Raw genomic sequence first — 72,089 nt, 5'->3', positions numbered from 1 at the left:
TCTGGTCACTTAAGAAAGGGGTGTGTGTGTGTGTGTGTGTGTGTGTGTGTGTCTGTTTGTGTAGTTACTGTCAACATCAAATTTTTCAAACTGCACTGTAACACATGACAGTTAATCCACTTGCTTAACATTCCCTGTTGGTCCTGTGATCATGTCCTGCGTGATCAGTCACATAAGATGGAGGTGCTTCTTCCCCGGTGGTGCATCGCTGCCAATCAGTTCTATGCACCAGTGTCAATGCCCCCCCCCCCCCCCTAAACCCTAAGCACTGAACCGCACACTCTTTAAAAGTCCCATATTCTGCTCATTTCCAGGCTCCATGCTGGTATTTTGGTTTCTACCTGAACATGTTTACATTCTTTAATGTTCAAAAGACACATACTTTTCTCACACTGTCTGTCTGAGTATACCTGTATTCACCCTCTGTCTGCAACGCTCCGTTTTTAGCGCCTTTTTCTTTAAGACCCCCTCCTGAAAAAACACAATCAGAGCACTGTCCATCCATGCTCTCAGTGTCTCTTTCTGTCTTAGCAACCGGGGAATGGTTGTAACGGCACTGTAGCGGCACTTTTTACCCATATATACACTGTTGCCCATACTTACTTATTATTTACAGCCCTTTTTGCCAGCTGGCATGTAGAACAGCAACAAAGGATTTCCACTCCTGTCCGTTTTGGGCCAACTGTTGCCGATAAAGCTGAAATAATTTTGTGTTCAGACACATTCCTCTTCTAATTTTATTTATGTGGTTTAATTTTCCCTGTGATATGTCTGAAGAGATGGATTAATAAAGTTTTGAGAAGATATACACTTTATCTAACAAGAATAAGGGCCCGTCCACACAAAGACGCGTTTTCCTGTAACCGCACAATTTTTCTACCATTTTGGCCGACCATCCACAGGCAGCCGGCGTTATCGGAGTCTGAAAACGGGATCTTTTGAAACGGGGTCCAAGAGTGGGAAGATTTGAAAACACCCCCCGTGGAGTTGTCATCTGGACAGAGAAACCGCATACTTTGTTAAACGATGCAGTCATCGCCCCACCTCCGACCTCTAACCCCCGCAGCATCACATAAAAACAACAGGGCCGCTGCGTGAGAGGAGAGAGACGGACCCATAGACTGTCTACTGCACTGGACTCTGAGCCACATGCATGGAAATTAATTTGGCCAACTGTATATCTCTCCCTTTTCCCTGATACTCTGAATAAGTTGCTAAATTTGTCGCTAGTCGCTTTTTAAAAATAAAGTTGCTAAGAAGGTGTGAAAAGTTTAGCCAGACAGTGAACGCCTTTGAGTGCTTTGAGACGGGGAAGGGGCTCACAGCAGCACCCTCTGCTCGTTGAGGACACTAACGCACCAGAAACAGTCGATTTCACCAGAAACAATAGATTTCACATCTTCTGCATCTCGTCATCGTCTTCTCATCATCTTGTCGTTTCGTCATTGTCTTGACTTTGTCTTGACTTTGTCACGACATCCTCTTGTCTCGGTCACATCATTGTCTTGTCTTCATTTCGTCAGTGTCTCGTCAGTGTCTCGTCACTGTCCCGTCACTGTCCTCATCACCAAGACAGAGTTTAACATCACAGTTGGACTGATCTGTCAAAACTTGGCAAAGGAGGCAGGTTGTATGCTGCCTGAGCCTTGACTATTTTTCCATCTTAGAGGTGAAATTGAAGAATGTGATGTGCTGTGAGATGAATCACTACTGCCAGCAATAAATTACCAAAGACGTTTTGTGGAAGTAGCTGATAGTGCTTTAACAAAACGACATAAGCCTTCAATGATTACTGGTAGAGCCTGGGTGAAAGGGTGGTGGATTAAATACAAGGTCACAAGAAAAAACACAAGATACCATGTAATCTTTTAGTTCTTTCTTTGTTTGTTTCTTCTTTCTTGTCTGAGAAAATGGTGGTTATTCAAGGCTGACACTGACATTTTTGGACTGAAGCTGGTGATTCCAGTGTTTGGTGCTTATGCTCAATTGTTTTGAATTTGACGAAACTTGAGCTTTTGGAGTACACAATAGCAACTATAGGGCCGACAAGCTGAATCTCAGATAACTGTTTACCTTCACATTTCCTTCAAATCCAGTTTGAAATAGGCTTTTTGAATGCAATGTGTTTCCCCCCTCTCCTCTCAGCAATAAATGACACTACCAGGCTGAATTATGCCCCAGAAGAGCACTTGTTAATATTTCACTGTTTTATAATAATTCACCAATATTTCTGTGTGGATGGATATTTCTGCAAGTGCTCTGCAGTTGGAGCACTTTTGAAATAGTTGTCCGTAGAAGCATCAGTATGAAGGGGAAGATGAGGGTTTGAGAGCTTCTGCCAATGTCCGTTTGTTCTTTTGTTCTATTTTGGGAAACAGTTATACCTGTGTTAGATACAGTGAGACAGATGGAGCACTTAGTCAGAGCACTTTAGCTCCGTAGTCCAAGTCCATTACAGCCAAACTCTACTGTGCTTCTGAGCACGGGCTCTGAAATAGCAGATCTTTAATAAAACAAGCCTTCACTGCCCAGGATGATGATCTTTCTTCCTGCGGCTGTCTGCTGCTCCATAGGTGTGGTCAGTGGAGGACAGGGACCAAACAGTAACACAACAATAACATATATTCATTTAGGGTACTCAAGTTGGGAGTTTGACATAGCAGTTACCGTAATACATACATATATGCACAGTACGGAAGCTGCTGACAAAGTTGAAATAATTTTGTGTTCAGACACATTCCTCTTCTAATTTTATTTATGTGGTTTCATTTTTGATTGTCATTGTCTCATCGAGGTCTTGTCTTGATCTTGTCGTCATCTCGTTATCATCATGTCATCTTCTTCATCTTGTCATCGTCTTATCATCGTCTTGACTTCGTCTTGACTTTGTCACGACATCCTCTTGTCTCAGTCACATCATGGTCTTGTCTTGATCTTGTCGTCATCTCATTATCATCTTCTTCGTCTTGTCATCGTCTTATCATCTTGTCTTCGTTACGTCTTCGTCTTGACTTTGTCACGACATTCTCTTGTCTCAGTCACATCATTCTCTTGTCTTCACCTCGTCAGTGTCTCGTCAGTGTCCCGTCGCTGTCCTCATCACCAAGACAGAGCTTAACATCACAGTTGGACTGATCCGTCAAATATTTGATTGAGACACCAAGAGTGGCTAATATATATTTAGTCCTTTAATTGATACGGCTCAAATGTGGTGAGAATAACATCAAGGAAATGAATGCACATGGTCCCGCTTTCACTCACATTATTGTCTTTATTGCATGGAAATTGCATTTTCTGGGAACAGGTTTACAGTTTAACCCTCATGGAAAACGTACAAACATATTTATTTATCTTATTAAAACTTGGATGCTTCCATTGTGACTTAAAGGAATAGTTTGACATTGTGGAAATAAATGCATGTTTGCTTAATTGCAAAGAGTTAGATTAGACATTTAACACCCCTCTCATGGTGTAGTGTAGGGTGAGCCTGTTAGCATCGGTTTAGCTTAGCACAAAGAGTAGAAACAGCTCAATAATGGCATACATCATAATGTTTTCTAGCTCTTCCTAGGGAACCTCGAGGCAAGACAAGATATATAATCTCTCTAGCGTGTTCTGGGTTGTGAGGGACTATTTCTTGGCTGTGTGCAGTAACTTCCTGGAGTCTCCACTTGTGGCCTGGCAAGCTCATGTTCACAACAAAACCCCAGACTAACTGACTGCTGGTGGTAGCACACACACACGAGTGGTTCTTATCATCCAACTCTCAGCCAGAAAGCGAGTAAGTGCCAAAAATTTGGGACTGTACCTTTTTTTTTCAATTAAATGTTTTATTGAGATTTCACATGTATATAGGCAAAAAACAACACAGCAAACAAGGTACTTGTTAATGAGTTTGTTGATGTACATTGTGTCTCACACATGTGGTACCACTGCTCTTGTATTTGGATTTTTAGGTCTGCTTCCTATTATGCTTTTATATAAAGTGTTGATTCCTTCCTGCTCTCACCCAAAGCTCGATAGAGAGCAGAGACGGGCCAAGACCCCCTCTGTTTGTACGAATCGATAATAACTCCAATCACATTATTTATAGTTTAATTTGACCTTATCTCTTTTGTGAATTAATCTCTCAACTGCAAGTATCTATAAAAGTCTTTGTATTCAAGTCTGTTCTTTGTCTTTAGATCAGGGAAATTGTCCAGCTTCTGACACTGTACATATTGCAGTCACACCTTTTTGTGTCCCTTCTTTGAATGCTGGATCATACGTCCCTGGCTTAAACTTTAAATCATACGCAAACCGCCCCAGAGTGCATATATCCCTCTTAAGTTTGTATTTTCTTACAACAGTGCTTCATATTTCAAGTGTAAATGCTACTATTGGGATCATGGCATGTCTCAAAGCACCTATAGAATGTTTATCCCCCACCAATATCTGGGTTTGAAAGCCCTGTACTTCCCTTTCTTTTTTTTTCAATTTAGACTTATAGTCGGGTCTAAACCAACAGGCCAGATGGGGGACTATACCTTTAAAGTCATAATGAGATGGATAACTTCAACTGATCAACTCCTAAACAGGAAAAATGTGATCTTTTTTCGCCACTTAAGGTCCAGAATTTTCTCAATTTTGAACCAAATATAGATGAGATTAAATTAAATTAAATTAAATTTTATTTACAGTGCCAACTCATAACAAAAGTTATCTCAGGACACTTTACAAAGTAGGAATAGACCACACTCTATGACCTATTTATGATTTACATAGACCTAACAATTCCCCCGGTGAGTAAACAGTGGCAACGAAAACCTTCACAATAACAGACAGGAACGTGGGACAGACCCAGCTCTGTGGAGGAAGGACATCTGTCTGCACCGGTTGGGGAGGAAGAAAAGGAGAGAGAAAGAGAGAAAAGATGGACAGATGGACAGAGAGAGACAAAGACAGACACAGAGACAGACAGACAGAGACACACTTCCAGAGAAGCAAGCAACCACAAAGTAACAGTGACTATAGTAATAGCTAAAGCAATGTGAGATGTCGTAGTATTGGAAAGTTTGAACAACTGCTTATGAAGCCCTTGTGGCATGGAGGATAGCTCCAAAACAAGTGATTCATAGCTCTTTGAGTGGAAATTGTTTTTTAGACAATATTATTATGTATAAACTCTCTGAGTCAGCTACCGGGCATGAAAGCAGCACACAAATTAAGCGGTTTCTTCCGTGCATTTCACAATCTGCATGAAAATGTACACACGGCGGTAAATAGCTATTATTTGGACGGTTATTTCTCCTAAAATATATAGGAGTCAGTCATGAACCAAGGATCCCAGGCCACTACAACAGGTGGAGGACCACCACAGCAGGAAGGAACAGATGTTCATACCAGGAGGAGGTGAAGGGTGGAGGTGGCTCTAATGCATCTGCATCTTTAGAGGCAAAGACATTTAATGCGATGAATAACCCGGTCTAATTATGTGAACTCAACATAATGAATCACACTTACAAATTCTTTTCACATAATTGATGCTTGAATATCATTAGTAAGCAAGAGAACAGCGCACTTCACTGATGACAAGTGCTGTTCCAGGCCACATCCCCTGTTTGACTGAGAACACACATGTCTCCAGGTGAAAAACGTGTCCTGAAACAAAACGCAAAAGCCTAAGAACACGTGACCCTCGGTGTGAGGAGGCCATCTGTCATACCCAGTTCCAGTCTCACAGTGATGGACGGACAGGAAGTGGGCAGCAGGGAGGCAGGAAACAGACCCGAGAGACGACAAACTCAAACCTCGCCTCAGGCTTCTCCCTCCTCATCCTGTGTATCTGTTCCACCTCCCTGTACTCCGCTGGTTCTCTGTCTTCCAAGTGACAGCAATAAACACTTGGACCCAAATATACTTTATTTATTTTCACAACAGAGGCATAGTCGCAAAGTGGAGAATAATTTATCATCTTTGGTGCAATATCAATTTTGATCGTTCTCTGATGTGACTTTTTGGAGGCTTTTTCCTCCAGAAAGAGCTTCAGAATTTATTTTTTTAATATATAAATCTTCATATCTTGGCAAGTCTAAGGTGTGGGAAGAATATTTATTGAGCTTTTTTTAAAAGAGTGCAAAGTACTTTACATAAAGCATGAGACAGAATGTAGAGAACAGCATTTAAAACACAAATAGGAGGAAAAGAAATACATTTAAATAGAGAAAAATAAACAATTAACAATAAACCAAATAATAGACTTTTGAATTAACTCATTTTTCTCAGATGTCCTCATGAGATGGAACTCAATATATATATTTTTTTAACTGAAATCATGCAGTGGAGATTATTATTTGTACAACGCGTTGATAATAATAATAATAACAATCTTGAGTATTTCTTCATGATGCCTCTCCAAATTTCATCGAGACCATTGTGTTGGTGCATCTGAGCTACTACTGCGGAGGGCTGTGGCAAAAAATGCACTGACTTGAATTATGAAGGATGTTATTGTTATTGCTGATGCTATTCATGTGTCTGCGGAAGTAAATCTGTGTCATCAGATTTTGAAATGAATTGCCATCTGCCATTAATGAATGAATGAGTGCATTAAATGAACAGCGCTGCATATTTATGCATTGAAATTATGTATCTGAATTTTATGACTGAGTTTAACTCCATATTTTTCCAAATTCAGATCGATTCAATTCACCTAGAATCTGAAATCGATTGCTTTTCCTTGGGTTCCCGAACGTTAACACTAAATTTCGTACATTGAATTTTGCAGCTGAATTTGGCCCAATGAAATTTGAGCAAGTTGATAATATATGAGTTGAATTTCCGACATTGAGTTTGGTATATTGGATCTTTGATTCTGAATTTGTGAACATTGAAATATAAAGGTGAAAATAAGTTGTTGAAAGTTTGAAGAGTTCAATTCAGATGTATAAATTCAGACACATAATTTCAATGCATAAATATTCGGTGCTAGAAATTCAGTGGCCTTTTAATCTGAAGATCCTGTGACACGGAATATCTTCCATATATGTCCTTTCTTTGATTCCTTTGATTTATGTTGTGATGTAGCATCCTTTCTCGTGTCAGCACACCAACACAGCCTTTTGTATATATATGTATAAAAATATACGGTGTATATATGTAGGATGCCTATTTTCCTTGGTCTATCAAATGCTCATTTAATCGAATCACAAGTAAAACCTGGCAGGCAGCAAACACAATTAACCTCTCTCAATATAGAAGGCAATGTGAGTGCATGAGTGTATTCTGATAATACACACAGACACTCTACGCAAGAACTACACACACGCATGCACGCACAAACACACACACAGGCACACACACACACACACACACACACACACACACACACACACACACACACACACACACACACACACACACACACACACACACACACACACACACACACACACACACACACACACACAGATACAGACACACACACACACGCACAGCTGTACATCGTGACATTATTAAACGCAGGTGATTTGATTCCCAGTGCTGCGGCCCATTTGTACTGAAATCACACACTAAACGGCTTTAACTACAAACAGACACAGCATATAAACATGAGGTTTTACAATGTGGGTTGATGGGTAAAACAGTTAACTGATCTAGTCTGGACTCTTGACTGGCAATATGCAACACACCCCGGAACACATGTTTATATTCTCTTTCAGGGTACGAATACTGTGGCATCCCGGGGGCTTAGAGGTTCTTGCGGAGAGATTCGTCTTCTTTAGAAAAGTCTTGGTATTGCCTCTAATATTGTCTTCAGCATCGGCAACATCAATATCAACAGTGGCACAGTGGGGAGAGGGACAGAAAAATGGAGATAGATGATAACATTCCTAAGACAATATTGTGGCACTTGGCAGAGAACACTGGCGTTATTTTCCACAGCAACAAAAAATAAAGTAAAGTTGCAGCCAGACACACACACACACACATGCTTAATACCAGCGTGTTGAAGAATGAGAACCCTGCTCTTTATTATATGAGGAGCTCTAAGCTATAACTGTTTCGATATATTGTCAGAAGGGACAGCGAGGACGGAAAACAGACGCTAACTCCAGCAGACACCAGATCAGCTGAGCTCAGGTCGTCGATGTCCACAGACAGTGACATATGGCCTTATCTAACATGCCGGCTGCCCCAGGTCACAATAGATTTAATCTGTTGAGCACTGCATCAGTTATCGTGCCTGCTCCATTGCTTTGACCTGGGATTGTCTTATCCAGAGGTAAAGCGCAGCAGATCAGCTCAGAGAGCCCGGGGAATAATACTGTCAGTAATCTACACATGATCTCCGAGATACTGGAGTACAGAGCATTGTGGAATGGGTCCAATCTAATCTGACATTATACAGAAGCCATAAACAATACAGATTAACCTGTGCGTGCTATATAGGTGCCCTGGTGCTCAGAGATAAAGAATGGAGACATTAATACCATGGGTGTTTACATGATATATTAAACAGCACTTACATCAGAGGCTTAATTTTATGTGTTGAATGTACCATGTTGTAAAAAGTGAGATTTCTATGTGTCTGTTGATTATAAAGCAGGTTGAGGTGTTACATAAATACTGTGAAAGTATTAAAACACTCAATCCACAGAGAAATTCACACAGCCTGTATTCACAAACTGTCTCTAAACGAGCCGCCAGGACAATTATGCTATCTAGTTAGAGAGTGCTGCTAAAGTGACGCAACAGTCATTCCCTGGCTATATGACCGGGAAACACTGACCAATGATACCAAACTGGGCTTTTTTGGGAAGGAGGCTTTCAGAGACAGGAGCTACAATGGAGTGCTTCAAACATTGAGGTGTATTTCAAAAGTGTAAAATGTACGTGTTTTTAAACATTAAAGCATGTAAACAAACTGAAAATGAGCATAATATGGAACCTTTAATACACTACATACATATACTGTATTTATTCAATTCTCATTCCCAGATTTGTTTTGCGCAATATCAAAACAAAAAGGTCAGTAATCAAAAATCACCCACAGTATGTGTATATATATATATATATATATATATATATATATATATCATATGGTGTGATAGCATCATATTAACAATAATTTAATATCATAATAATTTTTCGATCTGTTCGGTTGGAATCCCGGCTGGGGCCCTTCTGTGTGGAGTTTGCATGTTCTCCCTGTGTCTGCGTGGATGCTCTCCGGGTCCTCCCACAGTCCAAAGACATGCATGTGTTAAGTTAATTGATGACTCTAAAATTGCCCGTAGGTCTGAATGTGAGTGTGAATGGTTGTCTGTCTCTGTTTGTCTCTATGTGCCTTGCGATAGACTGGCGTCCTGTCCAGGGTGGACCCCGTCTCACGCCAGATGTCAGTTGGGATCAGCTCTAGCCACCCCACGACCCCGATAGTGACAAGCGGTTGAAGATTCATCTTCAAGAAGTCATTTTTTAAGTTTTGTAACAGGAACAGGATTTTTTAGAGGGCAGCGACTGACATTGCACTCCGTGTCTCTAGCGGAGATTACAACGGCTCCACGAGTCAAGTAGAGGCAAACCCGTGTCAGTCTAGTGCAGGGGTGTCAAAGTGATCCGGCTGCAGGGTTTCATTCCAACCAAGCAAGAACACACCTGATCCAACAAATCAACTGTGTGAGGACAATTCAGGTGATTGCATGACTCAAGTCAGGTGTGTTCTTGCTTGGTTGGAATGAAACCTGCAGCCACAGCGACCCTTTACTGGATCACTTTGACACCCCTTCACTCCAGGAGTGAAGTGCAGGCAGGCAGATTAAAACTTAAATACAACACAGTTCCATGCCCATAGACTGTGAAACACAGACCCTCACGGACCGAATCCTCCCGGTGCTCCAGATTTGCATCTAGTGTATGTGCCATCGATAGTAGGCTAACTTATATTGCACGTCATTGTGCAAATGCGGCTACTTAATTGGCATAACAGAGCTAACATGTTGTGTTCCTAAACCATCTGTTGGTTCAGTCGAAGAGCAACCATCTCGTCACTTATGTTAACACCACCACACGAATGACTGCGGTCCAGGTCGAGAGGACGGAGTTAGCATGCTGATCCTGACAACTAGCCTCTGAGGAGAAGTGATGGCCAGGGGCTAGCTGTCACTCAAGAGGCCACGCCCCTAATTATTCATAAACTTTCACCTCCAATAAAATAAAAACTAGCCTGGTCCAAAAAAATTCACCCCCTCCGTGTTGTCATGGAGATATGACCTAAACATACAGACTAGAATGTTTTTTTGTCCCAGGCCTTAAACGAGTTTAATGATGCTGTGCAAACGGCCTGTTTAACATGGGGGGCAATGAGAAACTGCTCTATCCGGCTGTGAAGTTTGACCTAACACCCTTTCAAAATACAATTTAAGGGAACAAATGCTCCGTTTAAATAAAACAGACACAACAGCTGACCATGTAAACAATTACAATCACCTTTAAAGTCAGTTAGACGCCTTTTTTTATCCATAAGAAAGAGGTAAAATGAAAACGACGTTTTTAAAAAAAACTCAGATCTGTTCAAACAATGGGAAATATGGCACTGCTGTGTTTTAGAAATATGAGGCTCGGAGCAGCTGGGACCCAGAAATCATATTTTGAAAGGGCGTTACGTAACGACTGAACAGCCGGATTGTGCAGACTACTCCTAGTGGACACTCGGAGAACTGCAGTTTTTGGCACATCCGTATTGGATCAACCAGGAAGTCGTTGTGGTGGAGGCTTGGTCTAAAGGTAGAAGGTGTTGTATGCAATTGTGACTTATGACACTGACTTATATAAATAAAATTGACTTTACATATGTGTTGGGTGAAAAACTTTTTTGGTTAATTAAGTGCCACTGACTTGATGTAGAATGAGGGTCATTATATTGGTTTCCATCAAAAGAAATACAAAACAAGTGTTAAACAGGGCAGAAATGAGGACTGAGGAAAATTTATTTTCTGAGTCAAGAACGCGGCACAGAGCCAAAAACCAACGGCTGGAGCCGATCCCAGCTGACATCGGGCGTGCGGCGGGGTACACCCTGGACAGGACGCCAGTCTATCACAGGGCATATAGAGACGGACAGAGACAGACAACCTAAATAAAACAGGAAATTCACAAGACAAAAAACCCAAAGACAGGACAGACCTCACCGCGGCGTGACAACAGGATGGACATGGCACAATCATGGTATACTACTTTGTACAGTGAACGGGGTTTTTCGGCTCTTAATTTTCACAACCGAGGATAAAATGATGGTGACTGTGATAACTTTACAGAGACTGGATTGTAAAGTGTTGTCTGTCCTTACTGACCCTTGTGCTTTTTTATTGCAGTGGCTAGCCGGTGTCCACTTTAAATTGCACATGGAGTAAAGACTATAATCATCTCTAATTGTATAATGTGTAACAGTCAAACTGGTTAAGCAACCTTTTGACTCTGCGTTGTGGCGAGTTCTGTGGAGGAATGATGGATGAGAGGCTCGCTACTCTTTCTGTGCTGCTGTTCATTGTCTGGAACAGAAAACACACACACACACACACACACACACACACACACACACACACACACACACACACACACACACACACACACACACACACACACACACACACACACACACACACACACACACACACACACACACACACACACACACACACACACACACACACACACACACACAGGTCAGTTGGTTCTTCTGGTCAGCTCAATCCCAGCACACATAAAATATTAACAAGGTATTATAGCACAATGGCGAGCTAGCATGTCCAAGTGCACTATTCACTGTTATATAACCAGTAGAGGCCTAGCTGAGTGAATTTTTTTTGTTCACTTCATAAAATGGACACGGTTCAGTATACACACAATACTGCACTTAGTCCGAAATACTGAGTTAAGTGACAGTATCACATGTTGCAGAAGGAGGAGCTGTTCTTGGGGCAGCTGCCATCAGATGTGAATCTGCAGATGCAACCGAATCCCTGCCTCTCTGCCAAAATCAACAATCCCTTTGGGGATAACACGTATTGAATCAAATTGAAGTTAATTTAGTTAATTTACATTCTCTAGCCATTTCCAGACACGCATAATGATGTAGCAGGCATTACATTACCCAGCTATATCATTGGAGGCTACGGGGACCTCAGAAATGATTGGTTTTGTGTTTTATTTCTGTCTTTGACATTTTCTCGTTATTGCACTTGGGAATCAGATCCTGTACTTGCTGAGCTTGGAAAGGCCTTGAGAGAGAGAAACGATAGGCCCCGTCCTCGGCTGAAACGTCTTAGAAGTTCCCCGTTATCAGTCACGCCTCCGTAAACTTCAAGCCGCGCGGGGAAAAAAAAGATCCAGTAAACTCACAAACAAGCCCAAAGCAGCGCAGCACAGCTTGCATGTCCCGTTTTTGTGTTTTCTTCTCTGTCGTTCTCCCTCTCCTCTCCTCTCCTCTCCTCTCCTCCTTTTTTCTGTCTCACCTTCTCTCGTCTGTCTGGATCACTCAATCCCTCTTTCTGCTCCTCCCTCCACCTCACTCTCTCCAGTGAATGCCTCTGTAATTCCTATTCTTATCTACTCGTTGGCGCGGGGATAAGAGTGTCTTTACTTGTGTGCTCTTTCTCTCTACGGGGAAGACGAGACAGAGAAAACATTTTTTAAAGACTAAAATTACATGCAGGGAAGCAGGACAGAGGGGTGGGGGGAGGTAAGAGGAAAGGTTGGAGTTGCATGCAAAGCAGAGGAGAAAGAAGAGACAGGGTTTATAGAGTGAAAAATGCACTTTAAATATTCTGGGGTTGTTCACTTTAAGTTGAGCTAATCCAGTCTTGGGTGTGTTGTGTTCTCCTGGCGCTGCTCGGAAATCCCTTCCAGGTCTCGGTGACAGAAAAGAGGCTTTTTTAAAATAACCGGAAGCTTCACAAATAGCTTCAGTTCTTGCAGCACACACACACACACACACACACACACGCACACACATACACACACACACACACAGTGGTGAGTTCAGCCTCGCCCTCCAGAGGCTGTCACACAGAGACAGCTCATTAAAAGATTTCATTAGGTTTCAATCAGGCCATAAGTAGGCCAGCTGCACTATTACAGAGTGAACATTTGACTGAAACATTACTGCGGGAGATATGATATAATCAATGAATCAGCGTGTGTGTGTGTGTGAGTGATTTAAATGAAATATGACGATGAGAGAGCGAACAGAACAACATTAAATTGAATCACTGCTTAAGTATTTTTTCTCTTCCGTTGAAAGTTTAATGTCGGGTTTGTCCTCAGTGACTTTTCTCAGAGATTACATCAGGGCCACATGCACAACTGGGAGACTGTGGCTGCAAGCTGGAAGTACTGGAGAGGGACGGATCAGCACGTCGAGCTCCACGGGCGCCAGAAGATGACGATAACGTCACAGATGAATGATCGGGAGTGGGAGTTAGGCTGCTCTCGGTTGTGAAATGTGAGGACGGCAGTAAATGATTGATTTTGATCAAATTTGTTGAAAAGGGAAAATTGGGATGTTCATCTAGGGAAACTCACAAATAGGTTTTGTTTCCATTAACATCATTCTTGGATCTTCCATCTTCATTGGAATCCCTACGCTCATTTTGCACATGGTCTTATTGCGTAGTGTTATACGCTGTTATTGTAAAATATTATACAGGGGAGTGATTTTCATACCATGCCATAAAATGCCCCACATTTCCAAACATAGCACAACAGAGACAGGAACAACAGCTGGGGTTAGACACTAAAGAAACTTGGTTCTGAAACTTCAGAAAATGATCAATATCAAGGCTGGATGTCCATGAATGTAATCACTTCTGAAATACTTCTCCACCAAGCCCAATACTAGACTAAACCTTCACTGAAACCAAACCCCATGAGCAAAACACCCTCATTTTGAGGAGCGATGAGGGAAAACATGCCCTCGCATGAACCAAAAAAGATCAATAAATGTTGAGCAATAAACAATAAGAACTGATGAAACACTACTCGTAAAAGTACAGAAATTTAGTACAAACTGGTTTGTTTTTCTGGCAACAACTCTCATTTCTCATTTTCATTGCATCCATATCCAAGGTTCTTATGATTTACGTGTTTTTGTCCTTTATATTTGTCACAGCTGTATAAAAAAAGTAATTACTGCCATTTTTTTTTAAATTGTTTTAAGTTTAAGTGTCAGAATCCCTGTTCTGCCAGCCTCTTCCTTTCCCTTTGTGCTTGTGTTTGTCTCCCTCTGTCTGTTGTTACCTGCATGTGACTCCCCTCTTGGTGTTTGTCCGTCTGGAGCTGGTAGGAGTGGTCCCACCCAGCTGTATCCAGTTCCACTGATGACCTGCTCTGCTGCTTAAAAGGCCGGATGTGGGACACATTCAATGCCAGACCGTTTTCCTAATTTATGTGGTAACTTCTCGTCAGTTGGCTCCCGTACTTTGTTGGTTTGATCCTTCGCGTATTTGTTTGTTTGTTAATGATTGTTTCTTTGTTCCCTTTTGTTATAGGTTCCCATGATCCCGTTCCTGTCTAGATAGATAGATAGATGGACAGATAGATAACTTTATTTATCCCAGAGGGGAAATGAGGTCATCCTAGCAGCGGTACAGAGCAATCAGAAGTAATAAAAATAAGATAAAATACAAAATATGAATAACAATAAAAGAAAATAAAAGTACAGTATCGCAGATAAACACTATATTACAATATGCTATGTGGATTTTAATGTGCAAGAGAGAGAATGGTGCATTTCAGTGATAGGTCACTTTGAGTAGTATGAGTTTATTCAGCAGCGTTGCTCAGCCGCGTTGCTCAGCCGCGTTGCTGTGCCGCGTTGCTGTGCCGCGTTGTAAAGTCTGATGGCAGCAGGTAGGAATGATTTCCTGTGCCGTTCTTTAGGGCAGCGGGGTTGGATGAGTCTGTCGCTGAAGCTGCTCTGAAGCTTGTCCAGGGTTTTGTTTTGTCCCTTTCCCCCTTCCCCCCTGTGTTTTGTTTGGTCCCTTTCCCCCTGTGGTTGGTCTCCCTTGTTTTCTGTATTATGAAATATTCGTTTAAACCGTTCTTTGTATCCTTGCCTGCATTTGGGTCCGACATATTGTGTTATTCTCCCCACCCTTCATGACATTAAGTGCCTAACAAAACAGATGTTTCTGCTCTGGTGTTTTTAAGATTCAAATATAGACGTAATTAAAGAGCAAACAACTGTCAAACTTCTCACCGCCATGCAGTGATGTAGGAGTGTATGCCAATGTATACTTAATGAGTGATACAAATGGGTAACAGCATTATTTTCTCCCAACTCTGTCTTAAAAAGTATTTTACAGGTTAACCTTCTTTTGGTTCTTTAACCTACTTGGTTATACCTGTGCATAATGTATAAAAAGACAGATGCTTTTACTTTTCAGCCTCTTTAGGATTAATTTTGATGGCTGTGGCTTTGGATTTGATGATGAGCAGCATGAGTCTTTATCCTGTTATGGATATTTTTGGACTGGAAGTCATCATTTCATCCCCCAAAATGTACCCCGCTCAAATGATAGCATGCATACTGTGACCCTGGGATCTCTTTGGAGATGATCTCTGTTTATTCTGACATGGACAGAAAGCAAGCACAATGCTAAATTATGTATGTTTATGATAAACAATATGGATTACAATGATGAATGATTAACAAAGAAACGATAACCAACTCTTCCACAGCGGAATAGTACAAAGAGACCTCGTAATAAAATATATGACAAGGAAAAGGCACAAATAATGAAGCAGAACTTTCACATTAATAAAACGGTACGCTTCAGCTCTTACACCTTAAACAGTACAATGATACATTTTTTTAATGATACCCAACCTTCCCACAGGAGAATAGTAAAAACACACTTATAAAACAAAACATTACTGACAAATAATAAAGCATGAATGTTAATAAAACTGCATGTGCCAACTCATACACAAGCGAAAATAAAATAAAAGGCAAAACGTGGCTATTAGTGTAGCTGAGTGTGCCAGTATCCTTAATGAGAAACAACAGGATGGATAATAAAATATTCTACACTGATTATAAACTCATATAAAAACAAATATACAAATGTACAATATACAAAGCAGTACTGACAGGGAGGAATAATAAAGCAGAACCTCTGTGGAAATAAAAGTGATATTCACACACAAATCATTGCATGTTTTAGCTCAGCTTACCGTTATTTTAAGCTAACAATGTTTAGCAGGCACCCAGGAAGTGTGACAGTGGCCAAATGGTGGAACTGCAACTACTGACCCTGTTTTAGCATCTAGCATTTATTTAGAGGTGTATTTATAAGCTGAATGAAACCACGAGTGTATTAAAGCTATAGTCCACAATCAGTTGAGCCTCTGAGACAGATTTGAAAAAAGCATCCCACCCCCAGACCAAACCCCTCCTCTCAGTGTCCCCAAAGCAATATCAGTCAAAAGCAACTGGACTTGGTTATTTGTCTAGGAAGAAGTTTCACCTCGCATCCAAGAGGCTTCATCAGTTCATGTACGCATCTGACCAGGCTGGGACTGGTCCAGGACCAGGACCAGGCTGGGACTGGTCTAACTATGTAATGTAAGGATCTGAATATTTAACCTTTAACCAACGACTGCCACTCTAACGGCGGTCGTTGACACTTGGAGCACAAAGGGTTCCAGTGACATCATAGGCCTTGTTAGAGGTTAAATACCTGGATATCTGGACAAATAACCAAGTCCAGTTGCTCTTGACTGAAATTGCTTTGGGGATAACGATGACCTGGACAAATGAGAACATTTATAGGCCTCTCCTCTAAGTGGTCCATGATTCCTTCCTCCGAGCTTGTGTCACCCTCCCTCGCCTCCTAACTACACCCAGAGCCAGAAGCCGCTGGCTAAAAACACATGGCTAACGTATGCTAACGTGTTGCCGTTTATCAGACCAGGGACATTCACAGTCATAAGCCAGTATTGGCCCAGACTAATGGTGGCTATTTATGTAACATCTACCACAATAAAACACAAAAATTACCTGTTCAACAAAAAGTCTGCTGTCTCAACATCTGTTTTCAGTCCCGCTCAAAGGAATCCCTGATGTTGACTCGTCTTTGGTTCCTGTGTAGGTCACATTTCTGCCTTTTCCTCGGTCGACTTACGTTTTCTTTAACCTTCGCCGTTGGGGCGAGCAGAGGCAGCTCCCCGGTATCTGTCTTTTCCTTCTGGTAACAGAGCCCCCCCATGGGAGTGGAAGGGGGCGAGATGGGATGACTAGGAGCAGGTGAGACAAGAAGATTGTGAGGGCACCAGCTAAACGGAGCATTTAGGCCCGGTTTGCTCTTTTTTTGGTTCTTTTTGCTATTCATATTGTTTAGATCGGACTACAGGACCATAATATATAGTGCCGTTAATAATAAATATTCCAAATCATAGACCATAGCTTTAAGAGAACTGGATACAGCATTCGAGGCGGAGTCCCATTCATTCCTATCAAAGTTGCTCAGTGGCGCATGAAGCCCAAAAAAATTAAACTGCCTCGTTTGAAATTATAATTAAGAAATTATTACAGTGAACGGGTCTGCTTGCACTCTATGTGGCCCATAGAGCAGGTGCACCCGAGACGTCTGCCACCCAAGCTGGCTAGTTCCAGTTTGTTAGTTTTCAGTTTCCACCTGACTTGAATGGGAATGAAATGATTTAATAATAATACTGTATGAACCATGGATCTGAACCCGTACAGGACCCAGGTGTCCCCTATGTGGACTTTGGGACAGGGCCGTGTTGAACCAGGGAGATTGTGTGGCCACCACGACAAAGTGTGAAAAAGTGTCAAAACCAGCGCACAATGCATTTCAAACCCGAAGAATATGTAATGAATAATTAGAAAAGGTCACATTGCTAAAATAGCATCCTGTGTCATCCACTCCCACTCAACACTGGATCTCAGACCTCTTATGTCAAATATCTAATTATTATTATATAGATATATATATATATATATTTATATATATATACTTTGTATATATATATATGGGGGGTTATACCTGTGACCGAAAAAAGTTCAGTATCTGCCTCATAAATCTTTCTGACCTTACACGACCACACATAATACCACAATAACCCCGGTGAAATAAACAATACAAACACACGTTGAGCATTACATGAAGCGTACATAAACACATGGCTGGAAAGGCTATTTGGAAGTGAAGCAGAAGTGACTGCCTACAACACAAGCTGTATTTACTCTCACTACTGTTTGATTTGATTATACAAGGACCAGAGGGTCGGATGCCAGATGAGCATCATCCCAAACAAAGAAAAAATACCACAATATCTGACCAATATCTGAAAACAACTCGCATAAACGCCTTGGGGCGTAAATATTACCGCCGAATGAATTTCTGTTCAATCCCATCACCTAAAGAATAAATAAATACAGATAGAAAATAAATTTAAAAAACAATATTCTACCACGTATCTCCAGCAGCAAATGCCTGGAGGCCCTGAATATTAATGGCCAAGTCCTTTGTGCTACTTGAGAATGTGGTGGCAGGAGGAAAGAACAAGCATATATAGAGACGAGTGCACATAAATAACCCACAGGGACGCCCAGTAGAAACTCTGAGGTAATGCAAGGTGACAGTATTAGGAATGGGAAAACAGAACTAACCTGGTTATTGCATATAACAACATTGCATATATTCCAAGAGGGGGGGGGGGGGGAGAGGAGGAGACAAAGATGATACTATACAGGGAGGAAGGACGAGAGAAAACAGGAGGTGGGGAGATGTAAAGAAGACAGGAGGAGAAGAAAGGGCAGAGGAAAAGATGATTTGACAAACAAGGGGGCAAAAAGGGGATGAGAAAAGAGAGGAATTAAAGAAGATGGGAGAAGAAAGAATGGGAAAGCCGAGTGCCGGACAAGGGGAAGGGGGCAGCGAGGAGGCGGGCAGAGGACACAAGTAAGGAGGTAAAAGCATGCGGCTAAGAAAACAGTAGTGAATGATATAACACCGAAGGGGAAGAAGGGAGGTGGAAGGTGGAAAAAGAGGAAGAGAAAGGATGGTGACCAGAAGATGAAGGGAAAGCAGGAACTGGGTATTAAAGAAGATTGTAGAGATTAAGGGGAATAAAAAGGACTAAGAAGCGGGAGAGAGGAAAGACGATAACCTTCATATATGAATTATCACCTGTCTGTTGCCATAGCTACCGAGAGACACCCATTGTCTCTATATGTCATCGTGATGCAAATGATTGTGTGCGTGTAGAGTTTAATCAGGTGTTTAAGCTGGTTTTTATCAGCAAGATCATTCTACAGAAGAGCCTGGGGTGTGTGTGTGTGTATGTGTGTGTGTGTGTGTGTAAGGGTGGATTAGCATTGCAATCAGTGAGACGTTATCGATGGATCAGTCGAAAAGCAAATCAACAAAGAGCGATTAGCACCAGACAATCAACAAAAGCTACAATACAGGTCTGTAAACACACACACACACACACACACACACACACACACACACACACACACACACACACACACACACACACACACACACACACACGCACACACACACACACACACACACACACACACACACACACACACACACACACACACACACACACACACATAAATATGTTTAACATCCCGTGTTTGGTGGCATTTCACTGGCATTTACAGGCACTGTAAACGGCGAAAGGCTTTCCACCTGAGGTGACTGCTGCATTTTGATGCAGCACCTTCCAACCGCCCTGTCTCAAATGTGACATGAAACATCGAGTCAAACGTCAAACGCTCTGGTAACACTTGTCAGTCTGATGTCATCTGAGCATTCAGAGCTCTCTGATGTGATGGAGAAGCGCACTGCAGGGCCCAGCAGTCCTTGGTGTAAAGGATTATTCACACTCGCTTGCTATGATCCGCAGATCAGAGGCGACGTGGGTTCAGCTGCGGCATCTTCGGGCGAATTTAAAAGTTCAACATGTGGTATTTCAACATCCAAATTTGAAAATTTTAGGACTGTTTAACAACACAAAATTATTAAAGGCTACAGAAGAAGGAAAAGGTATCAACAAAGAGAAAAGGCATCAACGGAGCGTGTGCATGCCACTAGATGGCAGCAAAAACAGCAGCAGAGGGCCGTTTCTCTTTGTTTGTTTGTTTGCTTGTTTGTTTGTTTATAGTGCAAAACAAGTGATCAACATTAAGACACATGACACAGCATGTGGGATAAACTTGTGGGATAGGACCCGAACAAACCGGGTTTCCAGTACGGATGAGGTAGCAACACCACTCAGTGTGTCATATTTGATGCAATTGAACAAAGCCTTAATAAACCCAGTTTAATGTTACAATCTTGAAACATCTTGTGTCTTTCACTTTGTCTATGGTGATAATTGGACTTGATTTGCACTTGTATTTGAAGTTCCATTGTCCGTAGTCATCATTCTTTTTTTTTGTTCGTTGCCATAGTAGTGTTTCCTCATAATGCAAGCAGAGACCAGAAGAATGGTAAATGGTAAATGGACTTGTACTTATATAGCTCCTTTCTAGTCTTCTGACTATTCAAGGCGCTTTCACAGTGTTTGTCACATTCACCCATTCACACAGGCATTCACACTGATGGCAGTGGACATCCTCAGACCATCTAATCGAACCATGCACACCACATTTACACACCCATGCACAGCACGGGAGGGAAATTCGGGGTTCAGTGTCTTGCCCAAGGACACTTGGACATGTGGACAGGGGAAGCTGGGGATGGAACCGTCGATCCCTCAATTGGAGGATGACCCACTCTATCACTGAGCCCCAGAAGGAAAACAGTATTCCTCTCCACACACAAGTGAGTTGAGGAATACGTCTGTTGCGTCACTGCTGGGTAATGTATTGGAGCTGTCCTTTTGGTTGTGCTATGTTGTGGGCAGAGGGAGGGCTGGCCTAGTGGCATTGCTATATGTTGTCATATTATACCGTAATGTTGTTATAGGTTGTAAATATCTCAATAATAAAAAACTAAAAAAATGTCACTAACTGTGCACTGTTTGGGTTTTTTCCTGGGGACGTCGCTTCAGACACCCAGTTGCTAATACAGAGTATACAGTAGGTGCAGGTCTTTCATCAGCGGACCAAAGGCTTGAGCACCATTGTGTTACATCATTTGGATTTAGCTTGTGACTTAACAGACATTTATTTAAATGAAAATCTTCGGGATTATCACTTTCAGTAATCTGCTGCCGAACTCAACTATCCTCGTTCCCAGGTAGTGTCAGTCTGTCACAACACTTTTATGCTATCTGAGCTTTGGACTTTTAATTCTGCTTATGAGCTTGACATCTCATTACATTCGTTCATTAGATATTTTACCGGGACACAGGGCAAGAGGTGAGCATGAGAACTTGTCAAAGTACAGGAGTCAACCTCGCAGAAGTTTAACAAAAGGCATCACCTACTTGCAGAGACTTTGAACGTTTTAAATCCTTAATGTCACCAGATTGACTGTAAATGCCAAAAAGGACATACGTGGAACTGTACAACTCCACAGGCTGTCACCATTTGAGTTATGGGTTCATCAAAGGAGTCGGAGCAGCTTTTTCCTGAGAGGGACAATTGACATTTTGGATTGCACACTGTTTGATTTCTTCACCTGGCATTTGTCAGGAAAAAGTTTCTACCGTGACCGGTTTGCAATGTTTAACATTCCTCCCTCAAAACAGTGGGTCCTGATAGCCACATGCTATATGATGGATGAGACGTTCACGTGATCATTAAATAATAGCCCCCTAAAGGGATACCTTGACATTTTGAGTTTATTCTGTTACACTTCAAGTTGCTGCATTTGTCCTCCACTCAACAACATTTCTGTTTTATCACCCATGGTCTTTGTGAAGGCTTGATAATATATTATTGCTCATAACTTAAAGGAAGAGTTTGACATTTCGGGATATGATTAAAAAAATCTTCACCACTCTCATTTGAGTTAACTTCAGAACTAGGACCAGCAGGTGGTTAGCTTAGCACAAAGCTAGCCTGGCTGTTTCCAAAGCTCAAATATGTGATATGTGCCTTCCAGTAGTGATGTGTTGGTCGTGAGCTTGGGGGCCGTATTTGCTGTGAGATGCATTTAAAAATATAATGCTAAGACTATAGGCCCCATTTACACTTACAGGTTATTTTTTTAAACAGAGAAATTTCCCTGTTATTGTGGCCCCCAAACTGAGAATTTGCCTATGAAAATGATTCTTTCGAAAAACTCCGGTGAGAGTTGAGATTTTTGAAAAACTCTGGTTGCATTTTTGCATTTGTTAACAGAAAAAAATGAGCTTCTGGCAGCCAACGTCAGGGTATGCACCACAACTTGCACCTGCGTCATTTGGCTGTGGTGATCATGGACGCGTTCAGAGTAGCTGTCACATGTTTGCATTCGCAAAGACAGCTGCTGTATTATGTCAAGGAGCAGAAGAGAGGGGAAGTGATTGGTTGCTGTTGTTGCAGGATTCTGATTGGCTAACGTGGGCTTGAGCCTCCTTATACACTGCCGCCTACAGGTTTGGCATATATACACCACATATATACACTGGTTAGTGTAAATCGAAGTTTTTCTGAAAACAGACAGGTGTGCATGATGTTATTTTTGAAAACGGCGATGGCAAATTGTCCATTCATGAAAATAGCTTAAAATATATTAAAATCATACAAACTTTATAATACAATATATATATATATGGCATTAAAGGAAGCAAAGACACGTTTTCACTTGTCACTGTAGGAAAGCCACAGGTGTACATAATTAAAAAATAATGATGGTTGAACACTATGAAAAAGATCTATTTGGTTAAGGATTATATAGTATCAAGAAAATGGACACATGCAATAAAGATGGTCACAAACCTATTAATAATAAGGATATAATAAGGACTGTTCATATTCTAACCAAACCCCTAGGATAATCGCTTATAAGATGAAAACGGACTATAATATTTACCATGCTCTGCTGATCAATAATGACTTTTTTTCTTTTCCTGTGTCATGTTTATTATGTCATGGAGACCACAGTGGAGCTGCTCATGTTACCTCATTACTCTCATTTATTTTTCATGAGGTAATTTCTCTATTACATTCGAGCAAGACAGAGGTTTACAAATGGGACTGTAATCACGGGAAATATAATTAAGAGCACCTGCTGTTAACATAATGTGCAGCACGCAAGAGGACATTAGGGATTAGAGTTTAGCTGTGCACACACACACACACACACACACACAGAAACAAACCCACAGACTCTGAATCGGCACGTGTGTGTACAGGCATGCTGCTCTGCTGGACTGAGGGCTGCACTAGTCACGAGTTTCTCAGCTGTGGAGGTCAGGGAGGAATTCCAGTGCCTCACCTTCATTTAACCTTGGCAGGTGAACAAAAACACACCTGCAACACACCACATGGATTCACACCACACAGATTGCCCAGTTTAGAAAAAAAGAATTCCTCGTTCTCAAGATTGGAACGTGAAACATACGTATAAAAGTCGGCCACTGCAACAGTAATACACTTCTGCTGTGTGATAAACAAAAAATGATAAACAAAAACACATTTTTAAAATGCCCATCTCAAACAAACAGTCATACAAAATTGTCAAAGCAGGTAAAACATACTCTCTCTCTCTTTCTCTCTCACTTCACTCTCACACTCACTCACTCACCCACACACTACGCCACTGTGACTGACCAGACACTATCAGGCCAATGTATTATAAACTTCACACATAGGTCACATCACTCTTATACCCCGGCTCCTGCCCTGATGCTTTAGTCTCCACCAGTGTGTTTTTTTTTTTTGTGGGGGATAGGCCCCAAATCTGCACTCGCTTTTGGACTGCGCACACACACACACACACACACACACACACACACACACACACACACACACACACACACACACACTTAACCACCACATCACGCTGTGCATTTTAAGGAAAAACCCTGCAAGAGTACAGGGGATCCAGACATTTGGGTGTGTTTGATTTTGGCTGTGCGTCGTGGCAATCTGCCGCCTAAGGGGTTAAGAAAGCGCAAATGACACCTGAGTTGGTGTGGGGTGCTGGCATCACAAGAATATGGTGTGACTGAGGAATCTCAAGTAGTTTAGCTGGAAACCTGGGGGGGTTATGATGCTACTTGCAATACTTGGAAGGGCGTTCTGCCACATCGCCAACATCACAGTACCTTTACTTTTAAAAAATAAGGAGGATGCATCAAATCCATGCTGAGATCAGGTCCAAGTAGTGTGGATGCTAAGAGAAACAGCAAAGCAAATGGAAGGAATTTGATTTAACTCACTCTTAGATATAGAAATCATTATTGTTGTCTCTTTGTCTGTTGTGCACTGACTGATCGAACCATCACCCTCTCCCTCCTTCTCTTAATCGGTCCGGCTCCATCCATCCTCCCATCATCCATTCATCTGCTCCCCTCTTTGTAGCTCTGTGGATATTCTGACCTTTCAAACAGCTGCTCTAACTCCTTACACACACACACACACACACACACACACACACACACACACACACACACACACACACACACACACACACACACACACACACACACACACACACACACACACACACACACACACACACACACACACACACACACACACACACACACACACACACACACACACACACACACACACACACCAGCGCGCTTAGCCTGTGGCTTGGGATCGTCTCGCTGGCATTAGAGAAACAGCTTTCAGTGTCTGTGCCCTCATGCCATGCTGTTGACATTTTGTGCTCTGCAAGCTCAAACACATGCGCGCGCACACGCACACGCACACACACACACACACACACACACACACACACACACACACACACACACACACACACACACACACACACAGACACTACTCCCTCTCTCGCTGTGTCTCCTGGCACAGACCAGACACAGTCTCACATGACTGTCAATGTTTTTGATCACACACAATCTGACAAGTGTCTATATTTGTAATGTGCACCAACTCACACACACCTAAACACACACACACGCACACACACACACACACACACACACACACACACACACACACACACACATATAGGACCTAAGCAAAGCTGTTATTGTGATGGTTTTTTTATGTGAATTGTGATTTTTGCTCAATATGGGTGAATGTAAAAAAAATGAACAGGTGGCAGGCGGTGGCTGAGTCATTAGAGTAGTTGCCCCATGTAAAGAGGCTGAAGGTCCTTGGAGGCAGCAGCCGCGGTTTCGACTCTGACCTGCGACCATGCTGCATGCCCCCCCCCTCTCTCTCACCCCATTTTCCGTCTGTCCTCCATAATAAAGTCTTGAAAAACTGCCTTTAAACAAAGAATTAACAGAAGAAGTGGACTGAGCGGACACCTCCAGTGTTTAACACAGGCTTTTTGTTAAAAATTTAACTCTAAACCCATGCTGAGATGATGAACCCTGATAATGACATCAGTTATATACCGTCAGAGACTTTGGAAAAGCTCATCCAAAGCCACACAAGATATTATACAACTGTTATCATAGGCTTGAGCTATACTAGTTATAGTACTTATAATGTGTGAAATAAGAGGAATGCAACTTTAATTAATGGAATGAATGGGAATCTTTTCTATGCATTTTTTAAACTTGAATCCATACCCATCTGTTTGGGGCCTTTAGGGTATATACTGTAGGTTTATAGGTTTCTGCTTCATATATTCTAGAAAACACAAAAGAACATATTTCAACCCGGTTCTGTATACCTATATAGTGATGTTCACATTCAATGTGTGCATATTAACAATCTCAAATAAAACATTTTTGAAAGAAAGAGGTTATAGGTAATTCGGACAAAACTGATAATAGGAAGATATAATTAATCATCAGATTTCCTGTGTGGAGGCAGGACTTATGAGAGGGGCCAAGGATGCTCTAATCCAGGGTCCAATCCTGCTCCTGTAGGGCCACTGCCCTGCATGTTTTAGGTTTCTCCCTGCTCTAACTTACCTCAGTCTAATGATTATCAAACCTGTGAGGAGCTTCAGCTGCTTGAAAACGAGCAGAGCATTAGAATCAGGTGTGTTAGAGCAGGGAGAAACCTAAAACATACAGGGCAGTGGCCCCCCAGGAGCAGGATTGGACACCCATGCTCTAATCGTTACGCAGAGATCATTGAGGTCTGGAAATTCTGACAAGACCAAAAAACCCAGCGGAGTGTGTCCATTTTAGGATTAAGCTTTCTTCTAAAGCCCAGGAAACTTGGCTCACCATCTCTTGCCAGGGGGAACTTTACACTGTTCCATGTCCAGAAACAGAGAAGATGGAGCAATTCTTATCATCACTATTGATCGGGTAGGACAACCTTGTGGCGTTGTGTATCCACTCCAAATTTGGAACACAGAACTCACCCTCCTGTTTGGACTGGAAAATAACGTCTCTGGTGGTGTGAGTATTTAGTCGAACCCATTCCTCACCAAGCAAACTATTGCATCATTTCTTGCAAAGTGTTTTGCAAATGAGATTGACATTGGATAAGAGATGCTGTATTCTTAGCTTCCAACTTCATCCACAGCGGTAGGGGTGGGTCAATCAGACCCAATCTAGTGGTGAACTCAGTAGTCCTGACAGACAGACAGACAAATAGACACCCCCCCCCCCCCACACACACACACCACCAGAGGCTTCCAACGCTGAAGCGAGACAGGCCAATTGAATGACAAAGACAGAGAGGATGAGACATTTAAAACCCATGGGGATGAGAGCTGATGAGAATCAATATACTGTCCAACTAGCCAATGGGTTGACAGTTAATTATGAAACACACTGGCACCTTTTACCTCCGATCCATTTTCCTTTAAATAAATATTCCACAGAACGCTCACTGCTTTGATCTGATTCATCTGGGACTACAAATCGCTGAGTGTACAGCCGTAAATATGTTTGTGTTGACATAATTAATCTGATGTGGACTTTGGACATCACCTTGAGTGCTGTAATCGTATTTGTTTGTTAAACAAGCCAAGGGATTTTCCTGAGACTGACCGCGTTTCAAACCTGCTCGGATAAAATGAGCATTTATTTCCCCCAAAAGTAAACAAGTACAGAAATAATTGTTTTGAAATATGTCTTTTTTTTTCTATTTAGACCTTTGTTAGCTAAAGGGCAGTTATTGCATGGTGCTGAAATAGCCAACACAGAATTAAATAAGGTACTCAAATGTATTTATTCAGCCACCAACTCAACAGTTACATATTTTTGTAGGATGAGGAACAAGTCTATAAAATAAGTGCCATGCTAATTACTTTAACAAAGTGGTAGATACATGTACAGATGCACTTTCACACACTCATCCCTTCCTTGGAGTTTTTTTTTAAATATAAATTGTGACAGCTGTTGTCATGGTTACATTGATGTCTGTGTGTAGGGTTAGACAGTGTCTGGAGTCACTAAAGTTTGCATTGAGGAGGTTTTAAGGAGGCCCAAACACGTAATGACGTGACTTAGAACTAAAGAATCACACACACACGCATGCACGCACGCACGCACGCACGCACACACGCACACACGCACCACCACAAAATCCGCTATTTGTTTACAGAATCAGAAGTTGTGTTCATTAATAATCATTTCATTCATTTTTCATTCATTTTTTAGTTCTATACAAACCTGTATTTAATGCACATTTATTTCCATCACTAAAGCCTTCATCATGCCTGTTTATTAATCTGACACCATTACTTTGTTTAATCCTACTATGATTAATGGAATAAGGTATAAGATGGAGGGGAAAAAAAGGAAAATATGGACGATGCAGACACTATGGTCTGTTTATAACAGATCTTCCGACAGCAGCCATAAGGGAAATCAGACCACTGAACTGCTTAAACTGCAAGACAGTCAACCAGAATTTCTGGCATGACAGAACTCAGCCGACCATTCAACAGCCAGATTGTCGATCGTTCAGGTAATTAATCAGCTCCTGCCGTGTGACCATCTTCAAAAACAACAACTGAACCAGCAGAGATTTGGGCCTGTTCTAAAATTATTCCATTCGGAGTTAAAATAGGGTTGAAAGTCCATCCGGCTCAACCGCTGAAGAAAGAGAAGTTCAAACCCTGGCTTTTCTCATCTCCACACCCTGACCACTTCAGAAAGTTTTAGAACTTGTTGGACGGAGTCTCTGAATCTCTTGGACCATCCGACGAAGCACTTCTGGTGGATTATACTGGCAACTTACAGGTCACATTGAAGATGGAGGTGTCAAATATATCTGCGATATAATCTTCATATCTTATATTAGTGTTTAGCCCGCTCTCATTTCAATTAGATACCTTCCTACAGTAAAACTCACCAGGCCTTCAATTGTAAACCCATCTGCGTCAGTATTAGACGCTCAGAGCAAGTGCTCCAGAAGTAAGAGCGACAAAGTCCATGTAGGGAGGAGGTCAGGGTGGTAGACGAGTCAAACACAGGACTTTCTCCCAGGAGACCACAGTTTTGTTTATGATCTTTTCCTAACCATAACCAAGTGGTGTTGTTGTCTAAACCTAACCACGTAGTTATGTTTGAATTCAAAATGTTAACCACGTGTTTCCTGTGGTTTAAACAGTGACCGCAGTGGAGCATGACAGTTTGACGCACAGGGCTACCCAATGCGTTGACAAATGACGCCAGAGGGTTTTGTCCATTTGTCCTTTTCGTGTCCTTGTGTCAGGTGACATATAGTCTGTAAAGTCTATTCCAAAGTAATTAACAAGGACTGTGTTCAATAGACTGAAAATTCAACACTTTTCATAAAAAAAAAAGAATGTCATACCGGAGGAACTTCCACATGAGGAAGATGTCATATCCAACCTGGTGGATAACTGAGGAAGAATACTCTGGGGGGGTTGTTTCAGACAAGGGAGACATTCATTCTGCTGACCTCAGCGACTTCCATTCTATAGAAAGGAGTCAAAAGCTAGACCCATTCTCACGAGATTACACTCTAATTGAAAACCAGATGGATCTTTTGGCCTTTCTAGTTAATTATACATTGACGCTGTAGATTATTCCCTCACAGGCTGGGCCAGGACCTAAAGTTGAGTGGTAAGAAAATTAAATTCAGCTGCAGACTTATTCTGGAGACGGTTTTAACAGGGAAGTCCAAGTAGGGTTAAGATACATTAGATGTGTAGTGTCTAGTGCGTCTTCTTGAGGTAACAACTCTGAATTAAAGTGATTCTTACTTTTCTTGTCTCACAGTGTTTCCTTCGAAAGTAAAGAAGTAAAATAAAAACAATACATCTCTGAGTCATGTGCTGTGTAATAGTCACCACAGTAGACAGTATGAGAATAGATCTGCATGCTTTGGAAAACAGAATAATCTGCAGTAAAACATGAAAAACTGCATTTAATCTGCACTCTTCTGCACTGAATATATGCTGCCCACTGTGTGTATGTTGTATTAATTGTACAGTTGATGATATAATGAGCTTTACATTATAGCCCCTCTGAGACACTTAATGACCTAGAAACATTTCTGTAATATTTCCAACACAGCACACGTCTGACTTAACCGTCATTGCAAAGGCAATTTGTTTTGTTGGTTTATTAGACATATTAAATGGCTGTCACGTTCACCTTAAAAGCTCTGTGAACAATTCATCATCATCTCTTATGCACACAAAAAAGTCTAGTGTGGTCAGTGTATGAAAATATTTTTCCCTCGGGGGCAAAATGAAATAAAAAAGAAACCCTCTACAATCCCTAACTTTTCATCCAACTACATGGAGGAAAACATAATAAAAAAACACTTTTCATACAGCGCACAGGAAATAAATCCATCCATCTTCAACCGCTTGTCCCTGTCGGGGTCGCGGGGGGGCTGGAGCCGATCATAGTTGACGGGCATGATGCGGGGTCCGCCCTGGACAGGACGCCAGTCTATCACAGGGCACAGAGACAGAAAACTATTTACACTCATTTATTTATTTATTTTAATTAAGAGGCATCCATGAACCTAACGCCCGCTTGTCTTTGGACTGTGGAAGGAAGCCGGAGAACCTGGGCTCCACACAAAAGGGTCCCGGCCAGGATTTGAACCAGCAATCCCTCTTACTGTGAAGCAACAGTGCTAACCACCACATCACCATGCCTTCCCAGGACATAAATGACTCTCCTAATTTGCTGTCTAATACTGTAAATGACAAAACTGGTGATAATGTGTTACTGGATTCAGTAATTTTTCTACTCAGCTGGTTTGCCAATCAGGTACCAATTATTGTGTGAGCATTGTGGCTCTTTAAAGAAAGCTATGACAACTGTTAACGCAAATGACACTCGCATGTGTGAATGATAAAAAGCTATTACAAGATACAGGAAGCCAGCAAAATGACACATTCCATGTCGGGTTTAAGAGACAAATCTCTGTGAAAATGTCCTTATTGACCCCTTCATCTAGCAACTGTGGTGTTAAAGTTAAAAATAAAAAGCTCATTTCCATAAACATCGTCCGAAAAGCCCACATCTACATCTTTCTTTTAACCCTTAGCTGACTTTGACCACTAAACAGTCGTTCCCCAGAGGCTTGCAGCCAGCAGCAAGAGAAGGTTAAATACATTTACATCTAATAAAAAAATGACTCCCCTGGGAAATAAGAGGTTAATTTCCTCGCTATAGACCTAATACCAGCTGCTTTAGGAGAAAGAGCATAACTTATTTCCTCACTGAACACAGATTTTCTTAAAGGTTCATTTCCATAAGTCCCTTAGAAGTGATTGCTTTTCTTATTGACCTCTGCAGTTTAATTGTACATGCCAATGACACAGTGTATGTGTCACTAGCAGTGAGGTGCTGAATATTAATGTTAAATGGGTGCATTTACAGTGTATATAAACCCCATAGCTCATCACACTTGTGTCTAATCTCCATAATATAGAGGAATATTGACTTTGAAAATTTAAAGGACTTTGGGACATTTACTGCATGGACACACAGCTGAAGATGCTCCCCGGATAAATTCAACCAGCATGCAAGAACAAATATATATATCGTTCAGTAAAAAAATGCTAGCAACATATTGAGAAACGGCTCAGGAAGCATCTTGTGTACAGCACAAATGGGGAGCGTGAACTGTCACATTATAAAGGGCGCTTTATTGAGTTGTTTGAGTATGATTGATGATCTTTAAGGTCAGCTGATTGATCAGCCGATGAGGTGTCAGACAGCAGGCCGATCAGCTGGCGGTGCGTACGAATCTAGTGTAGCTGCCCGATGCTTCTTATCTGACTGATTGGAAGGTGTCAGCATTTTGAGCAGAGCTTACATACATCACTGCCCAGCTGTCACACACAGCTTGTATGGAGTGCTGATAAAAGGAAAATTTGTGGGGAGGGAAGCAACAGGAAACGTCATGCCCTATAAATGAAGCATGTACCTACTGTACAAGGCCAATTAGTAATGTATTATCAAGCAAATCAACAACATTTGACTGATTCAGACCTTTCAAAGTTTTCTGCTTTGATGAAAGAGTCTAGTTACCTATGCTGCTGAGTTTTAGCATCTGTAAGGATAACAACATAGCAAAATGAATCATCCATCAGTGCATTTTGAGTGATTCACTTTAGAAACAGTAGGTCATCCCGGCTGGGGCCCTTCTGTGCGGAGTTTGCATGTTCTCCCCGTGTCTGCGTGGGTTTTCTCCGGGTTCTCCGGCTTCCTCCCACAGTTCAAAGACGTGCACGTGTTAGGTTAATTGATGACTCTAAATTGCCCGTAGGTGTGAATGTGAGTGTGAATGGTTGTCTGTCTCTGTTTGTCTCTATGTGCCCTGCGACAGACTGGCGTCCTGTCCAGGGTGGACCCCGCCTCACGCCCAATGTCAGCTAGGATTGGCTCCAGCCCCTCCGCGACCCCGATGGGAACAAGAGGTTGAAGATGAATGAATGAATGATGATGAGGTCATTTGCTCAGGTAGCACAGCCACAGTAGTTGCACTGCTCTATGGATGAAATATGTTTGTCTGTTAGTCAGCTGGTCCACCTCTTTGGCCCAGACTGAAATATCAAAAACTAGTCGATAGATTGTCATGAAATTTTGTGGGGTCCCGAGAGGATGAAGTCTGCTATCAGTTACTATACTATCTAAGTTGCAGGTATGTCTACTGTACTGTACTGTCCACTATCTTAATAAATAGTAAACAAACTTTATATAGCCCCTTTCTTATCTATTGGACATCTACACTACGTGCCACATCCACCCATTCACACACTAATGGAAGAAGTTGCCATAATTAGCAAATGTTAGCATGTTAGAAAGCTATCATGGTCATCATGATAAACATCATAGCTGCTAAATATCAGCATATTAAGATTGGTATTTTGAGCATGTTAGCAGGCTGACCAGTAGCATTTAGCTCAACGCACTGCTGTTTGTGGGGCTGTAGACTCTAATTTTATTTCTCTTTTAAAAAATGAAGGTCACAAGCTGAAACACATACACACACACAAAATTGTTCCATATACTTCAACTCCTGTCGAAGTTTTGCCCTCTATTGACTTCCTTAAGTTCTCCATGCACCTCAAAGTAGTTCCAGAAACCCCCACACTTCTTCTGAAAAATGTATGCAGGTAATTATAAACACTACATTGCCCCGGTTAGAATTGCAATCCTAGGAATTTCCCCCAAAAAGTAAATATTATGTTTTAGTTTATTATCTTCTGCTGATGTTTCTTATTTTGAGGAAACCTGAATACTATGCTGTAGGTCTATGTGCTTATTTAGCATAAAGGTTGGACAAAACGTTTTTATTATATTCTGAGACCTGCCTAAGCAGCATTTGAGTAAAACTCACATATATAAAGATGCAGGGACATAATTATACCCCAGACGGCTGAGCTGAACTAATTAATAAATACGTGGGCAGCAGAGAGTGTGTTAGTCTGGGCTGCAACATGTGTGTGTGTGTAAATTCTTTGCAACAGCCATCTGCCCTGTTTCCAGTCCAACGAGGTAATACTGCCGTGAGATTCTCTGGTGGCAACAAATCCCATTTTCCCTCTAATGCAGCCATTTTTTCTCCTCCTTCCCCTCCTCTCTTCCTAACATTTAAGCACCAGGAAGGTTTTCATTGAGCACACTTTTAAATGACAGACAGAGAATGTTAAACACGTCTTCCCTCGTCTTCTTCCGCTCGTCCCTGCTTCAACGTTTTCATCATGACACCGGATACTCTCTCCTGTGGCTTCATCTTGTTGTCTTTTCTCCTCCTCGTCCTCCTCTCAGTCTCCTTCATTTCTGGTGATTTACACAGAAAGCTTTCCCTGTTTTGCAATATTCCTCCTCCTCCTCCTTATTTCTGCTGATTGACACTTGAAAAGCCATAGCTGTTTAAAGAGTTGTTCTCTCCCCACACACTGAAGGGCTCTCTAAGTAATGAAAATTAATGTAATGTGTGTGTGTGTGTGAGAGAGAAAGAGAGAGAGAGAGAGAGAGAGAGAGAGAGAGAGAGAGAGAGAGAGAGAGAGAGAGAGAGAGAGAGAGAGAGATGTGCACAACCGTAAGAGCGACTGAGGAGGAAGAAGATGTAAATTATGCGAGAGCGAGAATCACTCTGAAGGAGGCTGCTGGAGTGGTTTTGTTCTCATAATAAAAGGAGGCCGCTGTGTATCACAGGTACATGATGAGGTTTTGGAAATGTGAATTAAAGAGAGACTCGTACCAAATGATTTCATTTAAAACTCAGCAGGAGAGAGAATGCAGCAGGTTGTACAAATAAAAAGTCGTTGTCTATTTCCTTCCTCACAAATAATGGGATAAGCAAGCGTCTCTTCATTTCCCCACATTTTCTCTCCTTGTTTTACATCCTCCACTTGGGGGGGGGGGGGGGGGGAGCTATTATGTGCTGGCTGTCTCCATCTGTGTCTCTGTCACATTCTAATCTTTCTCCATCCCTGTCAGTTTCTATTTTTACAGCTGCAAAAGAACGAGGAGAGATGACAGAGGTACTGTCATTAGAGGGAGGATCAACAAGTTTCAGAGCATCCCCGATTTCCTGCATGCTGAATTTGGGGGATGAGAGAACCGTGACGGTAATTACAGTTGTTTCTTTTTCGTTTCCTTTCTTTTTTTAAATCAGACTCGGGCTTTGCTGTCTTTATGAAATCATTGTCACACCAGTTTGCAGCACATCTACTCTGGCTCTTTTACCTTAGACTGACATGTCAAGATGTTATTCTAGCAGCAGCTTGACATGTCACTCAACAGCCCAGCGTCCTTATTGGATGATTGGCCCTGGACATACATTGTGAGGTGCGAGGCAGAAAATAAGTGTAGAGGTCATGGTGGTAGACGAGTGTGTTGCGCGGCTTCCTCTCTCGCAGAAGACCAGATATCACGTCCTATCACAGACCTGAAATTAATAGCATTTTTATTAAACTTAACCACAATCTTTCTCTAACATTTTGGCATTGTACATAATCCAGCATTTTACGAAATCATCCACATCTTGTCTGGGTATAGGTTTGCAATCAAATAGTCATTTCATGGTTCATGGCTTTTTAAGGGGTTTATCCTGGCAAAGTTGACTAAAGCCCCTTTCACACATGCCCTGCACACCTGAACTTATCTAGACATTATCTGGTGGAGCTGTGTGTGAGAATGCAAATGTCTGAATCAGTTGTACCAGACAACACTGGAGCTGGTATTAGTGGTTGGATAGTGGGCAGAAGGTGGTTTGCAAACTAAAAACCGATATTTAATATGCAGACCTCACGCCCCAAAGATACTGAGGTAACATTAGCACAATAAAGCACAAAGTAGCACAGGCAACAGGCTGCCAATGCCCGATCAGGGCACCTACATAACACTTGGATGCTCCCTTTCATGCATCCTGCTGTGATGCAGTTGTTAATTAATAGTGCCTCAAGTGTTTCAATTTAGCAAGACAAACACTGTGGATCTCTTCCCCTAATTGATGTGTGATAAATGAATGTGGCAGTGAGGTTGTCAAAATAAAAGGATTAAAAGAAGTCTAACAAGGAGCGGCACACATGTTATTCATGCAAATGAAGAAAGTGTTCAAGGATATGAAACGGCAGTACTTTTGATGCACTGCAGAGTTAAACATCCCTGATATTTTACCATGTGGTGCAACAAATAACTGGTTCTTTCTGTGCTTTTGCTGGACCTGCAACCTACTACCTGCTTAAACCACACCTACATCTAAAATACATTGATCAAAATAAACCTATAAAGTTTTATCATAACAGTATTAATGTCAACCCCTAATGATGCAGTCCGTCTTTGGGTTAATTGTAGTCCCGCTAGCACTGTTATAGCTCTTGTATAGTCTGGCTACACTGGCTTATCATTCTTGAATGGGGGAGAACACAATCGTCATCATAATCGCCTTGCACGGAGCTAAGCGGACGGGGTCCTTGGAAAATAAATAGCAGGAGACAGTGAGATTCATGGACTTCTGTTGGTAAAGGAAAATGCCGGAATTGTCAGACAAATAGTTGTGTACTACATGTGTGACAGCGAAACTGACCATTCCTGGACCTGGTTCACCTGACATTGTCTAAAGTTCATATGAGAAAATGCTTATGACTAATAACAGAATCACAAACAATTTGAACATTGTTTAATGTCAGGACAATCAAGGCAAACTCTTTGTGAAAAAGGCTTTGCTCATGATCACAGTAACACAGCCCCAACACCCTATACACATCACAGGTAGTAAATTCCACCTAAATTTGACCTAATCAGTCATCCTAATGTTGGGTTTCCGCAAAAATGACAGTATCATTTGGACTCATTTAAAGCATCAAATTTTCTGTCATCACATCTCGCCCTCGGTGGCTCCGGGAAAAAGCAACGATGCGGCAACTAAATCAAGGCCAATAAAAAATACGGTGTTTCATTAAGGTCAGAGAGAGGGCATTTTTATATTCAGTCTACTCTCTGGTATTCACAGTTAGGAAACACTCATTTCCATATAGTAAAAGTGCTGGGGTTGCATTCTGAGGTGCTCTGGTAACAATCGGATAATTTTTCATTTCCATATCCTCTCCATATTATTATCATAACCTACATCAACCGAGTCAGTTATTGGGAAGGAAGTTAATAAAATACCAAACCTTCATCTGTGCCGTTAACACAGTCACCAGAAAAAAAACCATTCTGCAAACCACAGATATTTTGAATCTTAACATTTCCCATGGTTGGTTGGGTTCATGCAAATATTGTTTTGTTTAAAATAAGTATGTTATGTTTTGTAATTAAGATTCAAACAGCAGTCTCCTGGGTCAAAGTCTGTTGTGTTTATGAACCAGCCATCCACCCTGATGTCCTTAAGGGCGCATTCACACTGTCCGTCCGTACCGTGCCCTGGGCTTTAGGGTACTTGTCCCCCCTTCCCTCTCCCCCCTCGGGCCAGGCCTGTTTGTACTCACACTACCTGGGCCTCGCACGAATGCTTCTTGCTGCCTATACGTCATCACGCTGTAACAAGTCACATGTATTGATCGACGTCATCGCGATGCGTCACTTTGTTTACAAATCTTTCCATAGACCTCGGAGTTTTTGTGCGTCTTGTCCGACTGTTTTTGAATATTTTCATCCGACCAAATCTGCAGTAAACACTCCACCTCCGCATCACACCAACGTGAACCTTTCGCCGCCATTGTTTTAAATGTCTGCACATGGACCTTATTTTGGCCGTACACATGCACACGCTCATGCTCTTACACGTGCAAACGCGCTTTACAAAAGCCCACCTCTTCCAGACGGTTTGTGGCCGGCAAGCTGGCCGCAGCTAGGTGCGGTATGGTTGCACTCACACTGGTCAAACGAACTAGACTTTATCCGTAAAACCTGTTTGGGCACGGTACGGATGGACATTGTGAGTGCGCCCTAAGAGGAGTTTTGCGCTCGTTATACTACTAACTTCCAGAGCACTTGCTCTCAGTTAAAAGTCCGGTGTGTCTCATACGGATGCTACAGGCTGCCAAAATATCACAATAACATTTCTGTTGTTTGCAGAAAAGTACAATGCCAACTTTTCTTTTTTCTGGCCACCAGGTTGGTGCTTTTTGGAGCAGAAGAAGAAGGTTACACATGATAACAGATGATTAATGATAAGTCCAGATACAAGCATTCAGAACCATCGGCGCGAATGTTGATGAAACCCATTTACTTCTAAATGGAAAGTGTATTCATGGCACAGTATTTATCTTGAATTCACACGGCGGCACCACAGAAATGCCATGTTACACAATGGAGATCCGCACCTCCATCATCTTGGACCAAAGTGTCATTGACGTAAGTGAAATAGAAAAGGTGCAGTGATGCAGAAATTGAGGTGATGCTCGATGCTGTTGAAAAAACACAAATAGCCTCCTTTTCTGTCGAGGAAACAATGGCACTGCAGGCACACTCACAGCTGACATAAAGCATATGAAAGCTGTTATTTCCTTCTGGACTACTACCAGACCTAAGTCTAACTAACAGCACCAACATCATTCCTCTTTCTTTTCTTTTTGCCATGGTTTCCACTGTGCACAGAAGATTGCTCCGTGTTCCTATAGGTGATGCCCACGTCTGCTGAATTTGTGTAGTTGAAAATGTGTTATTATATATATATATATATATATATATATATATATATATATATATATATATATATATATATATATATATATTTCATACCTCTGGGTCAAAGGATCTCGACCAGTATGCAAGTGTCTCTGCATACTGTTTTAAATGAATCAGCAACTGATCATAGATTAAAAAACAAAGAAATGTCCATTAATAAGTGAAATAGCATCTTGTATATACTTATATCTATGCAGCTGAGATTCAAATCAGGCAAAATCCATTAAGAGACAGTTTATTTTGGACCTACCAAGCTTCAAATACTACTCAATGACTACTTAAAGTCATGATCCGTAAGAATGGAGATATGTTGTTTCTAGTGGCCTCTTTGGCAGTAAGATGTAATTGCAGGTGAGTCTGTTCTTGCAGAGCCTCCATCTTGTCATGTTCTTGGTCGCTATGTGTGTTGACTTTTTTTTTGCTCTTTTGCAAACTTTATTGACATACATTCACCTCTCTAATTTCGGTCCGTCCCCTAAATGTTACCGTCTTTAATCCTTACACGCACACACACACACACACATTCCTATTACACTTCTACCATGACTGCCCTTACTTCAAGCCTGACTCAAGAAGTTGGAAGTTACTGATTACAATTGAAGATAGCATAACGGTTAGTGACGAGCTCCACTGGCAGACCAACGGCTGTCAGCAGCGTCATTAACATGGCGGACTATTTGCATTTAGGGAGGGAATGTCTCCACAGACACACAGATTGGAACAGTCGACAAAAAGGCAAGTAGAAGTGCTTTCATTAGCGGATCATATGAACAATCACCTTTGTCATTTTCACCCTTCAGGGATGAGACATGTCAGTGCTAAAGTGGTAATTTGGTGTATTGTTCTCTGGTCTCTTTTTCCTCATGCAAACACACAAACACTACATTATTGTTAATGTTGAAGCCATGTTGGCAGTATGGGTGTAAATGAGTGATCTTTTATAAAATGGTACAGGTCTACCTTTAAGTCTGAACCAGTGGAGGACAAAAAGGGCTCCTGACTGCATTCAGTGGGACACTATCCTGCAGAAATGTTTATAGCATTTAGGAGAGTCTTTATGCCTCTGCATCATTTTTTCTTTCCACAGGAAGTGCAATCTAGAGAGCCCTCTATCACATTTTCCCCACTGAAAGCATCCTACATGGCACCTAATCACGTTATCTCCATTTTGAGTGCACCCATCAGTGTTCTGCATCAGGTGTTCTCCACTGGAAGGAGTGGCTCTTCATTACCTCTATTATTTACCACGTGGAAGACAAAGAGGGAAAAAAGAAAGAAAATGGGTCTGTAGGTAAAATACCAATCAAAAACGCTATATACCTAACCAACTGACAAAAAACATATTTGTCACGCCAGCCAATGCTGTATTAAAAAAATACACAGTAGCTGTTGATCATTGTAAGTATGACGTATAAAGCAGTGTCACCAAAATGCATGCTTAACTTTCGGGATTACACAGGAGGTAACACTTCAAGAAAAGCTTTTTTTTCACTAGGTGCCTGTTTAGATGTCACACTTCGTCAAGTCAAAGATGAAGATTTGCATTGGAAAAGCGTTATGGAAACAGCAAAATGTGATAAAACCTAAGCTCGCTTGAAGTGGATTTGATATTTTTTGAAATAGGGGTAATGCACTAAGTCAGGTGTGTCCAATCCTGCTCCTGGAAGGCCACTGCCCTGCATGTTTTAGGTTTCTCCCTGCTGTAACACACCTGAGTCTAATGATTATCAAACCTGTGAGGAGCTTCAGCTGCTTGACAACGAGCACATCATTAGAATCAGGTGTGTTCGAGCAGGGAGAAACCTAAAATATGCAGGCCAGCGGCCCTCCAGGAGCAGGAATGGACACCCCTGCACTAAATGGAATATGGAAATACCTTTGCCGTATTAGTTATGAGGCAATTGAATGGAAACACAGGTAATGACAGCAACATAAAAGGTATCCCTGGAAAGTAACACAGTGAGATTACACATTTACACCCTCCTGGGCTGAAAGTGGATACCTTCCTGCCCCTGCCTCGTTTTTGCATATCCATATCTTTACTGTCCAATAAAACACAGCAGAGGGACAGAGTTCACTATGGAATATTTAGTGTGATGGCTTAACATTAGAAAAACAGTTGGACTGGTGGTTCTTGGGAAATAATTACGTACCGTATTTTTCGGATTATAAGTCGCAGTTTGGCCGGGGGTGCGACTTATACTCTGGAGCGACTTATGTGTGAAATTATTAACACATTACCGTAAAATATCAAATAATAGCCCGGGCTATTGTTTATCTCAGTCACGTAAGAGACTAGGCGTATATCAGCAATCGTCACACAAACGTCAACCAATCAAAATTCGGCAGGGGCGGGTCATGGCAGAAGTGTGTTGTGAAAAAAAGATGCTACCTGCTACTTTGAGTTGGCGGAGTTGTTCAGAAGTGACACAGAGGAAGAAGAGTTCATTGGATTTAGTGATTAGCAGTGACAGATTTTTTGGTAAACGTAGAGCATGTTCTATATGTTATAGTTCTGTGAATGACTCTTACCGTAATATGTTACGTTAACACACCAGGCACGTTCTCAGTTCGTTGTTTATGCGTCATATAACGTACACTTATTCAGGCTGTTCTCTATTCTATTTTTATTTTAAATTGCCTTTCAAGATGAAATGTCTATTCTTGGTGTTGGATTTTATCAAACACATTCCCCCAAAAAATGCGACTTATATATGTTTTTTTCCTTCTTTATTATGCATTTTCGGCTGGTGAGACTTATACTCCGAAAAATATGGTAGTAAATATGGGCTTCAACCAGGTATTGATTCACTGACTTGACATCTCTTGTAAAATAAAGTAGACAGAGATGTTCAGCACGCATTAATAAGGGACTCAATGTCATTGTAGAGTTGTATTTGTGTCTGTTTTTCTAATGGAATTTCTAGACATTTCTATGTAACCTTCACTGGGCTTTGAAGCCTGACTTCCACCGTCAGCAAAATATATCATATCGGCTCCCTACAACACATGTGAACACCTCTACTGTTAATGGACATTATATGAGAGCTCGACTTCTTCTGCCCACTGGGATATGTTCCAACTGTTGCTTTGTCGGTCCTAATAGAGTTTTCCATCAAACCTGATGGATGATGTAGAGGCTTGGAGGTGACTTGGTGTGGCATGTTTTTTTCTCTCTCAGAAGATGGATTAGAGACCAGAAGCTTAAAGGTGGTTAGTCAAAGCTGTATTCCTCTACAAGTTTCTGTGTGCTCGACGGTCTGTTTTCTACTGATACTACTATACTTTGTCTTAGTGGAGTTCTATAAAACCAACAAGTTAAAATGTCTTCATGTTTTATTGGGTATTCTGCTGTCTGTCATGGCTACAACCAGTTTGAACATTTCTGCATTTTCAGATGTCAGTTTGCCAGTTTCTAAGTTCCATCAATCTCACCCAGGCTTGTTTTTGGCCTAATTCTCTTAAAGTATTAAATAAAATGGCTAGCAAGCTATTGTTGTGGGGATTTTGGATATTTGTAATTCATAATCATAGTTTTGTCAAGTCAGACACAGTTCAGTGTCTTCAGCAAATAACTAACTCATGATGATATATTGGCATATTTGTGCATGTGGACCCTGTGTTAGAGACCTTGTAATGAGAGAGGTTCAGACTGTTCAGAATTGTAATGTCTGAGGCATGTTTTGTTTGGTCTAAAGACGTCACCCAACCAAGGCTATTCGGGTCCTGTCCCTTCCCTAAAAGACTGTGCGAGATTTGGCTCGTTGTCATTCCTGCTAGACTCTAACTTTGTGAGGACGCAGGGGTGTGTCTGCAGAGGAAAATGCTTTGGCAAAATAAACCACGGAGAAAAAGCTGATCCTGTTTGTTGATCTTTATTGAAGAATCCATTTCCACAACACTATGAAGAAATATTATGCTGCATTTCTAAAGGGATACTCTGCCAATTTTAAAAGAGCTCTGTGTCATGGTAGTGTGGACAGTCATTTTGGGTGCTGCTTAGCCTCAAATGAAGGGATGGTGCCCTGGCAAAAGTGGAGATAGTGGAAGGGGAGGAAATACTATTATTAAATGTATCCCACCAGCTCTTTTGTTCAGTTATGATCTGATGTTCGGCTCTATTTGAGTCTGCAGTCTGTAGTGCTGTTGAATTATATTTCCATATACTGTCCAGCCCGTTTATATCAATGACGGGACTAAATTAGGTTTTATAATTCTTGCTTTTTACAATCTCACGGTCAGACAGTGACTCGTACAGGGCAGCTACTGTATGTTATGGTTAAGGTTGGGAAAAGTTTGTGGTTATGGCAAATAATCTATGGTTAAAGTATAGTTATTAAAAGTAAAAGCTGCAGTCGGCAAGTCTTGCAGATCGAGTTGAGTCAGTCAAATTTTGAATGTTTACTCTCACGCCCCTCCCCTTCTCCCAATGAGCTCCTCTGCACTCTCTATGTGTGCTTGTCAGTGCGTTCACAGGAGTCTTGTGCACCCGCCAGTGTCTTCTATCATCAAAAAATGGCATGGAGTACATGCTACATGGAGGTAGGCTGGCTAACATACTTACAGATGCCAACTGCCAATGTCATTTAGCGCATGCCTAGCTTGAGGCGATATTGTAACATGCACGAACAGGGAGGGAGAACCTGTGGCTTGTGCACAAACTGTGCCTGACAGTCAGCTCTCACAGCCCTGCACTGAGTGGACAGGATGATATGCAACACGTTTTTTTTCCTAAAACCGGATGAATTATGTTGTTCTCTCGGAGCATAGTGTTGGCTTCAGTGAATATGATCAAACAAATGTCGCCTACTGCACGTTTAAGGTACAGCTAAGACTAAGCAACTGATTGCAGTTGAGTAAAGATTGTGGTTAGATTTAATAAAAACATGAATGTTGATTGCAAGTGTGTCACAGGGGGCGAAGTCTTGTACATCACCCAACCAATGTCTAATTGCAAACTAGTCTTGCATTGGCAGACCTATCTCCAAGGCGTTCTGGAGTATGTTCTGGCTACACTGGCTTATCATTTTGGGATAGGGGGAATCAATCTCAGTTGTCTTGGGCAGTACTAAGCGCAATAGCGGGGATAGCAGAAGGGGGGAAAATGCCTGAACTCTGGCATCCCAGCACTGTACATCTGGTGCGCCAGACTAATGGTAAACTAACGCTGCTTCTATCGAAGCCTGGAGGTTTGGTGGAGGGTTTCTGGCCTAAATAAGCATGTTTTATAATGGACTTGGTAAATGGTAAATGTCTTCTGACTACTCAAGGCGCTTTCACACTACTTGTAACATTCACCCATTCCCACTGACATTCACACAGATGGCTTATCTAACCATTCACACCACATTTACACACCCATGCGCAGCACGGGGAGCAATTCGGGGTTCAGTGTCTTGCCCAAGGACACTTCGACATGTGGACCGGGAGAGCTAGGGATCGAACCTCCGATCTCTAAACTGGATCTGCTGCTGTTATATGTATAACAAGAAAGTGTTATACCCCTTGGATCGTAATAACTAGCACAGCAAATTAGATGAAACCCTTGTGAGGCAGGTAAAAAGTTGTATTTTCTTAGAACCTGTCTATCCATGGCACTCTCCTACTGTCTCCAACTGTGCTTGCGACTTTTCAGCCATCATTCCTCGTGAATCCTTTTCAACATAATTTCCCTTCACCTCGGTATCAAAGCCAACAATGGCAGTTAATGTGTCTCAGTGCTACAATTGGTTGCGCTCACCATTGGTCTCTCTGAAGCCGCGCTTCCCCTCTCTGAGCAGATATGTGGCAGAGAGAGAGACTCTATGATGAAATCAACACAAAAGTGGATCTGACTGCCAAGTTCACAGGCTTATTGTATTGTAACAGGATAGATGAGGCAGCCAAAGATACTGGAAGAAAGAGACAGAGAAACAGACACAGAGAGGGATGAAGAGGGTGGAAAGGATACAGACCGATGGTGATAGGAAGAGGTGGCCAGCTCTGGGACTAATTAAACTGCCATTGTTGGCTCTGATACAGAGGAACGGGGGATGATATTGAAAATGATTCTAGGGGGAATGGAGTTTCCAACTTAAGTAACATTGCAGGATGAGTTCAGTCATTCTTAGACTTTATTAGTAACATTACATACTATATTGACTTTTATTTAAAAGAAGCATCAGCCAAGACAGTACCCATTGTATCAGTCTTAATGAAGGTGAGGTTTTGCTATTATTACCACAGTATCTCTGCAATTTTGTATTTTGTATTTTCATTATTATTATTAATAGGGTTATTATAGTAATTCTGCGCAAATAAACACCACAACTTGTTGGGAAATTATTCAGTGATTTCCTATAGAAACTAATGATTCCTATACCATATAACATATATGTCCTGCTCTCACATCACCTGGCATAAGGAGATGTCAGAAAATCAGGAGACACTTGCAAGAATTGACCAGAGGGGCATATCCATATCTTTAAGGGGAGGCCCTTAAGGGGAATCTTATATGGGCTTTTGTTAAAATCAAGAAAATGTACAGTATAAATCTGTGTTCTCTGTAAAGCACAAGTCTGCAAAAGTGTGCAGCAATTAGGAGATGCCCTACAGCTCATCCCAGCAGGCCAAAAACATCATGCAGTTTGTTTGTGTGTAAAGTGATCTCACATCCATGGTATAAGGGAAAAAAACACTCTGGGCTGTATCATAATCAAATTTTTGCAAAACAGATAGGGGGGTTTGACATCTGGCATGTGAGCCACGTTCAGCGGATTAGCCCATTAGTTGCAACCTTTTTCCATGTTGGGATCCACCTACACAGAGACCCAAGCATTGTCAAGCTGCAGTGCCACTGCCTTATCCAGTGTGTGATCTTGCTGAGCAAATCAAGGTCACCATATCATCACTGTGCCTCTCACACACACTTTGACATTCTGACACACACAAATACACACATATAATGAGGCTAGCAGGGTAGGAGCAGCAATGATTTGTGTTGATCTCTCATTATCCTCTCAGTGGTTAAACTGACCTTCAAGGTGTGAGTCGGAGAGACACTGTCATTGTGTGTATGCGGGCTTACGGGCACGGTAGCCTGGATAATATAAAGTTTTGAATGAGAAAATGAGTGATCAAGTGAGTATGCACATGTGTGCAGGATTTTGGATTGTGAAAAGGTTACACTAAAGAGTTTTTTTTTCCAGGAGTAGATGGACAAACAACCTGAAACTCCAACCGCTGGCTGGTGCAGGTGTTATTGTTTTCTTGCTGTACTGTGAAGTGCCAAAATGTCTAGGTCCAGCCTTGGTCTAAGGTTGGTATGTTTCCATAAACCCTGTCCTGTTTGCTTGTATTTGTATGGCATTGTATGACCATTTTAGCTTTATTCTTTCAGCTGCGACCCAGGTCATGGTGTATGGACTTGGGATCAAATAAATAAAGCAGAAAAATAATGAATTAAGAAGACAGAGGGGGCCTCTTACACAGGAGTACCCCTGACTGAGGAGCTGGCCCTCTGCAAAAATGAGGATCACACCTTAATGGAAGTGGGGGAAAGGAGTTTCATCAGCGACCAACAGGCCATAATTTACAGGGTATGTGACCATGAGTCAATGTTAAACTACTAAGCTGTACAGAGGTAACAGTGAAAGCAACCTGTGACATACCCTGTATGCTGATCCTGGATTAAATAAACCATTTACATCATCATTACATGTTTTACCAATTTAATCGTTTTCAATTTGCCCATCATTATACAGATGGTAAGAGTGTGGACACTCGGTTGTAATTGATTCTTCTTTAACTACTTGCTAATGGAGGTGGTCTACTCATTGAACTAATAACTGCTTCAAGTGCTCTCTATCCTAAAATGAACGAGTTGTTTCCATCACTATTATGTTAATTTTGCAGGAAGAGGGAAATCTTCCTCCACCTGAGCCTGTGCGCTCCACTTCCAGGCCAAGGGCATCATAAGTGGTAATGGATGAACCTAAATTGCAACAGCGCAATCCATTAGACATTTGCACCTTTATTTAAGCAAGCCTGGCAAAAGGACAATGCTTAAATGTCAAAGCGACTCATATTAGATGTTTTGTTTCAGGTTGGAGCAGACAATTTCAGGTTTCTCTACAAGAGGACCTCAGAACTGGATATTCAGTAAAAAAAAAAAACAACAACTTAAACTAAGTAAAACTCATGGTGGAAAAATCTGAGCACAAAAAGTAACAATCGTTTTTCAAAGCATGGGAAACTAAATGTATTTTTCTTTTTTCCAGGAACAGGAGAACAAAAGGATAAAAAAACTGTGTGTGTTATGGCATCTCTAACAGCTCTGCTAGTAGGGTGGTCTACGGTGGTGAGGTCCGCAACATCAGGGAGGTTGTTGGCTGACAGGAGGGGCCCTCTCATCTCTATGGTTGCTATGCTGCGGAGGACAATCCATGTAGCCACTCTGAGCCCACGCAGGCAGATGAAGCATGATTGAGGGCGCACTCACATTTGGCCCAGATGATCCGTGCCATAAGCATGATCCCCCCCCCCTCCCGCTTCCTCCGTGATTCAGGGCCCCTTGCACACTCATTACTTGAAATGAACCGACCCTCGGCTCGATTGCTTCTTGCTTATACTGTTCGTAACCACCCCTCTGAGATTTAATTTTGTGCGACTGTTTTTGAACATTTCATCTGACCAAATCTGCAGTAAACACTCCACCTCGACGTCAGACCACCGCAAACTGTTTGGTGACATCTTTTTAAATTGTCTGTTTAAATGTGTTTAAACAGTCGTATAGAAAAAGTCTCAGGAACGCTGTCGATGCTCGTGCCCGTACATGTGCATCCATGCTTTACAATAGCCCACCTTTCTTAACCGGGCCGTTGCCGGCAAGCCTGCCGTGTCTGGGCGCAGAACAGTTGTACTCACACTGGTCAAAAAAAACTAGACTTTAGCCGCCATTTGTGCTTGGGCACGGTATGTCCCAAATGTCTCTCCTAACCCAGTTTATTGTAAGGGCCATGTAGAATCCTTTGTCAGGCTCAGGATGGGGGGTCATTAAAAGGGCTGGTAGGCATACTCTCTGTCAGCTAGCAGCAATCCACTGAACAGCCCTGGTAAAAAAAAAAATACTGTTAAAGCAGTTTAAAGGAACATAACACAAATGAAGTACATTTGCCACACCCTACTCAAATCTGTGGCACAATGCAGCCTCCCTAAAGATCCGGGAGTCTTGGATCGACCCAGGCCGCTTTGCCTCAACACTGATAACCATGCCGTGATGGTAAAATGTCACCTGCAAAAGCATTAGAGGTTAACAATACTTTCCACAAGATAACAGTGATAAATTCAATGGAAGGACTCCACAGTGGGGAGAATGAAAGTCCTACTGTGACACTTGTGCTGTGTTTGTATTTCCATAGCTGAAAGGGAATGACCTTTAATCATCCAGGCTACTGCTTTTTCTGCAAACTCTTTCTCCACGTAAGCAGTGCGCTGGTTTAATCAAAGTATCTTTATTCATCAGATCAATAGAGTAAGGTTGTGTGTGTGTGTGTGTATGTATGTGTGAGTGTGTATTACCATACTGTAAATTACCATGGCAAGATTTACCTGATTGTTTGGGCTATGGAATGACTTGACTTCACGTAATTGGGTTTATTCTAACCGGCACAGGCATGAAACTTTTTAATGGTGTAACTAGTGCTGACAATGAGCTGTAACAGTTCAAAAATAAGAAGCTATTTAACCAGGAAGTTCTTCATATCTGGTGAGCTACTGTGTCAGTTTCTTGTAAACGTTTTCATATTAGCACTAATCTTTTTTTGACGCATGGAGACATGAAATTGAAGCAAATAAAAAACTGCAAACAGATAGCATTTCCTCACAGTACCCATAGCAACCGTACAACACAGTTCATATTGACTTTAACTAACCCCCCTGTGCACATACAGGTACTTCAGAAGAACAAGTAAAGGAAAGGTCATGGGCGGTGAAAGAAGTTATTAACATAGCCAAATAACACATCACATAGTGATGTGTCAAGCCCAGACAGGGATCTTGTCCAACATGTAGATTTTCCATTGAAGAGTTTTCTCTTTTTCCTTCATCCTCTGTCCCTCTCCTTTTACTTTGTAGTTTTCTTCAACAACTCTCCAGTCTGTGATTTCACACCTTGACCTCGAAACCCTTTCTCAACTTGACACTTTTCCTGTCTCTCTGGTGAGATTTAAAGCCTCAGCTTCAGTACAAGTGGCTAAGTGTCAAACCTCCCTAAGGCAACACAAAGCCTCATTCTTACTATTTTGTGTGTGTGTGTGTGTGTAAATCTGTGTACTGCAAGAGAGATGTGATTAAAGCAACATTTTACAAGGATCACTCTAGGTACAATGTCAGTCATGACCTTTATCTTCACTTGTAAATATGTTCATATATATAAATGAAAATCTCACTTTTCTGCTGCTTTTCAAGTTGTGACTTTGTGACCAGCCATAGCTAAAGTTAACGTGTATGTGTGTGTGATGGTGAATGTGGTGAAAACTGACAAGTGAGTGAGCAAGTATCAGTGAACGTACAGTAGATTTTACACTCTGCTCTCAAATAAATGCTGCAGCTCTTCTAGACTAACGGTAGTTATGACCAAGTGAGTAGCGTGACATGTTGTCTCCCTTGTTCTTTCTGACCACTTCAGGAATGAGAGATACTTTGCTAAAGCAACAGTGAAAAACACAACATTACATATATTTATGTTATTATGAAAAGTGCAAATGTTTTTTCTGTTAATTATGAAACTCGCGGAACAAATTAGACTATGGTGGGCTGGCATGAATGTGTTTAATGCAGTTAGTAGGTAACCACCACTCATATTTTAAAGAGGACTTATTATGCTTTTTTGACCTATAAATGTTGTTATTAAGTTTTATAGTCATGTTAAACAATACCAAAGCGTCAAACAATGAAGTACTTGCTTTAGACGTGAGCCCTGCTGACCGCCTGGGTTGGCTGTGCACAGCTCTGAACACTAGGGTGTCGGTCGCGATTAGATTCGATAGATTAGATCGATTTCTTTGAATTTCCAGAATTGTTTTCATAGAAGAAGCCGTACTTCCCTATAGGTCACGCTGTTACACACAGGCTCATTCTTGTAAGTTTGAACACTTTTATGCTGTTTTGGTGTTTATTTTGGAGGTTAACCTGTTAAAGCTGTTAATGTTAGCATGTCGTGCGGCTAACATGACTAGCTTCCATATAGACGTGTTTCCAGCTGCTGAGGTAACTGATACATTAAATGGTAAGTGATGTAACATTTCCCATTACGCAGCATAAACAGTCGACCAATCAGAGCACATTGGGCTTCTCGGGGGGCAGGGCAGAACCCAATTGCAGTACAAAGGACTCAGAAACAGTGGTAAGAGTTCAACGGTTTGCTCAGACTCAGGCAGACAGAAGAACAGTTCTCAAAACGGCAAACAGGAATCAGAAGAGGAGAGGCTAAACTCTTGGTCAGGGACCGAAGGCTTGGTCGATTTATCAGGATGCAGACGAAGCAGGGAATCAGGGACAGGCTAGGTCGGTACCGGGAAGACAGGCAGAAGAATGCTGGAAAGTCTCGCATGGCATAGAACAATCTGGCAAAGGAGTGAGTGTGGAGCTGGTGATTATATGCTGGGCTGATTGCATGTGATGAGAGGTAGCTGTGTGCACAGGTGAGTAGAGTGAACTGACGAGTCGGGTGTGGCTGACAGGCTGAGTGGGGCAGAGGCAGGATCAATGGAAAACTACTGAGGGCTGGATGACTGAACTGTGACAATATTTAGTAATAATTAGTTTTTTTAAAAGATCAAAGAAGGTAAACCTATTGTAGACGACCCCAAAAATACAAATATGACCCTCTAAACTAGCATAATAGGGTGTCTTTAAAGAAAAATGTAAATGTAAATTCCACAGCTGTTAGAGGAAGACAAAGACGTGGAAGACTATTTGGACATTGCGTTAGGCCAACACTTTGCTCAAGGTTAACAAAGAGCCAGCATTGTAAAGACTTTTTAAACCAGATATTCAAAGTGAATAGTAATTATCACTCCATTATTGACATTCAGTGTGAAATTAGCCTTTTCTGTGTCTTTCTGGAGGATTTAAATGTTCTGTACATAGTCACATGTAACTGAATCAGGTTGTTCATGTCACACCGCGGTGAGGACTGTCCTGTCTTTGGGTTTTCCGTCTTGTGAATTTCATGTTTTATTTTGAAAAGTAACTCTCCTCTCATTTCAGGCCACTTGCCCTTCCTCTTGTGTCACCGGTGTGACTTCTCCCCTGCTCCATGATTGTTTCCACCTGTGGTTCCCCTCCCTCATGTGTATATAGTCCGTGTCTTCCCCTGTCTCGTTGCCAGAGTATTTCGTCCGTCATGTCGAATACGTCCAGCCCGATCCACAGCCTTGTCCCAGCCTTTGAGTCTGAGTATCGTCACGCTCTTGTTTTCTGCTTTTCTGTTTTTCCTCTGATGAAGAGTAATTATGATTTTGATTGCATTTTTGTCAGCTTTGTTTTTTGGAGAAGCTTATATTATAGTCCCTTTGTTTTCCTCCTGTTCGGAGTGACTTTGTTTTGTGTTTTTACTAGCTCAGTGCAGCTTAAGTTTGGTTTTCAGCCTTTTGCGAGCTGAAGTTTCAGAATAAAAGCCAGCATAACCTGTTCACCTTCGCATCTGAATCCTCATTCCTGCCAGGGCCTGATATTTCATCACAACCTGTGGTCATTAACACAAAACTTAAATACAAAAGCAACTTCTTGGTTTAGTCGGTGGGTCTGAGGTATCCTGATATGGGAATATAATACATGAGAGAGGTTTATTCCTGTGTTCTGTAATCCAATATGACTGAAACATAAGTGCTTATGTTTTCAATTCATGAAATTGGAATTCTCAACCCATCCTCATCCCAACCGTCACATACTACACTGCTGCTTTGTGAGGACCCCTTTGCGTCATTTGTCAACACATCGGTTCGCTCTGCACTTCAAACAGTGAAGCTCCACTACGGTCGCTTTTTAAAACACAGCCAACACTTGGTGGGCGGTCTCTGGGTAAAAGTCCTGTGATCGTTTGATCCATCCACCATCCCGACCTCCTCCCTTTGTTTTTTTGTTTGTTTGTTGGTTTTTCGGGAGCAATTGCTCTGATTATCCAATTATGGTTGGGTTTAAAATTTAAAGCTTGGTGCTTGATGCCCTGACAATGAAAACAGGCTGGAATTTTTTTGTAGACATGGTTCCTGTAACATGCAAATCTGAATCAGGAAATAAGAAAAGCCTCTAAAGGCCTCATAGAGGAGCTTATGCTGTCAACACTCATTCATCTGGTAAAAAGAGATACAGTAACACACACACACACACACACACACACACACACACACACACACACACACATACACACACACACACACACACACACACACACACACACACACACACACACACACACACACACACACACACACCAAAAAAACAAAGACTAAGACGCAGTAACACATGCAGACACGTACACCACCACCCTCTGTGCTGATGAATATAAAATGACATTTCAATTTACCTTTTTGTTCCTTTCTGGCATACTGATTACATTTCTTTTTGCTGAACGAAGATGCAAAAGGGGAAGAAGAAAAGAGAATAAATTGAGGTGGAAAAGGGGAATAACTCATCCTGCGGACAAAGAAATAGAAACAAAAATAGTCTGAGTGAAGAGAGGAGGTGGCACCTTTCAAACATATGACAGATTTAAAAAAAATGAAGATCACAGTACAAGTATGAGGAACACGGGGAGAAGTTCAAGAATATCTTGAAACAAATGACTCTACTTTGGGAATAAATTAGTTTTTTCCACCTAGCTGGCACATTTTCATTTAAACGCAATGCGATTTTACATCTCAGCTCTTGATTAATGGTACGTAAACGGTTATTTTTCAGCATGTCCGCGCATTAGTGTGGTAAGAAATATAGATTGTGGAAAGTGTTTGACTGTGTGTGAAAATAGAAAGTATCATAAAGTTAGTGTGGTGTTGCAGCAGCAGGCAAGGTCAGTGAAGTGTGATAAGAACTTTATTGTTTAAGATTGCCAGTTCTGTCGGCCATCTTTCCTCACTTTGAATAAATCTACTTGCAACTCGTCTTTCCTTTGTCTCACTTCACGTTGGTCCTCTTGCACTCCCTTCTCCCTTTATCTCTCTGACCACCGGTCAGGTTTGTTCCTGTGGTTCAGGCGGTTTCCATGGAAGACTTTTTGACATGATGGTGAAATGTGTGACCTCGGTTAGAGTCCTACTGAAAGTTAGTCACTGTAAAGACACCCAACGAACTCAATTGTATAAAAACCCTAATACACTAATTCATACTAATATTTATCTTGCCCCTTGGAGGTCTGTCCTTGAGTATCAGACCAATCACACAAACACAGGTCCTCCTTTATGTGTCTCTAACAAACAGGCCTCCTGCTGGTTAGGGCAGCCAGCAGCAGCTGTTGGATGGGCTGCTGTCTATAACCTCTTATATCAGACGACTATATTCGTGCATGAGAGACTGTGTCTGCTTTTGGTTTTGCTCTTCCAGCCACACTTGAGTCCCTTTCACACATGCACTGCAATAGAGATGTTACCTTAAAGAGTGATCAGATTCTTTTCAAAGGCTTTTTGGTACAAACGAATGGAACTACTTGATGAGAACTGCTCTTTTTTTATCACTGTACATTATTCTTGTTTTTTCATTTTGCCAATAAAAACCTTTCTAATAAGTGTTGCTCGAATTGCATGCAAACACAGCAAGGCAAAGCAACTTCATTTACATAACACATTTCATACAGAGGCTAAATTACTGACAAGGAAAAGGGATAGGGTTTCACCTTCTGTAATGTTTACAATGCAGATCACTGAAATGTGTTTATTGTTGCTAATCCTCATCCATACTAGAAATCATTTTGGTTAAGGTTTGATCCAAATATCACCATATAATTATCCTAGATAAAACTAATTTGCAATCAAAACTAGTAACCGAAGCCCCCTAAAAGAACTAGCAATCTTCAAAGAGCCATAATTCCCATCACTTCTGTGAATGATCTAGACATTACCCAGAGAAGATGTATTGATTGAGGTCACATGTGAATAGAGCTGGAAACTAATAAGCAGAACCTCTCGGTTTATTTTGGTTTCTCAAGGAGTGCTATCAATGGCACAAACCAAAATGTCTCTGGATGTAACTGGATAGACCTACAACCAATCAGAGCAATGAAATGTCTTAGTGCTTTTTTTTTTCAAACTTTAAAAAAAAACGAGAATTAACAGCTAAACAGTAAACACTAAAATGTCTCTCTGAAAACATTTTAGGCAAGATCTCAAGCTGCTGGGAAAGTGTGCCAGAATGTGAGTAGGGCCAAATGAGAGTAATGGATATATTGGTGCTGGTGGAAGAACACACACACACACACACACACACACACACACACACACACACACACACACACACACACACACACACACACACACACACACACACACACACACACACACACACACACACACACACACACACACACACACACACACACACACACACACACACACACACACACACACACACACACAGGCAGCAGTGAGTAAGCTGGCTACTTATTCAGTTACTGACCTACATTAATGTGTCGTAAGCCTGTGTGTGGGTGGGTGCGTTCATGAGTGTAACTGCGTGTCACCTCTCACTGAAGTCTGTCGGTGTGAAAAGAAAACAGCTGGTCTTTCAACACCCTGTTAGGTGTGTGTGTGTGTGTGTGTGTGTGCGTGTGTGTGCGTGCGTGCGTGCGCTCAGGGATTGAATGTCCTGTCTAATTTAGTGTGCTTGATAAACTGCATCGTTGCTGAGCTGTGACATACACACGCGCATACATCTGCTTGCACACACACTATTTTACTGCCAGAACCTATTGAAACCATTTACTGCCAAACATCTAAAACTGGCCCATCAACACTGACCTTAAGTGTCTATTCCACTGCCAACTGAATGAACTGAGTGGCATTAATCGAGGATATTTCAATCATTTCAATTTCATAGAGTCTAGGGCTCCTACTAAATGTTTGTGGTGGTGCTGATGCAGATGTGTCTGCAATGCCAGCAGCTGTTGTGTGTGTGCATGGGTGCATTTGGCATTTTTGTGTTGCCACTGAGCAGGAGATTTTAGCACCTGTACTACAAAACAAGTTCAACATAGTCATCAACCCTTTAGTGCGCAGGCACGCTAAGTGGTCACATGATGATGGGTATCAACTCTGTAAGTCAAGCCATGGTGCGTGCATGTAAGGGCTTTGTGCGACTGTCGACGACCGTCCCAAATTGTCAGTGTGCGACCTATTTTCCTGTATTTTAAGTACAGCAGCTTTTAATGTGTTGTTTAGATGTATTCTGATGGTGTGTATGACACTTTTAGCCTCATACTTAAGTTTGAGCTTGTAAAAATAAAAACGAAATATAAAAACTGTTTGTAAAAAGTGTTAAGTAGGCTAAGAATAAGTACAACGCAGTAAAGTAGTAGTGCTTCAATGAGTCTTGGTTGTAGGATATCAGTATACAAAAGCACACAGTATACATAAAAGTACCCGTAGCAAACTAAAGCGATGCAATTCATAAAGCCTGCAGGACTGCATAACTCAGACGGCTCCCTGGTAGAATGCCAATTATCATTGTAACCGTTTCCTTGCTAGCCCTCCTTCATAGTACAGGGCCCTGGCCTAATTCATCTGGATTTTTGAAGCCATTATTTCTAGATTTTTCCAAAATATTTAGTGGATGACTTTTGATTGTAGAAAATTTAGACAATCCTGGTGATAATGTTACTCTCCGTCCTTTCTTTTCAAAGTCCCAGTGTAGGATCTGTAGAGGGGGGCAAAAAATAGTAGTAGCATCAGTACTAGTAGAAGTAGTAGAAAGGGAGAGCAACTTCCACAAAACGTTTAAAGAAACCATACCATCTCTACTATTCCTGCATTTTCAATTACCTCTTGACACTTAAGAGAGGAAATGTGCAACACGCTGACCCTTAAAACGCATCAATAGCAGAATGCAAATGGACTCTCCATAACTATAACATCAGAAAGAGGACATAATCTGTAATGTGAAAGTGTTTTTGTGCACATTGCAAAACTGTTTCAATGCACATCCAGCTGGGAGGAGGCCTCGGGGAATACCCAGGACTATGTGGAGAGATTATTTCTCTACACTTACCCGGGAACGCCTCAGGATCCCCCAGTTAGAGCTGGTTAATGTGGCCCGGGAAAGGGAAGTTTGGGGTCCCCTGCTAGAGCTGCTGCCCCTGAGACCCGATCTTGGATAAGAGCTTGAAGATGGGATGAGATGAGAGATGAGCTCAGTCCCTAGAACATCCATTTTGTCTCTTCTTTCTGTCATTGAACCTGCTTTTTAGTATACAACATGTAAATGTAAGATTAATAGTCATTTGGAGGGATGTTGATGTCATTTCCATCATGCTTTACTAAATTGGCTTAATGATAAAGAACTGTAATGTTGTGGAATCATTCCAGCACAATTGTACACAGCAGAAAATGACTGCACCACAAAGTTTTCTTCTCTTCCTCTTTCTCCCTGTCTTTTCATCCCTGCCTCCCCAGAATCCCATCTCTCTCATTGAGCCTCAGGCACTTATAGTGGCCCCGCTAGGGATTCTTTTCCAGTCACACCTCTCAGTCAAACTAAACCTGAGTCACTGGCCTGGAATGGTCGGTGGCCTGCAGATCTTGGATGTGTGTGGTTTCTGTGTGCAGTATAAATTGACGATCTCACTGAACTGAAAATTCAGTGTCACTTTGGGGTGTTCACTTCACAGCACAATAAAAAGAGGAAAGAGGAATGGAAAAGATGATTGTGTTATGAAGACAGGTGGCACCTGAACGCAGGACATGGACAGGGTGGTGGTGGTAAGAAAAGAGTTTTAGTGTAGAGGAGGATCAGGATGAGGATGAGGATAGAGATGATGGAGACGACTGGGGTCGACGAAACACAACGATTAGGAATCAACTCAGTCCCGTTCCATATAGTGAGCTTACCAAATAAACCAGACTTAGTCTACTCCTTTTCAGTTGTTCCGTAAAGAAAATTTAACACGGTTGAAGCTAATTTACTATGGGAAACTTTTTGAATTTGCTTTATGGGTCTGAGTCAAATGAATAGTTAGACTAACTGAAACAAGCCTGACTTCTTTGGTAAACCCTCTTGGGGAGCACTGGAAACACCAGGCGGGGAAACACAACAAAATACTATGACATTTTCTGGAGGAACAGCCACATCCATAACATATTGTCCTTTCACAGAAAACGTGTCAGCCTAAAGTTAATCATATTCTTGGCTGCAACAGGGATACTGTCCTCCACTAATACTAGAGGCTGTTGATCCCTTAGACTACTATTCCAAAATCTGAGGGAAATTAGAAAGTGATAAGTGAGCAAGGTGTCTCACTAGGTGTCTCCTAGTGAGAAAGTAGGTCGGGGAGAGAGCTGAATTTACCAGTGACTTCTTCATCACCTTTTCTTCTACCATTTACATCAAGAAGACGCGTAGCCCAACATCACCTTATTATATTTCACTTTCACCTGTCTAATGATGCTTTAAGGCTAATTTTAAAGTCTCTTTGTGATCACTTGTGGATACATGCATCTACCACAATGTTAATGAGCTCTGCAGTGATGGGCTTGCAAATCCATTTTTTCCACCCAGAATAACCGGGATATAATTAGTGATATGGACATGAGCAAACGTATGTCGTATTCGCACACTGAACTCCACAGTTTTACACTGAACTCATGTGTGAACAATCGCAAACATGCGCCTGCACACACGCACGCACGCACACACAAATATACTCTTGAGTTTTGAGTGTGGCAGTCTAATCAGGGACTGATTCACACCTCTGTTTCCAGGTGAGTGCAATCAACCCCAATTAAGCACCTGGTGAGAGAAGTAGAAGCAGGTGTTTTTAGTTATTCTGGCTGATAAGACCTCTGCTTGTGTTGGATGTGGGCATAGCTTTGATGGGAATTTCTGTGAACACAAATCCAAATAATAATAATAATAATAATAATACACAGAGAGACTTCTAAACATGTTGAAGCTTATTGAGGATGTTGTTAGATGAGCCATATAGTATGGAGTTGCTGTAATCAAGTCTGGATGAAATGAATGCGTGGACCAGAGTTTAGGCAGCTGAGAACAATAGGGAGGTATGGACTTCCTGAGGTGGTAGAAGGCTGTTTTTGTAATCTGGTTTACATGTGGGAGGAACTAGAGGGTGGGGTCCAGGATGATGCCAGGTTGCGAGTGGAGGGCGGGGTGCAAAAATGCTATCAAGAGACTCAGGAAGATGTCAGTCAATCACAGTTTACACATCCACACAGTCCCGGGAAGAGGTCTAATCTGTCAGATTAACTGAATACACTTGGTTTGAAAAATGTATAAAAAACTTAGACACACAAACATATACAGTAGAAGTATGCATGTTAACTAAGGGTGTGACGAGACCCTCACCTCTTGGGTGAGGGTCTTGTTCGCGATATTGAGTTCACGCGAACAAGATGATATTTTAACTAGTTTTAGCTCAGTAGTTAGTTAGTAGTTAGTGGTTGTGGTGCTGCTGCAGGCGTCTTTGCATAGTTTTTGTGTTAGCCACGGTGTAGCCTATGGTACTGATGCCGGTAGAGTAAATGCACCCCTAACCCGCGTGTTGAGAAGCATTGTGACAACCCCCCCTCCCTCTTCTCACGAAACTACGGAAGCCCTGAAAGGCAAGGTTTTTATTTTATTTTATCGGGCATTGTTGGCTAAAACCTTGGTTTGTCTCCTACGTACAAGATAAACTTTGAGGCTTATTTAGTCGGTTTTGAGGGCGAGAAAGCCGTGCTGAATGTAATATGGCTGCTAGCTAACTGCCCTGAGGCTCCAAACGCGTGACTGGCGCTATGGTCCAAATATGACCCAAAAATATGATCAAGTAGTGCGTTTGTCGCGTGCGGTGTTATTGCAGCTCTAGAATGGGTTAATAGCAGAAGTTTCAATATAGAGTCCAATTCAGAGCCAAAACATTCAGATACATCATTTCAATGCATACATTTTCAGCGCTAGAAATTCAATGGCTTTTACATTTCAGAATCAGATGACATATTTACTTCCATAGAAATACGGGAAGTCGAATAATGCCTGCAAGCGTCCCGGGACTAGGACATGTTTAAACAGTCGAGTGTTGATAACCTGGATGTCTTTGTCCATGTTGTATGCTCTTACATTGTTTTCTGTAGAGACATGATTACTCCTCATAAGCGGGTGAAAACGTATCTGAATAATAAACCGTGGGTAAATAAATCTGTGATGGCCAGTCTAGAGAAAAAAAGAGCTGCTTTTAAAGAGGGAGCATCCTTCTCTGACTTGCACACAATTAATAGAGAGCCCAGGACAGAAATCTCAAAGGTCAAACAGAAATATAAATCTGAGCTAGAGGATAAGATGGTTGCAAATAACCTTGGCTCTGCTTAGTCTAGTATTAAAACCATAGCAGGCCTCCAAAGCTCAAAGAGCAGTCAGATTAGTATGGATGGTTTCAACTCAGTGACAGTGAGCTTGCAAATGCTCTTAATGGGTTTTACAATAGCTTTGACGAAAGCATGATTTTATGGAGAGGTCCAGGAGCTGAGGCATGAACTGATGGATGACCAGCATTTTAATATAGACCTCAGAGATGTGGGAAAGGCCTTTTCTCAGTTAAAGTAAATAAGAGTCATGGTCCAGATGAAATGCGTGGACGCTTACTTAAATCTTGTGCCAGAGAACTGAGTCCTATCCTTAATTTTATTTTAAACAAGTCTTTACAGTCACGACCTGTCCCTGCAATCTTGAAGGATACAGTAGTAGCCCCTGTCCCAAAGGTCAGCTGCCCCAAGGTTCTAAACGATCTAAGACCAGTGGCTGTCTCATCCGTAGTTATGAAATCCTTTGAGAGATTTGTCAAGACTGAGATGCTGAAAGTAGCAGGGCAGTTACCCTGATTAACCAGATTGTCAAACATGTTGAGCAAGTCGGCACACACGCCAGACTTTTATTTATTGATTTGTCATCGGCCTTCAACAAAATGGAGCCCCACACCTTAGCAAAGAGGTTCCTAGAACAGTTGGGTCTGAGTAAGAATATTGTGGGTTGGTCCCCTGATCTCCTGAGTAATAGAACAGTGAGGGTTGATGGATCCTTATCTGATCAAGTCTGCTCCTCCACAGGTTCCTCACAGGGTTGTGTTTTGTCCCTGTATTTTTTATTTTTCATACTAACGTGTCAGATTGGGTTTGATAGGAGAACCATTATGAAATATGTAGACAACACAGTCATCATCAGCCTGTTACAGGCAGGCGAGACAGGTCATAGCCCGGTTGTCAACCATTTTATAGAGTGGTGTGAGGAGTCTCATCTAGAGATAAACACAAAAAAGACCATGGATATGATTATCGATTTTAGAAAACAAGCCCCTCCACATTAAGTCACATACATGAAAGGTCAGACAGTAGAACTTGTACAATCTTACAAGCAGGGCAGGAAATTGGCACCCGCTCACACGACAAATGCGGGTAACTTTTGTGATTGGCGGGTGAAACTGTCAATCTACCTGTCACGTTGGCATGTAGCCAATAAGACAACACACACTGAGCAAGTGTTGTGTGTTGTCGACCAACCAGGTAGCCTATTGTTGCTAAGCAAGCCCCGCCATTTTCTTGCTCTTTCAAAATAAAAAACGAGAAGAAGAAGAAGAAGATAATAAAAAAATGTGGCGGCATATTGCTGGCGTGAACAGAACAAAAAGAGGATGAGGAGGACGATTAATGTAATGTAGTTTGGTTTCTGTTAATTATTATGATTGTTGTTATTTATCTAAATGTTATTCAGTCAAAATAGTCAAAATATGTCTTATCTTGAAAAGCAACATAAACTTAATTATGTTTTGAAATCCACCTGCCACAGTGGCTAGTGGCCAAAAAAGTTAACTTCAGGCCCAGCTGACAAGTATCTGGGTACAATCATAGACACTAAATTGACCTTTGATGAAAATTGCAAAGCTGTGTGTAAGACGGGACACCAGCGTCTTTTCTGTTTGAGGAAACTGTCTCACTTTCATGTTGACCGATCACTGATGAAGCTGTACTACTGTGCATTTATTGTCTGTCCTTTCTTTTTTTTATGGTGGCATGGTTTGACAACCTGTCTTTAAAGAGCAGGATCTCACTGAGCAAGCTCGTCAAATGAGCTAGCAGGAGTATCGGTGAGACAGCCCAGAAGCCCTGTACATAAGACAGCTGCAGCGGCTCACTGGTTCCATCTTAGGGGACAGGTCTCAGCTCCTGTACAGTCATTTGCTGCTCCTTCCATCTGGCCGCAGGTTCACTGTACTCAGGACCAAAACTAAAAGGCACAGGTCTAGTTTTGTCCCTGCAGCCATCGGACATCTGAATGAGAACTAGTTAACAATGGTTGTGGTGGTGGTGTTGTTGTTGATGATGAATGCACTTATGCACTTTATGCCGTGCACTTTGAGGGATGCCACTTAACATATTAAATGCACTTTGTGAGGCAGCACGGAATGATGATGGGGATGATGACGAATTGTGTAGTTTTTACTATTTTACTGTTTTTTATTTTTATTTATTCATTGTTTTGTATGAATCTCTCTCACAGCAAGCTAAATTTACATGCAGGTACAAATAAAGAAATCTATCTATCTATCTATCTATCTATCTATCTATCTATCTATCTATCTATCTATCTATCTATCTATCTATCTATCTATCTATCTATCTATCTATCTATCTATCTATCTATCTATCTATCTATCTATCTGTCTGTCTATCCCTTCATACAGGTGAAGTCTTTGGTTTGCTCCATGCTGTTGTAAGTCAAACAGAATCAGTCCAATGATCTGGCAGATATCTTGTCATTAGTGTTAGTAAAATGTTTCTGTAATATTGACAGATTCATTTCTTTTCTGGTTGGTTAAAATTGATTTTTAATTTTAAGCCAACCGACATTTTGCTTTACCTCAGCCTCATGTCTTGAGAGTGTGTTCTGTGGCATGGCAACAATGGCAGTTCTCCAGACAAATGTGTGCCAGACCTTGTCCCATGTATGCGTGATATTACGACCCAAGCAAAGCTATTTCAGCTGATGAGATGTTTCATAATTTGCGATGCATGAGTAATAAAATGTGGTTAATAAGGCTGTTGTGTCCAGGAGCCAGCTGTGTATCCATCTGGTTATGAAAAATAATAAAATCACATCATTACCGCTGTGTTTGCCATCCATTTTGGAGGTCTGGAACAGAACTGGCTGGTAGATAAGCTTCCACAGAAACTAAAATCTCAGCCATTGTATATAACGTGTAAGATATCAATATGATACATACAAGATACAACAATTGGGATGGATATAGTAGGTAGTCTCTCTTTCTCACTTACATCCTTGTCATTAAAGCAAACACACAAATGGACACAAATACACAGCATGACTTTGTCTACATGAGCTTTTTAAATCCGGTTTTCTAAAAAAGCAGCAGAATTACTGCGCCCTCACTCTTCAAACTGTTTAGCTCATAATGTAACACAGTCGCACGTGTGACAGTGTGTGAGGGCGTGGGTACCTGGCTGCATGTGTACGCTGTGACCTTTCTTCCACACCCTGGCCCAGAGTTTTAATTGAATCCTACTGTTTTCAGAGCTGTCCGGCAACGTGCCTGGCTCACAGAATCACACAACATTTTGCAGTTTGACTTTGCTTTGGTGTTAAAGGTTAACTGTTGATCAGGGTATTATAATACAATATTGTTCCCTCCCCTTCTTCTGTCCGGTTCCATGTGAACACTGGCAAATCTAAATCTAAAACATCTCAAGATCTGCTTAAATTGTTTTTTCTCTCCTTAACAAAAAAAATATTTGTGAATCATTATTGCCATTTTTCTGTTAGTTGTGTAGTAGTGGGCCTTCTTTCCTAAAATCGCCATCAGGCTCCCCAGAATATCTGCTGTGAAATTTAATGTTCTCTGAAGATTTTAAATGATGTGATGGAAACCCCCCTCCCTTGCATTGTGGTTTTTATGGTTACAGCTGGTTACAGTATGTTTTAGGAATGCTGGAGTGGATGGCAATTATGTTCTGCCTGTTGGATTGTTGATGCAACACCTTGGTCCTCAATGAAGTATCTTGAGCTGTTGCACTTGACAAGAAAAAACAAACTTAATCCACGGTTCACTTACTAAATTTTCTGGGCCTTTCAACCACATCTCACTACGTTTTTAAGCAGGGGCAGTTTGCTCAGTGCTCTTGGAACTTCAGTAAAGTGATAGAAATTGCAAACATTTGAATCATAATCATGATGGGCTGGGCCGATGTATTCCGCTATCTCAAACTTCACTACGATGTTCAGCAGAGGGCATTTGAAACTTGAAAGATGGTCAGACTAGATGGTCAGACTGATCATAAATTGACTTGTCAGTCAAATCTACCGTATATTGTAAAGTCTATTGCTCATCATTAAGCATATCCATCTGAATCTCCCGGTCACCGAATATTCTTCTTATGATATGTTAATTTTCTTCATCACCATAAACTCGGCCAATTTGCGACTCAGTCATAGCAGTACGTTCTTTTTCTTACTTTGGTTGCTAAGGTCTTTTATACAACAGTTTCCAATGGGATTCCATAAGTATAAGGCCAAGATAGGGGGAAATAACTCAGATCTTAAGAATTTGAGCTATTTTGCAGATTTAAGCCAGGTCAGTATCACAGCAGTGTGTGCAGATGAATAGTGTTTGACTTCCCTCCATGGCAGAAATCCCACTTCCTCTGTGTTCTGTATGCTGCGGCCACGTAGGGAAGCCAAACGCCTTTCATCTGCACACACTGCCATCGCACAGAGCTGGATTTAAATCAGCAAATATCTCTTCCATCTCTCTGAAGCTGAAGGAGAAGACTTGGCGGTGTCTTTTGTGAAACCAATTTTAATTTAAGTAAACCTTTACTCAGGCTTCAAGTTAAATCTTAACCTAAAATGTTTGACTGGCCCCTGGTTCCATGGACATGATTACAAGAAGACTGGTTGACGGTGAGCTAAAGCCAAAGAGCTAAAACCCATGACAGCTTTAGAGCTTATGAGACTTGATTCACAATGTCAGGCCAAGCACGGTTTTCAGTGGGATTCGTTGTGCTGTACTGTATGTAGTGAGAGTGTGGGTCAGGACCTGAGGCTTCGTCATTTGAAACCTACGCATGTATAAATGAAAGTGCTGCTCTAGGGGGGCAGTGAAGAACCTAAAATTTGCCTCGCTGCCTCCTCCTTCGTTCAGTCTGTCTTTCTCACGGGCAGATACAGCCATCAACACATGAACCACAGGGGAGCACAAAGCTGAATGAAAACAACATCTGAGATTCAAGTGTGACACGGTTGTGTCTGACTCAACACAGCAACAGCAGCGACATGACAATTCTGCAACAGTCAGCTCTGTCAGATTTAGACCCATGATAACAGAAACAATGACAGAGCTATGGCATGGAAATATTGCCACAGCTCACTTGGCTCATCTGACACTGCATTTTGTCAGGCAAACCAACAAGTGAGCTAGTGAGAAGTGAGTGTTTTTTTAGGTATGGATTGGATACAGATGCACTTTTTTTGCCATCTGGTAAAAATACGAGTGTTTGAAAAAGACAGATCATGCAGATGGTCAGCGGAAAAGCAACCATTTAAGAGGTTTCTATGGATGTTTTGATACTTTGATACGGTTACTGTGTAACTGGGTCACCATTGTAAATGCAGTGAACCCATGCCCATGACAAAGCAAATCACAAACTTTTTAAAGCCATCTTTTGAAGTCTACACCGTGTCAGCAGTGCTGACTATTGCTTCAAGTAACATCCTCACACTTACAGCAGCCTAATGGTTAACTGATAGTAATTTGTTTATGTTGGACACCTAATGAGAATGTGAATTTGCATAATTCAAAAATGGATGAGAGATGATTGGAGAGATCATAGGGTGGCGATACTTTGATTGCAGGGTAATGTCTCAGTGAGGATGGGTAATCAGCACTGCTGTAAGACGAAGATTGAATATTTAAACTGAAGGTTACCGTCAGTAACTCAACACATGGCTGCTGTCAGTATTGTTTCTCACGGTTCTCTCTTTCTTTGCTCTTAATTCCCTCGCTCACTTCAGGGATCTGAGATGTTTTTCACTAATGAATGAAGGCTGGCCTCATGTGTCCATGTAGCAACAATCCTGACAGATCCCAGGTGTTTCAGATGTATAAAAAGATGACTAACATAAAGGTATATGTGGGGATGTCAGCATTAATCTATTAAATCCACATACCCAGAAGTGATGACAGACTTTATGTTTCTATGTATCTGGAGATCATTAAACCAACACATACATGTGATACATGTACATCGATAATATATGAAGAACTGTAGCTCAGTAGCTTCAGTTTTACATCATCCGCCTCAAGTCTCAGGACTTTGATCTGCACGTATAGTACACTTGAAATGTTGCCATCATTTTTTATTTGAACAGTTGGAGACTGGCTGATTGTCGCTGTCAATTGTCCTGATTTCGGTCTTGACTGTGAATCTGCTCTGAAGGCTTTTGTTGCGATACCTCTAAATTATGAGGTTCTATACACAGTATATGAATTCTTCATTACCATTCACAATGCTGGTATTGTTTTCAGGGAGAGGAAGGCCTATTTTCTTTGCCAAATTTTGAAAAATGCCCCATGCCCTGATAATCTGCCAGACTCTTTTATAAAAGTCTGCCAGCAGAAGGATATAAAGATACCGACTTTCAATGGCATGTTCCACAACAGTGCGTGCGCTAGTGTTAGCATCATCGTAGTACATTTCCTCTGCGCTCTGCATGGTTGGACACTGGGTGAGAAGCAAGCATCTGAGGGAGTAGCTACTGTCACCTGCAGGTTATAACAGAGTAACTCAACAACAGGCCATGCGTCAGAAAACAGCCAGGTCATTGTGCCACCACATTTGTCAGGACCAAATTAGAGTTGCACATGACTTGGACATTTATTGAGTGGACATGTTTTTGATTAATGTAAAAAAAAAAGTATTTTGACACAGAGCCCTTGTCCCAATATCAGTGCTGTCATTTGCCCTGATTACATTTGGGAAACATTGATTTTTGATACTGGACTGCTCTTCCACAGTGTAAGACAATTCAGTTCAATACTTTATTGGATTTGCCTCAGTGCAGCCATTAAAAACACACACAAGTAAGAGTGTGTGTGTTTTTTTGAAGAGAAAATATGTTTCATAAAAAACACATCACATTTATGCATTCAGAAATAAAAACATAGTCCAAAAGTGCTCCATGTATCTACCTTCTTTAAAAGTGCTTGTTGGTTAATGCTTGCTCTACCATTACAAGTGCTTGTACATCAGAGTTCAAGTACCAAACAGCCTCAGGATATGTGCTTTACCTGAGGCGAGATGTCCACACCTGAAACTATGCAATCTCCTTTCCGAGGGGAGGGATTTGAGCCGGGAGCTAGCAGGGTGAGAGGAAGCAGAGATCCCCCTCCGCCTCTTGTGTTTGATAATTGTGGCATATATGGAGGAGACAGAGGGAAGGTCACAGTCAATGATCCTAGACACATTCCATTTCTTATAAATCCTGCCACTGTTGCGTCATCTGCATATCGAAACATGAGCCCGGATTCAGAATGGGAAACACAATCCAGCAGAGGTGAGAGAACACAGCTCTGAGTGGATACATGATCGTCTACTCATTTTAATAATCCCATTCAAAATGGCAGGCATTATTGAGCTCAGGGATAACTCTGATATCCCAGGCTCAGAATTGAATGTCACATAATTATATTATTCCCAAAATGGGCTTTAGCCAGAAAGGTAAACATTATATACTGTTAATCATATCAAAGACATACCTGTCAGCTAAGCCCCAATGGCAACAGCCGGTTGCCAAAAACCCATGGCAACAGCCGGTTGCCAAAAACCCAGAGTGGTCAGTAGGACAACTTAGGTTTTGGACTGGGATGTTGGGTTGGTCTGTGTTACTCAGACATCATCATGGGACAGGAAAACCTTGTTCCAAAATCATTTACCAAGTCCTCTGACAGTACCAGTGCATCCTTTATGCAACACTATGCACAACTGTCACCAATCCGACTGATTGATTCACACTTTGCCAAAATAATGGAGACTGTCAGTGGAATCCCCCACCCTGGGATATCATTTGAAAATGAAAGTTTGATTATTTAACTTTTGTTTTTTGTTTGGACTGCATTATAATTATAACTCATAATGAGGATACGAAGTGTAACGATTGTGCGAGAGCTGTCTTTGGCTTTATTTTGACTGGAGGAGGTAGAGTGTGTGTGGCAGTCACCACAGTGTTGTGACAGCACCGTCGTGACTGCATCAATTTAACACACAAAACAATTTTGGGTTTCTATAATCCATGATAATATCAAGGGAAACACCTGTCACATCCTGACCACAAGTGTAAGAAGAAATATCTTTCACAACTGAAAGGTGGAATAGTTATAGCTCACTGGCACAAACACAAATAACACTGCTGGTTCGAATGTTTATGATAACATAACGTGTGATACGAAGTGAAATTATACGCGTGAAAGGCATCATTATACTTTATGTACAATGATTCCTCTTGTGTCAATGCGCACATTCTCTTGTCAAGTTTATTTTTATAGATCCCAACTTTTGCGTAGGAAGTGGCATATGCCTCTTTCAGGCCTGTTTTTTTGTCTGTACCCAGTGGTTAGAAATAAGACCCATAGTGTGTGTGGAGTGTGCATCCGCCTCTGGCTGATCTGAGCACTCCCCACGAACTCTTGCTCGTTTACACACACTGCAGGAACCAGATGACTCAAAGAAATTAGGTAATTGGAGAAAGAATTTTCATGCCCTGACCATAATTTGAACTTCGGCTTGATTATTTAAATTTACTGGTGAAAGAAGAAGATACTGCTTCCTGGTTCCTGGTTCTACATGAAGGTATCACTTTGTGTAATTATCTCCTCTCATCCAGCCAACTTGTATTTTCTCATTAGTCTTCGACATAGGTGCATACTTGTAAAAACCTGCACTGTCTCTCTAAGTCATAAAGCATACACGTAAGCACACACACATTTTGAACTAATGCAGCTGCATCTTTGCCTCAATTTGTACTTCTCGCTATGAGTATTTCCACTGACTTTGTATGCAATTGCCTTTGACCCTCCTTTTATGCTCAGTCTGAACACAGCTTTGGTAACCCATTGATAGGAGTTGGGAAAGTCGTACTGAAAGTATTAGTGAGAGCATGAATGCTATGTAAAAAAAAGTTTTAGCTGTGGTTCAAAGCAGCCTTTAATTCATTCTTTCTACATGGGAAGAAACATTTGTCCACCAACCAACTTCACAACCTGGAACCAGCTTTTATATGAACACACCACCTCCAGCGATTCATTACTGTTAATACACATAGTCATACCAGACTTAGCTGTGCCTGGCTTTAAAAATGTGCAAAGTTCAGAACTTAATATTAATTCCAAGGATGAATGTAGTTTGGCCCAGCTGATGCTTTCCAACAACCAGCTACCAGCTGGTGCAATCCCCCCCCGCCTCATTTATTTTTTCATAATTTAAACAGACCACTCTTTTTGTACAACACCTCCCCAGGTGTCACTGCTGCTCTAGCTGACTCACAACCATTCTCACAAAGAACAGATACTTTGATATACATACTGTCAGTGAAATGGAGCACATGCCACACTTACTGCTCCTACCTTTTTAAAAATAACTTTTTGAAAAGCCCCGCTGGCATCGCCGATGTTTTGGCTGACTCAATGTCTGATAACCACAGACAGGGAAACAGATACAGAAATTGTTACAAAATCACATCATCACACCAGGAGTACATCATAACAAACTATTACTTTAAAGGTGACAGGAGCTAATGAAAGTTTCCCCTGGCATCCCCTGCTGTTTTAGCTGACTTTGCATCATATAATAAAGTGAAAAGTAATACAAACTGTGCACCAAATAGGCCTCGCTTGTTTCTGAGTGCTTCCTGAAAACATCCCCCTGGGGTGGTTGATGCTGCGGCTGAATCGGAGTCTTGACAACCAGTGCAACACCTGCAATAGTGATGCACAAACAAAATGAAATATGTGATGTTGAATCGATCGCTCTTATAACTGTATGGAAATGGCTCTCTTGACTTAATGTCTTCATATGCATTCTGAACATTTTCCTCAGCACCTTGCCCCCAGCAACAAATTTTAAACGGACTAAACCCTGAATATTTTAAAATCTGAATCCTGTGTAGATATTGCTTTTCTGTGGCTTTATTCGGTCCAAATGCAAATTCAAATACCTGTTGCTGAGTTAAGAGGGAGAGAGTTTTAAATCTAATGGGCTGAAATGCTAAAAGTAAAGAGCCCTCAATTTCCACTACATTGGGTCTTAACATGGTTGCATTGTTTGAGGTTGGGGTTAAATACTTTGTGCATTACAATGCAAGAGCCACTTATATGAATTGATTTTTATACAAGTAAGCAAGAGAACCTTTGACAGCATATATGCAGGGTTTTTTTAAATGAAGAAAAACCTGTTAAATAAGTGATGGACTGCTTTACGGTTGGTTTTCCAGTTTTTCCATGGTCAATGCCACCAACGCACTGCAAATTAGGGTTAGCGAGCTGTAACAGTAAACGTTCTTTAAACAGCAGACTTTATTATCTATTTATAGTATCTGTATGTCATATATCACAAAAAGTTAATAATATTACCACAAAGAGATTCAAACCGACTACAGAGAGACACAAAGGGACTGCAAAAACACAAACTACAAAGAGACACAGCATGCAAAATGAGGCGCAAAACAACCATGATGAGAGACGACCATAAAGAGACAAAATCACTGCAAAGGACACAAAACAACCACAGAGTCACAAATTGTCTAAAAAGGGATGCAATCCAACTACAAAGAAACAAAATATAACCTTAAAGGCCTTGTTGCTATTGGAGGGTTGTGGTGGGGGGTCTTTCACATGTCACATGTGCCCTGACCTTGTTGTCTTGAAGTCCATATGTGTCCTCATGTCTCTTCATGTGTCATGACATATGTGTCCTCATGTCTCTTCAAAATGCCAAAGCTTGTATTATTGTGTGCATTTACAAAAAGGTGTGTGTGAGGCAGTCATAAAAATCCCAAAGCTTGTATAACAGCTCACCACTTTCTGTAACAGCCTCCATTTAGCAATGCAACTATCGTGAATGTTGGCCTAACAGACTTGAGCACACCCCACTGTGTCAACAAGTAAACACTTTGTCAAAACCACTTTACTCCACGGGATACTGCCTGAATCAGTGCCCACACTGGGCCAGCATGTGTATGATGTTAAATATGGCGTGTACGGGATCACCCATCGCGTAAATGATTGATTTTAGCTGCATGACGTATTGCACTTAAGTAAATCAATGTGCCGTCAGTCAATATTACCCACACAAAGACAGAGAAACGCACAGAGCTGAAAATGCCACTCTCTCTCCTTAATGACCTCCATCCTCCCTTTTTGACACTGATATTATTAAGGTTGCATAGTTAAGCAATAGCTCACGAAAGGCCGTGGAATATTGGGATCATATAACATCTGCTTTGCGACGGGCTGAATAATGCCCTTTAGCCGTGCTATAATCCCAACATATCATGGCCTGAAGTGAGCTACTGCTTTAAGAAAACGATTTATCAACCATGGCAATATTAAAGTGATGGACATATTCCAATTTAAACAGTGTCTATTAACAAAGATCATCCATAAAGCATTGATCTTACAAAGAAAAAGGCCCTCCTGGTCGGCGGTTGCTATTGAACGTACTGTCTTGATGTAATTCAGCCTGTTGCTGTACTGTTAGCTTAACCAAGCGTATTAGTGTAGGACATTGTGAAGTTTCTCAAACTGAATAAAGACCACACATATAAACACTAATATTTTTCCATGGACATCTTTAAGCCACCGAGACCGTTTCTACTGCCCATTGAGTCACCAGTCAACTTAAGCTAACGCTAGCTTGTAGACATCGTAAAGTTTCTCAAACTTGATAAAGAGCAACAAATATAAACACTAAACTGCATTGATAGTTCAATCATGTTTTTTTTAATTATTTTTTTTACTCTGGACGGATTTAGCTACTACGTCCGTGAAAATGTAGTGTTAGCTTAAGATAAACATAGCACTGTGTCACCACCGTATCAGCGACACACCGGCCCAGCTGACTGACAATTCCTATTACACAGAGTGTTGTTAGAAAAAATTGTAACCAGTCACTTTATAAATATGTTGTACTTGGTATACCCGTGGTATAAATACTGTTATTCCCCAGCACTTAGTAACCTTTAGCACACATCCATTTTCTAAACCGCTCAGCTTGTTCAGGGTCCCCACTGTAATAGTTTCCTAGAAAACAGGCAGAACAATGGTATTTTTTTCCCGGTAATTTGCTAAATGATAATGATTATTCTGGCTGCTAATTATAATTATGAAACATGGAGCAGAAATATTAAGATAGTAAATTGAGTTTCAGAGACCCCACGTGTCCTCCCGGGGCTTTCATTTCAGCCATTTTGCTAAATAGGAAGCATGGGTACAGCTGCATGAGCTTGTTCAAATGCCTTCGTGCTGTAATAGTATTCCCTGGGAGTGTAGATATTTTTGAATAATAATTTCTATTCTAAAAGGTTAAGTGTCCAATTATGTTTCAATACACAGTCTTTTGTATGTAGACTGTGGTTTTGATTGCTAATTTAATATTTATATGTATATTTTGTCGGGATCTGAATCTTCCTTGTACCTGTACTCAACTTTATTTTCTTGTTTGTTGTTAGACTTATTATGTATGTACAGTCTTTGGTCTCCTCCATAGTCCATGGTCTCCTCTCCAAGTTGAGTGTGTGTGTGTGTGTGTGTGTGTGGGTGTGTGTGGTCATTTTGAATCTGTGCATATGTGTTGGACAACAGATTTGGTTATCTCACAACCCACCTTGTCTCATTACCAAGGCAGCAGGCAACCAGGAGCTCAATCTTGTTTCACTTCTGACTAACTTCTACAATCAATAGTCTTGACTTTGGACACACACACACACACACACACACACACACACACACACACACACACACACACACACAGACACACAGACACACACACACACACACACACACACCTGCAGATTTCTGCAGGCAATAAAGCCACTTAGATTATTTTTTTTGTCTTGAGGACTCTGCGCTGGACACCACACAGATGGGTAAAGGGAATTCCATGGTCAGGACCGACTAAACTCCTCTAGTTCTCTGCCTGTATTTCTCAATCACTCTGCTGTTCCTTTATATGTTTTACTCCAGTTTAGTCTAGTTTTCCTCCATCCACTATTCCAAAAGCCTAATTTAAACATAAAACGTACAAAGGGAAAAATGGTAGCAGAGAACAATGGTCTGAATTATTAACCATGTACAGTTCTGTGTAAATGCCAATTCTATACACAGAATCAGATTGATTAATGTCTTCTCATGCATGAAAATGTAAACCACTGATGAAGTACACTCATCAAATATTTACACCTAGAAGCTGTCTACAACAACCACTAATCTGTTGGGTGCTAGTTCCACTGGAGCCATTGCGGGTGAGGGATCTTGCTCAAGGGCACCTCAGTGGTGGTAACAAGGGAGTGGTACGTGCTGCGACAACAAACAATTAACATTTGTATTATAATAAGGGATTACATGTCTGATTATATATTTTCTATTTTAATCTGAGGAGATATTAGTGGTGCATCCCATTGGTATGTTGCTGCGTTCCTTATCTTTTTTTTCTTTCCTTTCCACATTCTCTCGCTCTCTCTCACTCTCTCTCTCTCTCTCTCTCTCTCTCTCTCTCTCTCTCTCTCTCTCTCTCTCTCTCTCTCTCTCTCTAAGCCTAATATCTGTAGAGAATGAATGTGTGATTAGAAATGAGGAATGAATCAGTCTTGCATTGTTATGGCCAATACCTTTCAGCATGAAATGAGGAAGGCACACACAAACTTGTTCATATGTCTGAGTGACCATCACCACACACACCTTCAAACTTGTATGAAGTCAGCCTACTATCATCTAAATAATATATCAAGGATTAAAAGGTGTGTCAGCAGGACTTGGAAAAACTTGCCCATGCGGTTATTTTCAGCAGGCTCAACTACAGTAACAGTGTCTTTACAGGTCTCCCTAAAAAGTCCATCTACAGCTGCAGTTAATTCAGAACGCTACTGCTTGAGTCCTCACTAAGGCAAAAAAAGTAGATCGTATCACCCCAGTCCTCAGATCT

The sequence above is a fragment of the Echiichthys vipera genome (genome assembly GCF_963691815.1).
Source record: "Echiichthys vipera genome assembly, chromosome: 12".
Classification (NCBI taxonomy): domain Eukaryota; kingdom Metazoa; phylum Chordata; class Actinopteri; order Perciformes; family Trachinidae; genus Echiichthys; species Echiichthys vipera.
Note: the sequence above shows the minus strand (reverse complement) of the source record.